We start from the raw sequence: 60948 nt of genomic DNA on the forward strand, positions 1-60948 counted from the left end.
TGGAACAAAGCAGTTCCAAGAGTCAACCACATTGCTGTGGGTCTGGAATCACATGTAGGCCAGATCAGGTAAAGATAGCTATTTTCCTTAAAAAACAATGAAACAGATGGATTTATGTAACAATCATTGTTGTCACCATTATTGCAGCCACAATGAATGTGAAAATTATGCTGGTCATACACATTACTAGCCAAGTAGCATTACCACTATGTTACCATCTCCCAGAATGTGCTGTTCTTCAATTAAGACATTAACTGCCTCCTTTCTGCCCCTCCCATGAAGAGGCAGCTTCTATTGGTTCTATTCCAAGAGCAGTTTCCTGGCCAATACTCATCCCACAAAACATCCCAGAAACAGATACTGATCATAATATGTTAGAGAGAACTTACTGTACAGATTAGCTACATTCCCCACATTACAGCAGTGACTAAACTATTTAAGTGTAATGTATTGCAATATTCCAAGAATACAAAAAGGCAAAGACTGCACATCCAGATCAAGTTCTTAACAAGTGCACAGTAACATTAATATAGCTGAAACTATCTTCACTAGACCGAGTCATGCATTCAAATAAGTTGGTTAATGTGTTTTTAAAAATCAGCTGGCTCAGACAAATTACAACACCTATGGGTAAGGTGGAATTTCACTCAGAACCTTCTGGCCCAACAGCAGACACTAACACTGCATCAGGTAATCCAAGCTGGTATGCAATCAGAGTACCAAACAGGCCTGATTTTATTTAGGAGAAATGAGGGGACTGCAGATACTGGTGATCGGAGTCAAAAAAAAGTGTGTGGCACTGGAAAAGCACAGCAGGTCAGGCAGCATCTGAGGAGCTAGAGAATTGGCATTTTTTTAAAATGTAGCTTCTAAGATCAGACTATTTCCAGATTTGTATGACTGTAATACACCCCAAAAGTTGATTTAAACAAAAATAGTTATAAAAAAATTACACATCACAGAAAATAGAGAGTTAAAAGATCACTTCTAGGGAATGAACCTTTTCTTTAGAAGAAAAGTTATGAACCAAACAGCTGAGGTAAATGCATTTAAAAAAAAGTGTGACAATACAGCTGAAAGTAGTTTGTTGTAAAAACAAAAGTCACAAATCTGAGGATGGGAATCTGCTGGGTTAAGAATAACTAGTCCTTGGAAAATAAAACTGCAATACATTTGCACAGCCTTCAGGATTAAGTTACTGTTACTCAACCTGTTACTGAACAGTTCTAGAGCAGGTTGGACTTCATCCCAGGTCCCTAGGCATGGATACTACCACTACAGAACAAGAGTCCCCTTGGGGTAACTGAACTCCAGGGTCATTAAATTACAAGATTTAAACTGGTATGCAAGAAGAAAGTACACCAGGATTCAGCATCCCAGAGATTAAGGAACTGTTTACCAGCTATAGATCCTCAATCCAGGGATGGGGGGAGGGGTGGGATTGAGAAAGAGAAGTGGACAGACAACAACATTTTAACCACAACCTTGAAACCTGAACTGCAGTTAGTTATACAATGCAGCTCACATCATTACAGATACATTCAGAATGTGAATGGATAGGAACCTCTTTCCTAAGATTCTTGATCACTCTCACCACACAATGGCTCACAACAGGTGTAAAGATTGGCAAAAGGAAGAGAGAGAGAGAGAGAAAAAAGGGGTGCTTGACAGTGAAGGAGTGGGGTAGACAAAGATAGGGAAAAGTGATGCCTAATGAAGGGCTTTTGCCCAAAACGTCAATTCTCCTGCTCTTGGGATGCTGCCTGACCCGCTGTGCTTGTCTAGCACCACATTCTGGACGCCGATCTCCAGCATCTACATCCTCACTTTCGCCCAATAGGGGAAGAAAAAAAAAGAGGGCAGGAGGGGGAAAGAATTGAACCAGGCAATAGGTAAAGAGGGTGGGAGGCTGAGTCTGGTAATAGGTAGCAAGGATTGATAGGAGAGGGGAAGCGAGTCTGGCAGTAAGAGGCGGGGTGGGGAAAAAAAAAGGTAAATGGGCAGAATCCCGTTTTTAAATCAGACAAGTGTATCGCTAAACAAGATGAATCGCTGCTCCAGCCCCGCGGAAGAAAAATGTATCAAAATGGAATGTATCGAGCCGCCGCCTGATGCAACAATGTAACCATTTGGGATTGTTGCTAGTTTCCCAGCTGTTGGCAGCGCAGCTGGCGATGCTGTCAAACCCCAGAGCAGGCAGCACTCCCAATCCCAATCCCAATCCCAATCCCAATCCCACCTCTTTACCTTGGTCTTCACCTGGCTCACGTCCCACTTGGGCCGCAGCTTCCCGACCAGCGCCAAAGCGCCCGGGATCACGTCGTTCTCATCCACGTAAATGGCGAACTTAAGCACAGCCGGCGCCCCGACCGGAACATGCACCTCGGTCTCCATGGCCCGGCTCCTGTACCCAGGCAGGGCTCTGCCCGGGTTATATGTGCACCGAGGGACGGCCCGGGGCTCCGCCTCCGATTGGAAAGGGGCAGAAGTCGGCTTGGAGCTCGGGCACCGGGAGCAGGAGGAGCCGCCACCGCCGCCGGCTGATTCGCCATCCTCTGGGCTGTGCGACTGCTGCCCCCTATCAGCCGGAGGTCGGAACATCGGAGCAAAGAGTGCTGTCTAAACCTTTAAACTCTGCTGCCTGCAACCAGCATCTTCCCAGTCTCTCGCCAAACATTGCAGTGGTCGCCAAAGATGAGCTGGTGAGCCCCTTTTGATGCATAAGTATAGATTTGGGCATCTGAAGCCGCTCATGGATCATAAGTGATTTTTAAAAATGTATTCCTTTCAAAGAAAATACATAATTTTGGGGGAGGGGGTGAAAACTCACTTACCCCCGTATGTTTCATAAGCACACACATGAACTAATACTGTGCCTCAGAGTCATTGTGATGTATGTGTTACTGATCCAAAAATACCTCATAATGTCACAGCTTGAGGATGTCCTGCCTGTTTGCTGTATTATTCTTCTCATGATGGAGTGAGTTCAATGCTGTACAGATTGTCACTCACTGTTGAAGTGCATCAGCCATGGAAAGGTTTGGCTGAGGAATGAGTTTTGAACCATTTCGTGGAATGACAGGACAGCTCCTGAGATCAGAGGATGCTTCATCCAATGGGTGTAGCTCCATACAAGCTTCTCAGTATTCCTACTTCATCTAACCTGATCTGCAAAGCCCATTACCTCCCAAACCTGTGAATGTGGGGCTTGTTAGAGAAGGAGCACAGTTTGTGTAACTTGGCTGGACATCTATTACTGCCTCAGAGTTCATGAACCCCCTTGCTGCCATGCACCTCAGACAGATGTAAGAGAATACTGAAATGGGAAGGAGTGAGGCCATTGAAGAATTTGAAAACAAAGATAAAAACTTCAAATTTAAGGCATTGGATGACTGAGGGTAAAGAACAAGATTTCAGTCTTTCTCGATAGTTATCACTTCTTGGTTCTTGTATTATTCTTGTGAATCTTTCTTTCTTCAGCTGGAGTGTCATTGGCAAGAATCTGCCGATAGCCTTGAATGACTCTGAAGTGAGTGAATTTTCAGCCAGTCCTAGAGAAGGGTTATACATGAAACATTGGCTTCACCTCCTGATGCTGCCTGGTTTGTTGTGTTTTTCCAACCTCCTGTTTGTCCCCCAGTCCTGAGGAAGGGTTACACATGAAACGTTGACTTCACCTCCTGATGCTGCCTGGCTTGTTGCATTCTTCCAGCCCCCTGCTTGTCTACCTTGGGTTCCAGCATCACACAGTTTTTTTTTGTCTCCAGCCATTTGAGAAAGCAGTTAAGAGCTAACTACTTTGCTGTGGCTCTGGAGTGAGAACAGGTCAGGTAAAGATTTTGTTTCCTAAGGGGCATTATGAACCTATTGAGTTTTTATAACAATCCATGTTAGCTTCACAGTCACCATCGCAGAGACTTCCAATACCAGATTTATTAATTGAATTCATATTCCACCAGATGGCATGGTGAAATGAACCCATGTCACAAGAGCATCTGTGTCCATGACTATTACACAACTGTTTCCCTATCAGCTTTATGAACATGTTGCAGTGTCCTTATGCCCGTTTTTGGCAACATGGTGACAAGCACATACCTAGAGTTCCAAGTGTGGTTTAATCAAGGTTAAATACAATTTTAAAATAACTTCCCTTCTTATCAATTTTAAGCCTCAAAAATGAATGCTAGTAATTTGTCTGAAATTTTCTTATAGCATTGCTGCATTTATTGATTTGTAAAAGTGTACTCCATCTCTGTGCTGCCCCATTTATGCCCTTATTTTCTCAGCAGTATCTGGTCTTTTCATCTCCTACCAAAATGGATCACACTTATCACTAATGTGCTAATTCATGTCCATTCTACTTGTCTTCGTTCCACCTGATGAAGGAGCGTCGCTCCGAAAGCTAGTGTGCTTCCAATTAAACCTGTTGGACTATAACCTGGTGTTGTGTGATTTTTAACTCTGTCTTCATTCATGACTCGTATTTTATCAACGTTTTCCTCAATATTAGCAATACCCTTCAGTCGAGTGTCCACCTATGAACTGATGTTTTCAATTCCTTTGTACTTGATTTATTTTAGTGGGGAACATGGCCATCAGAGTATCAATGACTGTAGAACATCACTTCTCATCTTCCATCAATCTGAGCACTATTTTCGACCCTACTGTTTTGGTGGCAGCTAGTCACCCAAACTGCTGTTTAGCCTATGATTCAATATATTTTGACTTTAGTTTTGAGTTAACCATATGCGATGCCTTACGGAAGATCTCTTAAAATTTGGAGCATTTTATATTGTCAGCTTTATCCTTGCTTATGCTTCCAGTTACATTTTCTAAACTGGGGCTTCCCTCAATTTTTTTTCACGCTTGCCCCATTTTGAGGCTTTAAAGTTGCCTCAACAACTTAGTTTCAACCGGGAGACTGGCAACATCTTAAGAGCAGAGTACTGCTGTTCTGACTCAGTCAGAGCTCAGCAGGGGTCATTACTGACTCCTGATGACTAGGGAGAACACAACTAGGCGTCACAGTTTAAGGATACAGGTTTGAACATTTAGGACTAAGATGAGGATAAATCTCTTCACCCTGAGACGGGGTGAGTGTGTGGAATTTTCTGCCACAGAAAGCAGTTTAGGCCAAAACATTGAATGTTTACAAAAAGGAATTGGATATAACAGCTGACACACATGCTTGCGGCACTGGAGTCAGAACAGCCAGGGTAAGGACAGCAAATATCCCATGCTCTGAGCTTTGTTCAAAGTGATACCTTCTTTTGGCTCTGCTGCCATGTTATCCACCCATTTACTTATCATGACATTGTGCTGTGTCTCTATTTCAGAAGGTGCTATCTGGTGCGTTAGCAATTGTAGCAATTTCTCAGGGCAAGTTTTTAGTCTCACTTTGACATGCTTGTGCCTGTTGCTTTCTTGGTTATAGAATGTCACAGTGGGTCCATTGTCCCTGTTCCAACTGTTTGAAGAATAATCTAATTAGTCTCACTCGTATGCATTTTTGATGTTATTGGCACTTCTCTATTTGATATCTACAACAATAATGCTTCAGCAAGTTTGACCTGTTTTGTAAAATAGGAGCTAGGGTCACAAAGGTCGTAATTGGTTGGGCCTGAATTTCTCAGTCAATAATGTATCTGTTATTGGTATTTTACTTTGTTGATACAGATCTGATGAAAGGCTTCCTTGCGTTGGTCATGAAATGGAATGTTTTTAACCTTGACCTTTCATTTTAATGAAATGGAATGTTTAATATCAAAAATGAATGGAATATGTTTGAACATTTTTCCAAATCTTCCACCGACATTATAGAAAAGTTGTAGAACCTACTGTCTTCTTTGATGGTCATCAAATTAATGCATTTCCTGATATTGATGCTCGGAATAAAATGACAGGCACCAAATAGTCAAAAGATGACATAGGTGCAATTGGCAAATTCAGAACAGAATTGGTTAGGGAGCTGATGTAGCTAAAGAATTTCCCAATGAGTCTTGGCAACATGGGGATGCTTATTAAAGATAATAAGGGGTGGCACGGTGCCTCACAGCGCCAGGGCCTCAGGTTTGATTCCAGCCTCGGGTGACTGTGTGGAATTTGCACATTCTCCCCGTGTCTGCGTGGGTTTCCTTCGGGTGCTCCGGTTTCCTCTCACAGTCCAAAAATGTGCAGATTAAGGGGATTGGCCATGATAAGTTGTCCATAGTGTCCAGTGATGTGCAGGCTATGGAAAATACCGGGAAAGGGGGGTGTGTTTGTGTGTGATGTTCTTTGGAGGGTCACTGTGGACTTGATGGGCTGAACGGCCTGCTTCCACACTGTAGGGATTCTATGACAATTGCACTTATAGCATGAGCCCTCTCTCACCCCCTTCATTTAACTCTAACAGTGTAGACTTCAATTCCTTTTTCCTAGCTGTGCTTATCTAACTTCCTCTTTAACAACAAAACCAACAACCATTTGAAAATAATTTCTGTTAGATTTCATTAATCAAATCCTAATCAGTTATTGTGCCACACATCCCTCCTTCTCTCTTAAAGAAGACGAATTATTTTTGATAAGAAACACTAGGTTTTATTACTTAACACCAGTTCTTCTATAATGTGATGGTTGCATTCTTGTGCAACCATGTGTTATAGAAACATTGTGCTTTAGGAACAATGCTTAAAGTGTTGGCGATGTAATTGTGTTACAGCCAACACATGTTTTAAAAGTTCGCACTGTCGAAACAACACCCCCAATTCATCAATCATGTTACAGTGAATTCACATTGACGAAACGTGTGTTATAGCAGTATGACCTGTATTTAGGTTTTGAATGTCAGTAGTTTTAAAGAGGGGCAAGGGAGACAGATTAGTCACCTTGGAATGCTTGGAGGCAGTAGGTAGTCTTCATTAGGTGGCTGCCTTTTTCATAAGGAGGAAGGAAATGTCATAAGAGCTGTCTGACATTTTGTCTAGAGAGCAGAAGGCTGCCACCAGAAGCTACAACAATCAATACACATTCTGCCATCTGTAAGTTTCAAACAGTGTGGTGCTGGTAAAGCACAGCCAGTCAGGCAGCATCCGAGGAGCAGGAGCTGATGAGGAGCTTATGCTCGAAACATCGACTCTCCTGCTCCTCGGATGCTGCCTGACCAACTGTGTTTTTCTAGCACCACACTTTTTAACCCTGATCTCCAGCATCTGCAGTCCTCACTTTCTCCTCCTCCAACTGTAGGTTTGTTTGTTTGAATAATCTGTGGCTTTCAAACCTTAAAACTTACTCACACCTATTAAGTTAATCCGTGGTCCCACAAAATGGGTGAATCTCAGTTAAACATTACTTATCAATATGACCCCAATCTCAAAATACAAAATTGCAATCTTAATCTTTTCTCCTTACACATTTATTGCAATATCTTTAAGCAGGTTCATCCCTCACTGGCCTGACTAACAATACAAGATTTCTTCAGAGTTTTGTTCAGATTTAAAACAACACAGGTAGTAGCTTCTTGCCAGATAGCAAGTCTGATCCTGAACTCAAATGGGAGGGTGGTACCACTCTCCTGCCAATATGCAGAGGAAACACCTGGCAAAGATATGGGTCACACCTAGTATGTCAGGTCATAGACAATTTCCCAAGGCTTCACCTCAATGGCTGCACTGGTGTCACATCAGTCTATCCCACGAGACAAATCACAGGGCAGGGATCGGTCAGGGACAGGTCAGGAGAAGGCCAGAGGCAGGATCGCTCTTTGCCTGGAGTTCCCAATCTCTGTCATGGATAGTGACCCCAGCATGGTGACTCAAACAAATCAGTAGTGGCCAATAGGTCAAGAGAAAAATAATTGAACCAGAGCCCCCACAGAAGTCAGGTATTTCCTTGACAAAATTCCGAAGATCAATGCAGACCTAACCACCCATCCCTTACTCCTGAGATAGGAAAGGTCTGTGGAATGGTGGGTAACATCATATAAAGAGGGCCCAAGAAAACTTCCTGGCTTTCAGCTAAGGATAGTGATGATCAAAGCTTCCAGCTACCTGCATGACTGGTGGGCATCAATATAGGGCCTTGAGAGTAAGACCTTGGCACTGATACTATTAACGTGGCCAGGGTCAGCATTGGAGTGCACTATCAGCCATCGTTCTGGCTCAGCTGCTGGCACCACAGCCTGGGGAGATTTCAGCTTTGCCCTTGTCACAAAGCAAGTCCTTTTTTTTCTAAAAGCTGCTCCTTGGCTCAAGGTTATTCTGCCCTTGACTCTTTGTCAGCAGGGTAATAAACTGACCCGGGCTCCGATCAGACTGGTTTGGTAAAGAGATGAAAAGGATTTTGAGAGGCCTTTTGTTTATATGTAAACAGATGAGACTTCAGGCCAAAGTTGTCATGCTTTAGAAGTGATCTGTATAAAGAAAGGGGAATGGACAGCTCTCTAGCTGAGCAGTTTATTCCAGTCCAGAACTGTTTGGGAGTTCAACAGTGAGCTTGGTGGAAACAAACTCACTGTCTTTCTGCCCTTCTAAACCTCAACCTGTAAGCATGTGTTCCATTTATGCTGGGTTTGAAAGGGAGTTTGCTTATTGGGACTGTCGTGTATATTCGGAACAGCATAATTAAGTTTAGTTTGGATAGACTGAGTTCTGTAGAGTTCATTCTGTTCTTTGTGTTTCATTGTGTAATTTTGTGAATACTTTTTTTTGCCTGTTTTAAACTTGGCAGTCAACCTTGCTAACTTAATCCAGGTAATTTTCACTGTACACTTAACGAAACAATTCACAAAGTTATGGTCTGGGTTGCCTGCTTAAGAATGTTTTGAGTGATCTGGCCGAGTCCATAACACCCTGCACTTTCTTGATCATTGGGTTACAATAGAATGAATGGAGGCCACAAAATTGACAGCGATGTCTTTGTTTATTCCTGGCTCATCGCTACTTCCAATTTTCTCAGCTGTCAAAACATGTTCATTTATTGGAGCCTGGGAATGAAACTGTAGGCATAAAGGCTATGGGCCAAGTGGGAAAACAGAATTAGAATAGTTATGGGGTTGTTTTTGATTGACTTAGTATTGATCGACTGAAAGGCCTTTTTGTGTGCAGTAGATCTCTATGTCACTGTCATCGTAGAATCATAGAATCCCTACTGTGTAGAAGCAGGCTGTTTGGGCTGGAGCACCTCATCCAGACTCGTCCCCCTATCTTATCCCCTTGGCCCTTCATTACCCATGGCTAATCCACCCTGACTTGCACATCTTTGGACTGTGGGAGGAAACCGGAGCACCCGGAGGAAACCCACGCAGACATGGGGAGACTGTGCAAATTCACACAATCAGCTGAAGCTTGGTTCGAATCTGGATTTCTGGCATGGTGAGGCAGTGGTGCTAACAACTGAGCCCCCTGCTGCCCCAACTCTTTTACAAAATTGTGCTGTGGCCCTCACTAAAGTTCAGCTTGATCAGAATACAATCTCAAACTCTTCTGACCAACATTGCATTCTTAGGATACTGCAGTGCTATTGCAACTAGCCCCAGTTAGCGCAAATAGAAGTGAAGGGGCAGGTAAGTGTTAAGAAAACCTGCAGGCTGTGGAAGGGCTTGGATAGGCTAGGAGAGTGGGCAAAGAAGGGGCAAATGGAATAAAATGTGGGAAAGTGTGAGCACTTTGGTAGGAAGAATAGAGGTATAGACTATTTTTTAAATGGGGAAATGCTTTGGAATTCTGAAGTGCAAAGGGACTTGGGAGTGCTAGTTCAGGATTCTCTCTCAGGTTCGCGTGCAGTTGGCAGGTAGGAAGGCAAATGCAATTTTAGCATTCATTTGGAGAGGACTAGGATACAAGAACAGAGATATATTGCTGAGGCTGTGCAGTGCTCTGGTCAGACCGCATTTGGAATATAGTGAGCAGTTTTGAGCCCCATATCTAAGGAAAGATGTTCTGGTCTTGGAGGGAGTCTGGAGGAGCTTTATGAGAATTATTCCAGGGCTGAAGGGCTTGTCATATGAGGAGTGGTTGAGGACTCTGGATCTATACTTGATGGAGTTTAAAACAATGAGGGGTATCTGATTGAAACTTATAAAATGCTGAGAGGCCTGGATAAGTTGAGTGTGGAGAAGGTGTTTCCACGAATAGGAGAGACTAGGACCTGAGGGCGCAGTCTTAGAGTGAAAGGATGACTCTTTAGAACTGAGATGAGGAGGAATTTCTTCATTGCCATGGTAGGCTGTAGAATCATTGAGTACATTTTGTACAGATACAGATATGTTCCTCATTAGCAAAAGGATCAAGGGTTATGGTGAGAAGGCAGGAGAATGGGGTTGAGAAACATATCAGCCATAGTTGAATGGTGGAAGAGACTTGATGGGCCGAATGGCCTAATTTTTCTCCTAAATGGAGTCATGGAGATGTACGGCACGGAAACAGGCCTACAGTCCAACTCGTCCATGTTGACCAGATATCCTAATCTAATTTAGTCCTATTTTCCAGCACTTGGCCCCTATCCCTCTAAACCCTCCTATTCATATATCCATTCAGATGCCTTTTAAATGTTGTAATTGTACCAGCCTCCAGCACTTCCTCTGGCAGCTCATTCCATATGGTCTTATGTTTCACGCTTGCCTTCAAGAAATCCTGTTTCTCAATTTCACTCCTTCCTCTGGAGGTGGGGGTGTCTCAGCAGGAAGAGGGCACCACTGACAGAATGGGACTCCCTCAGGGCCACATTAATGTGCCGACCTAGAGTGTGTGCTCAACTTTATGGAAAAAGACTTCAAGCCCCCACACTTTTTACCCCTGAGCAGAATTAGCACACCATAGAGGCAGGACATAAAACCCAGGCAAACTGATTATTGAAAAAAGGCTGCAGTTATCTTAATAAGACATTACTCTCTATGAAGCTGGTTGCTATCTCAGTATCTAGAGCAACAAACGTGATGAAGCTCAGCATTGTTACCTGTCAAACACTGGAGCCCCCAGTATTGTTTCAAAAAAGGTAAAGTTGCCGCAGAGTTTGAGAGAGAGAGAGACAGACAGACAACTGATCGTGGTTTAACCTGAAGGTCACTACACCTCAGGTAAGGAGAGAGGTTGAAAAGGAGAGTCCTTCATGGTTTGAGAATTGAACTCATGTTGTTGGTGTCACCCTGCATTGCAAATAACCCATCCAAGGTAACAAACCTTTTGTCAGTACTGTGTGCAGAGATTCACTGTCAGTCACAATTGGGAGTTACATCCTACCCAGTTGTTAGATAGCTGCTTACAGTTGTATTCCTCACCATGATAGAACATCAGCATTTAGAAGAGGTTCCTGATGGTAAAATAATTGTTACAGGCAAGAATTTAGATTTTGAAATATTTACAAATCAAATAAAACAATCAGTTTTGTGTATGTGAGAGGACATATACATATGAGGTGGGGGGGGGGGGGAATGGGAGAAAAGGCTCTAAGTATATTCAAAAAGCAGTCTCATAAGGGTACTCATCAGCGAACAGCTGATTTTCACTTCCTTTCCATGTTTTGGAATTCCTAGCAATACATGTCTTTAGAGTTTTTGTCTTGCTTGCAGTTTGAAAAGTTTGAAGTGTGTCTAATTGTCCTCATCCTGAATTAAATCCTGAAATTATCTATCTTCCTCATACAAGAGCTCGTAAGAACTCATTGGACAAAATACCGACAGCCGAAGTGAGAATTGAAACACATAGGAAGACCACACCAGAAGTTCTCAAATGAAGATGTGACCCAGTGTCCGGCTAGCAACATACTGGCTGAACCCATGACCACTGCTTTGGGACTGCAACTATCCAACGCTCCACTAACACTGTACACCAGACACCTTGGATAGAACTGAGAGAATGTAGGCTGTGATCACTGGGGACTAAGAAGCTTAGTAAACAGGAGGTCATAGTAACTGAGCACCTCTGCAGTTCAACTTGTTTTCACTATTCTTTCCCAGCGCGAGTGTAACTGGTATGACCAGCATTTATTCTGTATTCTTTAGTTGTCCTTGAACAGAGTGGGTCTCAGATAGGATTGTGGTCTGGAGTCATTCCTAGGCCACACAAGATATAAATGACAGGTTTTCTTTCCTAAAGTTATGGGGTGGCAAGAGAAGAGGAGCAGAGGAGAGTAAGGGGAGCAGGGTGGAGGGTGCGGGGGTGGGGGGGGCGCAGAAGGGGTGGACAAAAGGGAAGGAGGGGGAGGAAAAGAAAGGAGAAGAAGGGAGAAGAGAGGGGGCAGAAGGAGGGAAAAACGGTTGAGAGGGGGAGGAGAGGGGTGAAAAAAGAGGGAGGAGGGGGAGGTGGAGCACAGTGGGGAGGAGGGGCAGGAAAGGGGGGAGGAGGGGGGGGCGAGGGAAGAGGAGGACAAGGGGAAGGAGGGAGATCAGGGAGAGGGAAGAGGAGCTAGTTATTATTCCATACCACAATCCTGCCCTCTGAGAATTGCAAAGCAAGCCACTCAAGGACAACTAAAGAATGTATAACAAATACCGATCATACCAGCAACACCCACCCTGTCGAAGAATAAAGAAAACAAGTTGAACCACAAAGGTGCTAATCACTGTGACCTCCTGCTTACTAAGGTTCTTAGTCCCCAGTGATCACAGTCTACACCGTCTCAGTTCTGCCTAGTGTACAGCGTCTCTGGAATATTAGGAGTGAACCTCAATGAACCAAATGAGCTTTTACAACAATCAACAATCGTTCATGGTCACAATTACTGAGGCTAACTTTCAATTCCATGTTTCCTTTTGATTAATTAATTCCATCAGCTCCCATGGTGAAATTAGAGTCAAGGATCCAAGAGCATTAGCTAAGGCCCCAGAATTGTTAGTCGAGCAACATTACCACCATGTCACCACTTCCCCACCCAAATAACAGTCTGTTCCTTCCATTCAAGGCAAAGAGCATCTGTATGTATGGGTGCTGTCAGTCACCACATTATCATAGCATAGTTTTAGAGAATGAACACAATGGCACAGACCAACTCTACACATGGAGATGAAATAACCAACTTTAGTGTCTGATCCATTGAGTTTGAGTTTGTTCAATGAATGCTAGCATCCCACTCGTAGACTTCATAAAGAATTTGCTGGGAATTTTTGGGATGACTGGTGTTTGGAGTGGAATTGCAGGTGGACCAGCAAAGACTTTGATCATTTTGTTTGAAGTGAATTGGGCAGAACGACTCCCTGGATTTGGTGATGCGATGCCTGACTTGTCAAATGGTGTGCTGACATTGGTGACTGGAATCGTGGAACCATAGAAATGTATGGTATAGAGCAAGGCCATTCAACCCCTCATACTTATGCTCACCTTTTGAAAGAGATATGATGCATTGACACATGTATGCCTTTGTTTTGACATTACCCTGGAAGTTCCTTCAAATATTGCCCACTCTCTTTATGGAGTCAGATTCAAGCCCATTGTCCCAGATCTCGACAACTCTTTGAATGAACACAATTTTCCTCTTTTCCCCTTTGAATATTTTACCCAAGAAATTTGAATATTCAACCTCTACTTACATTCATCAAAGGGAATTTTTTTTTCTTTACTTCCTCTAATGATCATTTTGAAGGTTTTTATTAGGTTGTCTCTGTCTGTTCTGCGGATAAAAGATCCTAACTTTTAAAAACCTCTTCTCCTAATTGAAGTCTCTCATCCCTGTTAGCATCTTATTAAACCTCCTTTTTCTAATTCCTTCAGGGACTGTGTTGTTATTCATTGTCCATCTTTTTATTGCTCATCTCTAATTGCCCTTAAGAAGGTGATGGTGAGCTACCTTCTTGAACCATTACAATCCAGGAGGTGTTTAGTGGCACTCACAGTGTTCTTCTGGAGGGAGTTCCAGGATTTTGAACCACTGATCTCTATCTCCTTAAATGTGTTCACATTTTCCTGGTTTCCACATTTATTCACAATACATCAACTGAGGTGTATCCAGAGATTAATAATAAATTCCAGCACAATCTCTTTGCTTCTATACTGTATTCCTCTATTTATAAACACAAGCAACCCTATTTTAACCACCTTAAATGCACATCTTCCCACTTTTAAGAATTTATGTTATAGACACCAATACCTCTTTCTCATCTGCACTTTTGATTAACCCATGCTTTCCCAATTGGAAAATTTACTTTGTCCCTGGTAATGGATTCCAATGAACTCCCCACCACTAATGTGAACCTGACAGGCCTGTTGTACACTATGTAATATTAGCAATCCCACTATATAATATTAGCAATCCTCCAGTGCTAATCTACCATCCAATCAAGACTGATAGCCTATGAACATCTCTGTTATTTATTCTTTTTGGCATTCTATAATGTATTCTATCTGCTGGTAACTTTCAGAAATGATAACCTTTTTTTAAATATGTTTTCTCCATCTAGTGCTATTCTGTTCATATACATCCTCTCCTCTTTCAATGCAATCCCATAACAGTCCCTTCCTTTGTGAAGACAGAAATGGAAAATGTTCTGCCTCACCTAAAATATGCACAAAGAGAATGAATCTTGTTTTATTCAAGTTAGACCATTTGTTAATTTAATAAAAGGAGAAATTCTTGCATTATTGATATTTCATGTTTGGCATCAATAGCCAGCCAATTTAGCAACTTCTATATCAGATTATATCAAGGCTACCAAGGAGAGATCTCGATAACATGTACAATATTACTCTCCCTTGAATTTGTTGAAACTATGGTTTGAATACAAGTTTGAATGGATGCTTTGCTTAGCAAAAGCAGTTGAGGTAAACATGATTCATGCATCGGGAAAGGAGCTTGGTACATGTTTAATTGAGATTGAGACAACAACTAAAAGAACATAATTAATCAAGGACTCCATGTGGAGACTGGTTTAATGAACCAGGTTTCTTTTACTTGTTCACAGGATGAGGGCATTTACCAAGTTAAGAATTGACTACATTGATGCAGGTCTGGAGCCACATGTAGGCCAGATCATGTGGGGATGGCAGATTTCCTTCCGTTAGTGCACCAGGTGGGTTTTTACTACAATTGACAGTAGTGACATGTGTATCATTAAGCCATCTCTTCATTCCAGATTTTTATTGGAAATAATTTCCACCAAAATTCCATAATGGGATTCAAACCCATATCACGAGGGGCATTGGCCTAGAGTTCTGTATTATGAGTCATGTGACATTACCACTGTATCACTGCCTCCCCTTGAGGGACACTTTCTGCTCCGTCCATTTTGTACATACTTAAAATCAACTTGTTCCGATACATCATGACATATGTCCGGGGCAGGTGTAACTGGAATCAGGATCTTCTGTACCAGAAAGTAGGGACATTACTCACTGTGTCACAAGAACACTCCCATGTCAATGTTGTATGTTTGGATGACTTTTTACACACTGAAGTAATGGGATGCAATATTTTTTGTGTTGGAGGGAGGCAAAAGTAATGTCCGGGGGGGGGGGGGGGGGGAGGGGGGAGCAATAGCGCATCCACTTTGAAAGGGTTGTGTGAGGGGAGTTGGTTGAATATTTGATGACTTTGCTTCTTTGTAGAACTTTCCCGTTGTAGATATTACGTATTTCGAAAAGAATCTAGAGAACAGAGAGAAACCTTTTTTTCCCCCCATTGTTGAGGGAAACTAAGAAAATGGGTCTTAACTGTAAAAGCCAGAATAAAGCCATTCAGGTGAGAAGTCAGGAAGGACATATCTCCACAGAAAAGGTGCTGAAGGTGTAGAGTTTTGCAAGCTATAGGTATTGAAGAATATAGAGCCAAAGCTTGTGTAAAGATGTAGTGAAAGGGGAAGAATGATAACATAGACTGTGCTCGCCTGTGGAAGGAGCAGATTGGCTTTTCCTTTATCCCATTCGTGCTCCAGGTGTTCTAATTTGACAATTCTAGACAACACCAGTGCCAATATCAGTGACAATAAGATTCCTGATATAAAAGCCGCTACTCTGGTCAGATGGAGCCCAAGTCAAAAGGAAACCATTGTGATGGAAAGGGTTGCCATAACGGTGGAGTGATCCATGTTCTTCAAAGCTTAACTCAAGCAGCCTGGCACATGTCTGGTTCAGATCGCAGTGGCGAAACCTATCCTGTTGTTCTTGTAATCAAATTCAGTGTAATATCGACCAATAAAGTTGGCACCCAGGATCCAGACAGGGCCAGCAGGCGGGGGGATATCAAGTCCAGAAAAAGTAACTGTGCAGACGTCTTCCCCAAACTGGGATTCCTGTAAACATCAAAGGACATAGATCAGTCCTTGTGTCTCTTTGATCCAACTAAAAGGCTCAAACAGATGGGCTTTTTTCTTTCCTTTCATTCTTCTTAATTACAGCAGAAAATATGTACAAAATGTGTAGTAACTTCCCGCTAGTCCACCAATCCCCCCATCACAAACAACAGCATGGCACATGACATTCCCATGTTTAGCAAAACTGCTAAAGTTAACTGACTTTAAACATGTACAAAAGCATTACAATCTCAATGCCAGGAATTTGCCCAAGGCTTCCATCTATGCTAATAATTCAGTTTTCTGAATAGAAGCATGGATTTATGATTTCATTAAAGGCTCTAAGGTACATCAAAGCAAATTTGAGGTTGTATAATCAGATCTATGCTCAATGTCAGCTTGTGCTTCTTTCTGTAGGGATGGTACAGGCTACCATTATATAAATAAGGTGGCTAGTCAGAGGCTTTTTCCCAGGGTGGAAAGGTCAATGACAAGAGGGTGATGTGTTTCTGATTGGCGAGAAACATCATCTCTTCCACAAGGTCACAGCCCTTCACAATTAAGGGCCAGAGTCAACTCCTGGATCAGATGTTTGGGAGAGGTATCCCCTGCATCTTTTATCTGTAACATTGACCTTGGATTTTAATCAGATTTTTCACCTCTCTGAGTAGATATCCTGTTTATGTGCAGGATATCAGAATTGCGTGGGAAGGTTGGATTAACCAAGGGGTCTTGTCCCATTTCTCATTGTTTGCATAAGGACAATAGAACTTCCTTGGAATTACCTGCTTATATACATGGGACTCAGCTCACCCTAACTGATCAGGAGTCCCAACATCAGTAAAATGGTCAGAGCATAAATGCAAGCACACACACAAGCACGTTGATAAAGAGCAAAGAACAATCTAGCAGAGGAACAGGCCCTTCAGACCACCCCTGCATCAATTCTGATCCTTATTTAGACTTGCTACTTCTTGCCTATATACGGTTTCTATCCCTCTGTTCGTCTCCCATTCAAGACACACCCTAAGCTTTGCTAACGTTACCTGCTTCCACCGCCTCCACTGGCTGTATATTCCAGGCACTCACCACCCTCTGTGTGAACAATTTTCCCCACACTTCTGCCCTAAATTTTCCCGCTCTCACCTTGAACCTGTGCCCTCTTGTAGTTGATCTTTCCACCCTAGGAAAATGCCTCTGACTATCCAGCCTATCTATGTTTCTCATAATTTTGTAGAGCTCTATCAGGTCGCCCCTCAGCCTTTACCTTTTCAGTGAAAACAATCTCACCTCTCCTCATAACTAAACCCCTCCAGACCAGGCAACATCCTGGTAAACCTTCTCTGTACCCTCTCCAAAGCATCCGTGTCCTCCTGGTAGTGTGACAGCCAAACCTGCACACAATATTTTGGAATGTTAACTAAAGCTTTGTACGGCTGTAACATAATTTGCAACTTTTGTATTCAATGCCCCACCTGATAAAGATAATTGTGCTGCATGCTTTCTTGATTACCTTATCCACCTGTGTTGCCACATTCAGGGATCAGTGGTCCTGTAGACCCAGATCCCTATGTATATCAGTGCTCTTAAGGGTTCTGCTATTTATTGTATAATTTGCACCTGACTTTGATCTTCCAAAATGCATCACCTTACATTTGTCAGCATTAAACTCCATCTGCCATTTCTCTGGCCAAATCTACAATCCATCTATATCCCACTGCATTTTTTGCCAATCTTTTTCACTATCTGCAACTCCAACGATTTTGGTGTCACTCTGCAAACTTACTGATCAGGCTGTCTTATCCCTTATACTTCTTGCATTGAAGTAAATACAGTACAAGCCTTAAGTTGCACTGAGCTCAGCAACCTCTCGCTGACTGCTGTTCCTCACACACAAATATATGCTCATATACAAACGTGCACATGTACAAATGCATACGTATACAGAAAAACTCGAAGAGGTTCACATGGACACACAAGACACACGTGCACCTGCATACACGTGAACACGCACACCCTCATACACACACAAACATACATTTATACACCCAGAGATACACATACCCCTCACAGATATAAACATACGCACATTGAGACATATACATACACATATGTGAATCTACAGAGAGATTTACATATCCAGATGTATATACTCAGACATAGATATACTCACACACTGAAATATTCATGTAAGATATAATTAAAACTCACCTTCATAATGTAGTCTTCACCCTTTAATAAATAGGTCCTCCCTCCCATGTTGAAAGAAATGTGAGGCAATAGATGGATTTTGTCACAGTTCACGATGTACTACATGTGAGGTGAAAAAGGCAGTGACCAGAACAATAAGATTAAGCCAATCATGATATCAAAAATTGGTGACTCTTTTTAAAAGTCTGTTATTTGCATCCTAGTTCTGATGAGAGCAAGACAAAAATCTTACACTTCCAGTCTCCCTTTAGCAAAATTTAATACCCAATTCTCCAAATAATTTCAATCACGACATACTTAGATTTCCATCCTGCTTTTAGATTGATCTCAACCTTCTCCATTAATTAAGAAATCAGCACATCACCAATTAAATGCAGCAACAGTGGGTGAAAATCTATTGTACAAGTTATCATACTCTCTGAAAATGAGGAGTATTCTTGTGATGACAATCTACATGTAGATCTTTTAAATTCGGGAGGTTTGGTTCTGCTAACCAACAAGCTCCTCTACTTCTATAATAATACAAATAAAAGAAAGAACGACCAATGCTGAAGACTTGAAACAAAATCAGAAATTATTGGAGAAACTCTGCAGGTCTGGTAGTAACTGTGCAGTGTTGTGGCCCAGTGGTTATCACTGCTGCCTCACGGTATCCAGGGACCCAGGTACGATTCCAGTCTCGGGCAACTGTCTGTGGGGAGTTTGCAAGTTCTTCCCGTGCCTGCTTGGGTTTCCTCCGGGTGCTCTGGTTTCCTCCCTCAATCCAAAAAGGTGCAGGTTGGGTGGATTGGTCACGCTAAATTGTCCACAATGTTCAGAAGTATGTAGGTTAGGTGCATTAGTTAAGGGAATGGGTTACTCTTTGGAGGGGTTCTATGGACTTGTTGGGCCAAATGGCCTGTGTCCACACAGCAGGGATTCGAAGATGAAAATAGAGTTGATGTTCTGAGTCTGCTCAGTAGACATAAAATGGTAACTCTAATTCCCTCTTCACAGACACTGCCCAAGTTGCCTCCAACAATTTCTGCTCTCCATTCTGAGAATTGATATTCCCACTTTCTTAGTGAGTTTTGAGAAGATTTGTAGCTCAGGTTGAGGTTCTGGATGTAGGTTTGCTTGCTGAGCTGGAAGGTTCATTTCCAGAAATTTTGTCACCATAACTAGGTAACATCTTCAATGAGCCTCCAGGTGAAGCACTGCTGGTGATTCCTGCTTTTTATTTATATGTTTGGGTTTCTTTGGGTTGGTGATGTCATTTCCTGTGGTGATGACATTTCCTGTTCTTTTCTCAGGGGGTGGTAGATGGGGTCTAACTCGATGTGGATGTTGATAGAGTTCCGGTTGAGTTAATCTACCAGTCCATCTACCACCCCCTGAGAAAAAGAACAGGAAATGAAATCACCACAGGAAATGACATCACCAACCCAAAGAAACTCAAACATATAAATAGAAAGCAGGAACCATCAATAGTGCTTCACCCAGAGGCCCACTGAAGATGTTACCTAGTAGGGTGATGAAACATCTGGAAATGAACCTTCCAACTCAGTGAGCAAACCTACACCCATTTCCACTTTCTGTTGTCATCAAGTCCAGGAATGGTACTTGAAGCCAGAACATCTGGCTCAGATGTAGAAATGACAGACAGTGTGCCATAAGATTGCCTCATCTGCAAGCTAATAATGGTTGAACCTTAAATACTCATTACTCAAGTTGTTCTAATGTCCTTAGTTTTTGATTAAGATCCTCTAATTTTTCACAGTTTCAATACAGAGACAGTTTTATAAATTCTCTCCTATCAATTCTCTTCTCACATTAGCAGATTCCCTGTCTTTGTAAATTGAAGACATAACAGCCACCTAGGTTTGTCTAATGCATCATTTCAGTTGTATGACACTATAATCTTTTACTATAAATTCTGTGCCCTATGATCTTGTCCTGCTAGCTACCTGATGAAGGAGCACTGCTCTGGAAGCTAGTGCTTCCAAATAAATTTGTTGGACTATAACCTGGTGTTGTATGATTCTTAACTTTGTCCACCGCAGTCCAACACTGGCACCTCCACAACATCACTTATTGCTGTAAGACCCACTGCTCTCAAGCTGCTTCTGTTTGGATGAGAGGCCAAGAGAGGCTTGAAATCACATGCCCTGCAGAGTCAGCAGTTAGTCAGAGTTAACGTGTAGACTTGACTTGGGCTGGCCACCACAATGCCACAAGCCGCATGAAAACTGCTGACACTGCAGCTAGGGATCTGATGCCTGTGGTCTGAACATCCTGCGCTTTGTGGGAAATCCTAGGTGGCACTGGTGGCTTGGAGCAGGAGTTGCCTGTGGCCTGTGCAGTTTGAGCTCCAGGTTTTGGGGGTGGAGGAGGAGCTGGGGGCTGCTATGGTGCGGCCACAAGGCTGAGGCAGTCGTAGATAGTTTATTTCAGGGTGTGGTGTCAACGCACATCTTAATTAGGTGCAGGCACCTGGAGGTGGGTTATTGCATGAGAGAGGGAGGGCTCCAGGCAGCTAGTGAGGGAACCTCCTGTTGCAAAACATTTCTTGACTTTGGAAAATGGCAAGAATATTGGTTCCTGGGTGGAGACCAGCTAGAGCCAAGACTGTGGCACTACAGATGGCCCAGCTACTGAGACTGGTAGGAAGAACTATGAAAGGGCAATAATGACAAGGAGTTCATTAATGAGGGGAGTAGCCAGCTGAGTCTGTGCCTGTAGATGTTACACCAAGATAGCATATTGCCCCCTGGGTGCCATTGAGGGAAACAAGGGAGGAATATCATGGGCCCTGGTAGTAATTTACAAATCCTGTCTGGTGCTACAAAAAGAGATAAGGGGAGCGGGAAATTGAGAAACAAATTTGTAAGAAGATCTCAGTTATCTGTAAGAATAATAGGGTGAGAGGAGAAAGATATAAAAGAGACCTAAGGGGCAACTTCTTCATGCAGAGGGTGGTGCAATTGCAACCTTTAAAAGGCATCTGAATGGGTATATGAATAGGAAGGGTTTGGAGAGATATGGGCGAAGTGCTGGCAGGTGCAACTAGATTGGGTTGGGATATCTGGTCGGCATGGACGGATTGGACCGAATGGTCTGTTTCTATGCTGTACATCTCCATGGCTCTATGATTCTGTGATAAGCGACAATGAAAACCATGAGGTTCTAGGGGTCAAGTGAAAAGGCAAAACTTGGTAAATTAAGTAATGTAGGTAAGTGTGAGGTCATGCACTTTTGTTGGAAGAATCAAAGGGCATTCTATTATTTAAATGGAGAGAGACTCCAAATAAAGTGTAGCTCAGAGGGATCTAGTTCTTGTGCATCAACCGTGAAGTTAGCAGGCAAATGCAGTTAGTAGTTAAGAATCAAAATTGAATTTTGCTCTTTACTGCCAGGAGGTTGGAATTTAAAAATAGAGAAGTCTTCTTACAATTGTAAAGGGTGTGGCTGAGGCCACATGTGGAGTACTATGTACAGTTTTGGTCCCAGTATTTGAGAAAGATTGTATTGACATTGGAGTCAGTTCAAAAGAGATTCGTTAGGCTGATTCTTGTGATGAGGGGGTTGGCTTATCAAGAACAGTTAAACAGATTAAACATTTATTCATTAGACTTTAGGAGAATGAGAGGTGATCTTATTGAAATACATATGGTTCTGAGGGGGTTTGACAGGGCAGTTGCTGGTTGGAGAATTTAGAACTGGGAGCACAGTTATAGAATAGGGGGACACTCATTTAAATCTGACCGTCATATTTACATATTAAGATTAATATATCCTCCCAATCTTTGACTTTAATCAATGCATTATTTGTGCTAGCCTACAGTCATGATCTCACCGTTCCCTTTTCATCTAGACTTATTAGCATACCTCTTATTCCTTCTACATACCTACAGTTCCCTAAACATCATCGCTATTCACCTCAACCATTCCTTATGAGAATGCTGAGCAGTGGGTTCTCAGAGAAGCACTGACTCTCGACCTTTGTTTTTGGGTCAGTGATTGACTGAACCACCGGGGAATGTACCCATTGGTTCTTGATAAGCTGTACAATAATAAATTGTGTGGTATCACAAACCAAAAGGACAAAAAGTTCAAAGGTAACATTCTGTTCTTTAAACTGCTTAAGGCCCAATAAATGTGTCTGTGCCCTGGGAAATAAACGCACGACATCATATATTATTTAAGTAGACGATTCAATTACAGCTCAGTAAAATAGACTCTCCACTTGCAACTACTTTGACTAAACAACAGTAACGATGGTGATGGGTTTTATATGACCATGAGGTGTGGGAAGTGTATAGCTTCTCTCGGGAAATTTTAAAAAATCAATAGATGTCTTAAATGAAGGCCACTTCGAAGATCAGTCTTACGTAGGTTACAGAGAACATAGGTCATAAAAACAGGCCATTTAGCCCAAGTGGTTCATGCTGGTATTTATGCTCTACACAAGCCTCCTCCCATCTCTGCCTGTTGTTTTGAAAGGTCTCTCATTTATACATAGTCAGAAGTCATACTACACCAGGTTATAGTCCAACAGGTTTATTTTAAATCTCAAGCTTTAAGAGCCCCTGGTTGTGAGACTTCTGACTTTGTCAATCCCAGTCCAACACTGGCACCTTCACGTCATGGCTACCATTTATACATAATTTTGGAGTTTGGATTTCAAAATAAAGGCAGCTAGGTGCTGGTCTCTACAGTGAAGGGTTTCATTTTGCTGACTTAGAAAGAACTCACCAAACAGTCTGTGGCAAAGTAAATTATAAAGAGACAGTTAAGTAAAAACTTAAAGAGTTGAGATAGGATATCGTTTCTCTGGACTCAAGTCTACATGACAGATAGATTCCCTACAGTATGGAAACAAGCCCTTTAGCCCAGCAAATCCACACTGGCTCTCCGAAGAGTAACCCACCCAGACCTGTTCCCTTATTACTCTACATTTACCCCTGTCTAATGCACCGAACCTACACCTTCCTGAACACTATGGGTAATTTAGCATGGCCGATTCACCTAACCTGTACATTTTGGATTCTGGGAGGAAACCCACAGACATAGGGAGAACGTACAAACTCCAAGCAGACAGACACCTGAGGCAGGAATCAAACCCAGGTCCCTGGTGCTGTGAGGTAGCAGTGCTAACCACTGAGCCACCATGCCACCCCAATCAGTTGAATTTTTGTTCAGCAATGCATTTTAAGATCATTGTAACTTTTTTTTTAAGGAGCTTGTGTTTTCTATTTTTCTTTTATAAAATAAACTTCTGGTGTATTGCTGAAGAAAATCTACAGTTTTGGAAACCATCACATTAACTAATTAAACAAGAATAAACATAATCTATCAAGCCATGTTTCACTCTGAGATCTGCCTTGGCCAGTAAAACCATCAACTGGGATTCTAACACTTCCAACATATCCATCTATTCTTTCTCAGCTCAGGTATTTATCAAGTTAATGCACCTACATATCATAGAATCCCTACACTGTGGAAGCAGACATTTAGCTTATATTAACCCTCCAAAGACCATCCCATCCACACTCCTATCCTATCCTGTATTACCCATGGCTAACCCATCCAGACTGCAAATCCCTGGACACTATGGGCAATTTAGCGTGGCCAATCCACCTAACCTGCACATCTTTGGACTGTGGGAGGAAACCCACAGTCACCCAAGGGTAGAATCAAACCAGGGTTCCCAATGCTGCAAGGCAAGTAGTGCTAACCATTCAGCCACCATACATCCCTTAGGTTCAAGTCATTAATAAAAGGAAGTGAAAAAGCTCACACTGTGGTACTTCAAATGTTTGCCTAGTCTCTTGCTGCCTCACGATCCCAAATTCAATTGCCAACTTGGCCAATTGCAACATGACATTTTTAGCAAGAAGAACAGTGAGAATTAATGAAACTCTTCCCAGTTAGACTCTTAGGATCAGAAATAGGTTTGTTTGAACCTTAAGATTGTGTCTTCTAATGATTTTAAAATGTGTCTTCTACACCTGCCCAACTTATTCAGTTATCTGCAATAGTCAGAAACTGAGGAGCCAATTCTGATTGGGCTGATTCCTGAAGGTTTTTTTTTCACCAAAGCCCCCCTCACTGCAACCAACCCATCACCACAGTCCCAACTCACTGTCACACAGGTTCATCAGCAAGGGTAACCTTGTAACAGTCAGATGGCCATTATTTTATCATTCCCAACATCCTTGAATTGGCACATTGAGATAAATAAATAAATCAAAGACCCACAAATGCTAGAAATTTGAGAAAAAGAACAGAAATTGCTGCAGAGACTCAGCAGGTCTGGCAGCATCTGTGGAGAGAAAATAGGGTTAATGCTTTGAGGCCGCTGACCCTCCTGCGGAGCTAAGAATTTCAATTCAGTTCCACCAACAACCTTTGGAGTGAGGTGGACACCACAGGGAGCTGGAGTGCATTGTCTCCCTCTCCAAGTCCATTTCAGATTAGTGCCCCTCCTTTCTGCCTATCCTTCCTTTATTGCACTTCCCCAGCTGGCAATGCCTATAGACGCAATGGCTCAGTGGTATTATCAGTAGACTATTGATCCTGAGACCACAGTGATGATCTGGGTACCTGGGTTTACAATCCAAACATGGTGAAATTTGGATTCAACTAAAAGTCTGGAATTCAGGGTCTAACGATGACCACGAATCCATTGCCGATTGACAGAAAGACACATCTGGTTCACTAATGCCCTTGAGGAAACTGCCATCCTTACCTGGTCTGCCTACATCTGACTCCAGACCTAGAGCAAAGTGGCCGACTCTTAACTGCCAGTTAGGGATGGGGAATAAATTCTGGCCTAACCAGTGATGCCCACATCCTGTGACTGAATAAAAAAACATTTTTTAAGTGGTCAGATTGTCAAGGGGAGGGGTGAAATAGTTGTCAGAAAGGTGTTGACATAGTGGTATTATCAGTGGGCTGTTAATCCAGAGACCCAGGTAATGTTCTGGGGACCTGGGTTTGAATCCCACCACGGCAGGTGGTGGAATTTGAATTCAATAAAAATCTGGAATTAAGACTCTGTTGATGACTATGAATCATTGTCAATTGCCAGGAAAAGCACATCTGGTTCACTAATGTCCTTTAGGGAAGGAAACTGCTGCCCTTACCTGTACTGGCCTACATGTAACTCCAGACTCACAGCAATGTGGTTGACTCCTAACTGCCTCTGGGATGGACAATAAACGCTGACCAATCCCTCATCCCATGAATGAATAAAAAAAGGGGGAATAAATTAGTGCATCTTTCAAAACAAAAAGAGCAGCCAAAGCATTGCTGAATAGGTTGACTGATGTTAAGTTTATGCTGCGTTGCACTGCATACTTCAATGCTGAATGCTATTTGGGTCTAAAAATTCAAAGTTTCAAGCATGTTAGTTTTTCATCGACCTCAGTTCATGGATTATGTTGTAATAAAACATTGAGCTATTGGTCTCTCACTTAGTAACAAAACTGTGACACTCCACAGGGGTTAAATTTGAAGAAAGCACTCCAATATTGTGGAGGCACAGGCATTGCCCCACCTAGTGGTGAGGTTTGACACAAACACTGCCTTAATAAAAACAAATAAATGGTGATTTCATTTTCACTGAGGGTGAGGTCAGGGCCCAGTGATGTGTTCATTTATTAACAATGGTATAATTCTGTTGATTACTCACTCAACACAATGACTCATTGCTGGATTATCTCTGCACTGGCAATGACCATACCAGCCTGGAATCCATGTTATCCCTGCCACGTGAATTGTTATTGTCTTAGTAATCGGTTGATCTGGAAGCAATAGTTTATTTCCTTACAACAGACTATTCCCTAGCAAATCTGTTCCTTAGAGACGCCTTCATTGCTTATTGGTAATTCTAATCATACAATCATCCAGCACAGGAGGAGGCCATTCAGTCTATTGTATGTGTGCCAGCTCTTTGTCAGAAGTATTTTCTCGTGAAAAGCCCTGTTTTTCCGTCACCCCCCTGCAACTTTGGACAGTGCTTTCCTGATCTCAGCAACATTCTCTGCTAGAGTCAAAACCACTTTAGGTCCCTTCTATTTATTCATCCACTGGATGTGGTCATCACAGACAAAGCCAGCATTCACTGACCATGTCCTAACGCCCCCCAAAGTAATGTGGAAGCAAAGAACAGGTTTCTGTATAAATGGTCGAGCTTTGGTCTTCCATGGATACTGGGTCCTGTCTCTCAAAGATAGCACCATTCGCTTCAGCTTAACCAGTATGCTCTAGAGTAGGAGGGAGGAGATGGGTGGAAGGGTGTGGGTAAAGCCAGAGTGCCTGGCTTTTGTAGAGAGGAGAGACATGTACACAGCGAGGTATCTGGATGAGGACTTCACTGATGGCTGGATGTTATGGAGGAAGGGCGACTGGATGAGATCATACTCTCCACAGCCACACACAGCTTAAAATAATTCTGATCACTCAGCAATCCAATGCAGATTGATCAATTTATTTATGGTCTCAATCAGACATGGAATTTCATCTCACGTCTTTGACAGTCTCAGGATGTTCCAAGCCGCTTCACTGCTGCGACTGAATGCATGTGAAGTGTAATCGTTGCTGTAATGTAGGAGGTGTAGTTTGTGCACAGCAAGCCCCCACAAACAGCAAGAGTGTTTTCCTTTATTCATTTGTGCTGAGTTGCACTGTCCAGCCCAACATTTATTGCCCATCCCTAATTGACTTTATGAAGGTGATGGTGAACTGCCTTCACCTACTGCTGTGGTCCTAATTAATCCACACTGAATTAGAATCCCTACAGTGTGAAAACAGGCCCATTTGCCTAACAAGTCCACACCGACCCTCTGAAGAGTATCCCACCCAGATCCATTCCCCTACATTTACCCCTAACTCATGCACCTCACCTACACATCCCTGAGCACTATGGGAAACCCACACAGACACGGGCAGCATGTACAAACTCCACACAGACAGTGACTCGAGGCTGGAATAGAACCCAGGTTCCTGTTGCTACGAGGCAGCAGTGCTAACTACTGAGCCACTGTGCCATCACTAACTCTTAGGAAGGGAATTCTTGGGTTTTGAGTCAGTGAAGGAACAATACACAATTCCCATTCAGGATGTTGGATGATTTGGAGGAGAGTTTGCAACTGGGATGGTGTTCCAGTGAATTTGTTGCCCTCATCCTGGGTGACAGTGGTCAAAGGTTTGGAAGGTGCTTTTAATGGAGCCTTGGTGAATTTCTGTAGTCCATCTTGTAGGTGTTGGGTGGTGGAGGTGGTGAATACTTGTGGATGCGGTGCACATTAAGTGGACTGCTTTGTCCTGGATGGGAGCCATGATGTGGAGGAGCTGGTGTTGGACCGGAGTGGACAAAGTGAAAACTCACACAACACCAGCTTATAGTCCAATAGGAAGCGCTCTGAGAGCTAGTGCTTCCAAATAAACCTGTTGGACAATAATCTGGTGTTGTGAGATTTTTAACTTTGTCCTGGATGGTGTTGAGCTTCTTGAGTATTGTTGGAGCTGCACCCGCCCAGGTCAATGGAGAATATTTCATCACCCTCCTGTGTGGTGGGCAGGCTCAGGGAAGTGAAGAGATCTGTTACATGCCTCAACATTCCTCGCTTCTAATCTGCCTTTGTAGCTATATGATTTCTGTGGCTGCTCCAGTTCTGTTTCTGGTTAATGGAATGTTGTTGATGGTCAGAAATTCTGTGATAGCAATGCCATCGAATTTAAAGGGGCAATGGTTGGACAATCTCTTGTTGGAGATGCACATTGCACTTCTGTGGCATGAGTATCACTTACCACTTATCAACCGTGTCATCTAGGCCTCACTGCAAATGATCTAATGAACTGGTTCAGTGTCTGAGGAGTTGTGAATAGTGCTGAGCACTGAGCATGACAAACAGTTTCACTTTGGAGGGAGGGAAGGTCATTATGAAGCAACTGAAGATTCAATTGCTTCACCGAGGACATTACTCTGAAGAACTCGTGCAGTGCTGCCTTGTGACCAAGTTGTTTGACCTGCAACAACCATAGCCATCTTCTTTCATAATTGATAAGACTTTAACCTGGAGATAGCTTTTCTCCCTGGTTCAACCTCAACTTTGTTAGGACTCTTGATGGCTAACTAACGGCTAGCCTGATTCTCAATGGGTCTGGTTTAGAGTGGTGCTGGAAAAGCACAGCAGGTCAGGCAGCATCCGAGGACCAGGAAAATCAATGTTTCGGGCAAATGCCCTTCATCAGGAATTCCTGATGAAGGGCTTTTGCCCAAACGTCGATTTTCCCGCTCCTCGGATGCTGCCTGACCTGCTGTGCTTTTCCAGCACCACTCTAATCTAGGCTCCGATCTCCTCACTTCTGCCTGCCTGATTCTCAATGGAGTTTATTGAGGGATAAATAATATCCAGGACACTGGGGAGGACTTGCCTGCTCTTCTTCCCCATAGGACCATGGGACCTTTGGAACCCAATTGATCAGACAGACAGGCAAAGCACAGGTTTCATGTTTCAGCCAAAGGCAGCAGTTTCTAATGGTACAGCTCTCTCTCTGTCCTTTGGGGAGCAATAATCCTTTCATATTAAGTCTATGGAATGGGTTCTTCAACTCAGAAAATCTTCAACCTCAGAGGCAAGGAAGCTACCAGCTGAAATAAACAGAAAATGCTGGAGAAGCTCAGCAGATCTGGCAGCATCTGTGGAGACAGAAACAGAGTTATGTTGTTGAGTCTGGAAAGACTTTTTTTCAGAACTGTAGCAGAACTACCAACTGCGCCAGAGGTGACCAAATAATGACTCCTCTCCTCACCTCTCCCTCTTCTAGGACCGTGGCTCCGATAGCATTCACTAGAGAGGAAACTGCTGCGGCTGGTCCAGTGATGTAGGAGGATCCAGTATCGACAATGGCTGCACAGCCTTTACGACAGAACAACATCTCTCCACCGACCGAAATCCTAAGACAGGAGAATAGAACAAGAATTTGTGAAAGGAAGCGCTTCCTGCCTTCAAAAGTGATGAGAGTTCTGCAAACAATTTCTATTATCTGCTGGGGATTGCAAGCTGCAAGTCAGGAGAAAAAACTCATAGAGTGAGAGATGCCTGCAGCACAGTAGAAGGCCCACCGGCCCATTGCACCTGAGCCTATCAAAACCAACTAACTCACTATCCTAATCCCATTTTTTGGCACTTGACCCGTAGCCTTGTTTGCCTTGGCATTGTAAGTAGGCAAAAGTGAGGACTGCAGATGCTGAAGATCAGAGGCTAGCTTAGAGTGGTGCTGGAAAAACACAACAGGTCAGGCAGCATCCGAGGAGCAAAAAAATCGATGTTTCAGGCAAATGCCCTTCATCAGGAATCAGGGCTTTTGCCCGAAACATTGATTTTCCTGTTCCTCGGATGCTGCCTGACCTGCTGTGTTTTTCCAGCTCCACTCTAATCTTAGCATTGCAAGGGTACATCGAAATACTTCTTAAATATTATGACAATTTTTATCTCATCACCTTTACAGGTAGTGCCCTTCAGATTCTCATCATCCTTGAGGTGAAAGCAATTTTCCTCCAATCTTCTCTAAACTTGCTGCCCCTTACCTTAAATTTATTCTTCCCGGTCAATGATTTCTCCACCAACAGGGAAAGTCTCTTCCTGTCTTCCCTATCTGTGCCTCTCATAATTTTATATCCCTCAATCACATTCCATCTCAATCTCCTCTGCTCTAATGAAAATAACCGCCGTTGGCCCAATCTCTCTTCATCTTCTGAAACTCTCCAGACCAGGCAACATCCTGGTAAATCTCCTTCACACCCTCTCCAGTGCTATCACATCCTTCCTATAATGTGAATTCCAGGACCACAAACACATCTCTCGCTGTAATCTAACCAACATTTTATACATTCTGAGCATAACCTCTCTACTCTTAAACTCTGTGCCTCAGCTAATAAAGGCAAGTATATCATATGCCTTCTTAATCACTTTATCTTTCTGTCCTGATATTTTAAGGGCAGTGGACATGCACATCAAGGTGTCTCTGACCCTCTGTACTTCCTAGGGTCCAACTGTTCATCATGTATGCAATTGCCTTGTTTATCCTGCCCAAATGCATCACCTCACATTTATCCAGATTTAATTTAACTTGCCACTGATCAGCTCATCTGATCAGCCCATCTATGTTCTCTTGTAGTCTTAGGCAATCTTTCTCACTATTACCACCCTATTAATTTTTGTAATGTCTGAAAACCTTACTGATCAACTCTTGTACATTTAAGTCTAAATCATTTCTATAAACCACATACAGCAAGGGCCCCAAAACTGACCCCTATGGGACCCCACTGAACTCAGACTTCCAGCCAGAAAAATATCCCCCAACCACCACCCTCTGCTTCCCTCACCTCAGCCAATTGTGGATCCAATGTGCCAAATTTCCTCAGATTGCACGGATTTTTACCTTTGCTGTCAGTCTCCCATTTGAGACTTTATGCTGACTCTGACAATTAGGAATGGGAGTTGCAAGGATAGCCACTATATGTCTATACAGAGAAGGCAGTTCTCAGCTGGTAGATTCACAGCTCTGAGTTTGAAGGCTGGGGACTCAGGTTTAATAAAAACCTTGGTTGATAGTCCCAAGGCAGAGGACTTTCTTACAATATCCTTCATGATTACCCAACACTGCAGTTGATCAAATATCTTTGAAGTATTGTCCCATGCTGTAAAGTAGGAAGCACACCAATTCGTACATATAAAGAGTTTTACGTTATTTATTGAGGAATAAACATTGACCAGGATGACATCTTCTTTGGACTAGGGCCATGGAATCTTTTGTAACTATGTGATAGGGCAGACAGGGAGTAGGATCAATGTCACAAAAACAAAATTCTGCATCTCTAACAGTACACACACCACTGAAATGTCAATTTGGATATCTACAACTAAGTACATTGGATGAGACTTTGACCCACAGCCATCCATCTGGGAAGCAAGATTGCTTTCAATTGGTCCACAACTGGCACATACAACCATCATAATCAGTTCGATGTTGAACTGCAAGGTTAAATCAAACATTCATAATCATGTAGCAGAAACTGCAGTATACTGTAATTGTCATAGATAAACTCGTCACTAAGTAAACACACATAGTCATAAATGTCTCCCTGTTCTTCTAACTATGGACAACATTACATTTGTTGTCGTATTAGATCAAGCTGTCATTCTGGACTAAGTGAGAACAGTCATTAGTGAATAGGGGGTGATCATTTATGGAAAAGTCACTATATATTATTGTGATTATATATAAAAAATACATTTATAAATTTAAAACCAAATCAATAATTTTTTGAACCATTTATCCCCCTTCGTTTTGTTCTAGCACTCCAATGTTTGGCTTTAACTCGCTACCCATGTTCTTTCTTTCTCTAAAACAAAATGCCATAGAATCACACCGTCCATCCTGATTAAGTTACACAAGTGAAAGATTGTTATAAAAGGCAGAACTGTCAAATATTAACAGTGCTCCCTTTGTGCATGCTAATCTTTAAGCATTTTAGCACATGCCACACTTGGAATCAGTGCCTATGCTGAGTGAAACTGTGTACAAGGAATCACTCTGGGAGCTTGCTGTAATGACGCTTACCCTTTCAGTTCGATTTGCCAGTAACCTTTCTTGATCAGGTTCAGATAGTGGAACTCACCACTGTAGTAGGAAGGATCAGTGCCCCCCAGTATCATCTCTCCACCTGGAGTCCCTCTGGACTCTCTGTGTAAATCAAAAACACACAGTTAAAAATAAATCAGAGTAGGAGAAGGGGGAGACAGCTGGGAGAGAGTGAAGCTAAGCCAAAAGTTATCCCCTTTGACTGCTGCGTGAATAATCTCAGTCTTTGGAATGCGGTCCCCCCACAGTGTTGGCATAAAATTTCTTATAGAGTGGCCACACAATACTCTAAGGATTGCCAGCTTTGGATATAAAGCTGAAGCAGGTCAGAAAGCTGCAAATTCTTTCTCAAGTAACATCTCAGAAAGGCTGTCTACAAGGCACAGACCAGGAGTGTGGTCCATTTGCCTGGATGGGTGCAGCTGCAATGATACTCTCAAGAAGCTCAAAACCATCCAGAAAAGAAACAGCCTGCTTGATTGGCAGCTCAGCCACTACTTCCATCATTGACTCGCTCCCTCAGTGGTATGCAGGAGCAGCATTGTGTACTATTTACTTGGCACACTGCAGCAACTCACCAAAGATCCTTCAACAGCACCTACCAAACACACAACCTCTAGCCATTAGAAGGACAGGGGCAGCAGATATTTGGGAATGCAATCACCTGTAAGTCCCCCCCCCAGGTCACACTGCATCCTGACTTTGAAATATATCTGGATTAGTGGTGCTGGAAGAGCACAGCAGTTCAGGCAGCATCCAACGAGCAGCGAAATCGACGTTTCGGGCAAAAGCCCTTCATCAGGAATAAAGGCAGTGAGCCTGAAGCGTGGAGAGATAAGCTAGAGGAGGGTGGGGGTGGGGAGAAAGTAGCATAGAGTACAATGGGTGAGTGGGGGAGGGGATGAAGGTGATAGGTAAGAGCTTCAGAGCAGAGGAAATGACCTGGGAGTTGTAGTGGGAGAGGGACTCCCTGAGATTCTTGTAGAGAGAGGAGGAAAACTTCTTCAAGGCTGGCATCCTTGCAAGAGGATTCGCAGTCGAGGTAAAAACAATGACTGCAGATGCTGGAAAGCAAATCTGCAGTCTTTGAAATATATCGCTGTGTCTTCACAGTCAAGGGGTTAAAATCCTCGAACTCCCTTCCTCACAATATCGTAGTCTTACCCCACATGGACTGCAGCAGTTCAAGTAGGTGTGTCATCACTACCTGCTCCAGAGTAATTAAGGATGGGTGGTAAAGGTTGGCATTACCTAGTGACATTCACGTTCCTTGAACAAATAACATCAGAGCAAGATTCCTGCTTCTAACTGCCTGGACTACTTACAACTTCTGCCGATAGCCCAACAACTCTCATTTCACATTGTAGCACTGCCCATCATCAACTAAAATGGGAGCAAACCCATCATTTGCTGCTTGAATGATCCTTGACTGTGAAACAGCGTTGACCCAATTTCCAACATTTCAATAATCAACTAACAAAATGATTCAACATGAGTAAAATTGCTGTAAATACTGTATATTTTGTAATGTGAATGGAGGAAGAAAGTGGAAGTTTAGATACTGCTGTGTTGTAGAGAATGAAACAAGTGTGTTTTATTTTCCAGAATAAGTGAAAATGTATATTGTTCAATACTTGTTATAGAGTCATAGAGTTATACAGCACGGAAACAGACCCTTTGGTCCAACTCATCCTCACAGACCAGCTATCCTTAATTAATCTAGTCCCATTTGCTAGCACTTGGCCCATATGCTTCTAAACCTTTCCTATTCATATTCCCATTCAGATGCCTTTTAAATGTTCTAATTTTACCAGATTCCACCACTTCCTTAGTCCATACACACACCATCCTCTGCCAGAAAAAGTTGCCTCTTAGGTCCCTTTTAAATCTTTCCCCTCTCACCTTAAACCTATGCCCTCTAGCTTTGGACTCCCCTACGCCAGGGAAAAAGACCTTAGCTAGATAAGGTTAGATAACTTTTGAAGAAGTTGTATTTGATACATTTATAAGACAAGCTAGCACCATGTGCCTTTGTGTGGTAAAGCTGCCTAGCAACAGCCTGTGGATTTTTAAGTTGCAGTTTGTCAGCGACCTGGATGGTGTTAGGCTTCTTGAGATTTGTTGGAGATGCACACATCCAGGTAAGCGGGAAGTATTCCATTACACTTCTGACGTGACGGTGGGCAAGACAGGGGAGGCAGGAGATGAGTTACTTACAGTCATAGAAATTGCTTTACTCCAACTCGTCCACCAGGTATTCTAAATTAACCTAGTCCCATTTGCCAGTAATTGTACCAGTCTGCATTACTTCCTCAGGCAGTTCATTCCATACAGACATCATGCTCTGTGTGAAAAAGTTGCCTCTTAGGTGCCTTTTAAATCTTTCCCCTCTCACTACTTGCTGCAGAATTCTAGCCTCTGACCTGGTCTTGTAGCTCTTGTATTTATAAGGCTTATCCAGATCTTAGAAACCCTACAGTGTGGAAACAGGCCATTAGGCCAAACAGGTCCACACCGACACTCCGAAAAGTATCCCACCCAGACCCATTTCCCCACCCTATATTTACCCCTGACTGATGCACCTAGCCCACACATCCCTGAACACTATGGGCAATTTAGCATGGCCAATTCACCTGACCTGCACATATTTTGGATTGTGGGGGGAAACTGGAGCACCCGGAGGAAAGCCGCACAGACACGGGGACAATGTGCAAACTCCACACAGTCGCCCAAGGCTGGAATCGAACCAGAGTCCCTGGTGCTGTGAGGCAGCAGTGCTAGCCACTGAGCCATGATGCCACCCACCATGTCTGATGAATGGTAACCCCCAGAATGTTGGTAGTGGGGGATTCATTGATGGTAGTTCCATTGAATGGCAAGGACTGACGGTTAGATTCTCTCTTGTTGGAGATGGTTATTGACTGGCACTTGTGGGGCATGAATACTACTTGTCGCTTGTCTGCCCAAACCTGGATATTGATGTTACAAGTTAAAATGATGGAAGGACACTTGCTCTGTCACCTCAAAATTGTCTCCATCACTTAGCACCCTCTCTCCCTGCCTGCGGATTATGTATTATTCACACCCACCTGTTATAATAAACAGAAAAGACTTCTTCATTGAGAACATGTTGATCCAAGATTCGCTCGAACACCGGCTTTATGTTGTCAATAGCAATAGTCCGGAACCCCATGCCCAGGATCCCATCAAACTTGGCAAAGATAAAAGGATAAGCTGGCAAGGCAGTAGCTTCAGCAAACACTTGGATAACTGGGATATTGGCCACCTACCGGAACAAAGATCATGTTTCAGAAATCACAGGATATTGTCAGCCATGTTTCACACTGAGGTCCAGTAATGGGGAACCAGAGACAGTACAGAGAACACAGAATGGAGGAACAGGACAAGGGGAAGCTGGCAGAGGTTAGCGAGTTAACTACTGTGCATGAAATTATTCAGATCATCCGATTCTCTGAAATGTACGTAACATGTAAGATTTTATGAGGGCTTGACAGGTTAAATACTGGGAAGGTATTTCATCTCATGGGGGCCTCTATAACTGGGGGATAGACTTTCTGAATAGAGAACTTTGCCTTTAAGACAGTGAGAATTTTTTCTATTAGAGAATTTAGAATTCCCTAGCTTGAGTGAGCACTGGTCATTGAATATATTCAAGGCAGAGGTAGACAAATTTTGGATTGACAAGGGACTTGAGGGATATGGAGACAGAACGGGAAGTGTTAAGGCCACAATCAGGTCAGCCATGATTGAACTAAATGATACAACAGGCATGAATGGCCTACTGCTTGTTCAATTTCTTATTTATTAAAGAAACAGTCCATCTCAAAGGGACAGACTGCTGCTAATTTATTCCAGGAGTGCCACAGGGAGAATAACATAAATGGCTGAGTGAACAGGATCCTTAAACGATGCACGACAAAAAATGTTAACGTTGATACATGAACAGGATTTCATCATCTATTTCTCACCATTACAATATCTTGACTGAGGAATCCCTTCACATTGCCAGATCCATATTGAATAGCAAACCCTTGTCCATTGGCCTCATATGTCCTTGAGGTGGAGGAGTCATATCTGTTGTGGGAAACTTCAAAAAGCCAAAATAAGTCACAGACAATTTAATTTTAGGCAATTTCACTACTTTCCTCTTGTCATTGTTTTTGAGGTTCTGGTACACCTCATTCTAAACCTGGTCTATAGCACCATCCAGTGGCAAATCAAATTCTGTGTTAAATTGAAATGATGTATTTTTTAAAAATTCTGTTCAGTTCTATTCCTTGCCATATTTTTAACTTTTCATCCTCTTTCGTCTTCTACTTTGTTTTTCACTGTTGTATATTTTTCTCTTTCTTTTGTCTTAAAAATGCCTTTGTTAACTGAATCTTTAACTTGTTCCTTATTTACTCAATGATACATTTTATTTCCCTGAGAGCCTCACTTCTGCCCAGCCTTTGACTGAATGTGCAGCAACTTCCAGTTTTATTGATTTTTGCAAGGTTCTTGTGGGAGGTGATTGGTGGTTGGGTCAATTTTACAGTCTCCTCAGGGGTTTAGCTCAACAGGGTATGATAGGTTTACATCAACTAGGCGAGGACTGTAGCTGCTGGAGATCAGAGCCAAGATTAGAGTGGTGCTGGAAAAGCACAGCAGGGAAGACAGCATCCGAGGAGCAGGAAAATCGACGTTTCTGGCAGGAGCCCTTCATCAGGAGAATTCCTGATGAAGGGCTCCTGCTCGAAATGTCGATTTTCTTGCTCCTTGGATGCTGCCTGACCTGCTGTGCTTTTCCAGCACCACTCTAATCTTGACTATGATAGGTTTACATCAGTCTGATTGGATGTAAACACAGGAACAGGAGTAGGCTATTTATCCGTCCAGCTTGTTCCATCATTCAATTAAATCATAACTGGTCCGTGGTCTAGCTCTGTATAACTTCCTTTGCGCTATATCCCCTAATACCTTTGCTTAACAAAATTCTTTCTATCTAGATTTGAAATTAATAACTGATCCTACATTCACCGCCATTGGTCAAAGAGAGTTCCAAACATCTGCGATGCTTTGATGTGCTTCCTAACATCTTACCTGAACATTCTAGCCCTAATTCTCATACCATGTCCTCTAGTTAAAAATGATACTTCATTAGATAGAAATCCCACTCGTGAGGGAATTCTCACTGGAGTGCAATGATGAGTCTATCTGCAGGTTACCTTACATTCATCCAGGGGACACTTACAACAAGCTGTGTAAATGGGCGAACAGTTGGTCGATGGTATCCAGAGGTTGGCAGAGCCAGTGTCGAAAATGACTTTGAAGTTCTGTGGCGGGGTCCCGATGCTGATCTCCCCAAAGTATTGGGTCTGAAAAGGACAGCGCAACAATAGCAAAGACCCAGCAACAATTCAAAGTGCTTCATAGCCAAATGAAATGACACTTCACCTGATGAAGTGCTCTGAAAGCTTGTGTTTCCAAATAAACCTGTTGGACTATAACTTGGTGTCATGTGACCTCTGATTTTGTCCACCTCAGTCCAACACCGACACCTCCACATCATACTTTTGAGATGGTAACACTGCAGGAAAAGTGGTAGCCAGTTTACTCTGAGTAAGGCTCCACAAACAGCAATATGTTAATTGAGCAGTTAATGTGTTTTTCAGGATGTAAGTTAAGGAAAATGTATCGACCTAAGATGCATAACATGTATAATAGTGCTGCAACTTCCTTCAATGTCCACCTGAGGGAGCAGATGGAAGCATGGTTGAATGTTTGAGCTACAAAAGGGAATCTCCAGCAGAGCTTAGTGTGTGGAAATGAAATATGTGCTCAAATCTCTAGAGTGGGATTTGAACATACCACATTCTGCTTAATAGGGACAGAATTACAGAGGGAATGCTGGCACGGCACTGACTGTGTAACCCTAGGTTAATCAGCTGGAACACAAAACATGAGCTCAAATTCTACCCTGGGAAATCTAAATTCAGTTAATAAATAAATATCAGAAGGTAGCATCAACAATGGTGTCCATAGAAACATCAACCTGCAGTGAACATTTAATTCGTTCATCGATGTTCTTTTAAAAGGAAATCTGCCAAGCTTACCCCAACAAGCCTACACATTTTTTTTGTTATTTGTTTTATTATTGTCATGTGTACCTATGTACAGTAAAAAGTTTTGTTTTACGTGCAGTACAGGCAAATTATACCATACAAAGCACATTGGGGTAATGGAATAGAGCAAGGAATACAGTGTTACAGCTGCAGAGAAGGTGCACAAACAGTGACATTAACATTTAAAATTTGACAGGACCATTCAGATTCAAAAGTGTGGCTCTGGAAAAGCACAGCAGGTCAGGCAGCATCTGAGGAGCAGGAGATTCAACTCCTCAGGCATAAACCCTTCATCAGGAATGAGGCTTGTGGAACAGAGGGCCTGAGAGATAATGGGTGGGGGGGGGGGGGGGGGGGAGGGTGGCGGGGGCTGGGGGAAAGGTAGCTGAGAATGTAATAAGTAGATAAAGGTGGGTGAAGGTGATAGGTTGGAGGGGACAGTAGGGCGGATAGGTGGAAAGGAAGATGGACAGGTCAAGAGGGCAGTGCCAAGTTGGATGGTTGGGACTGGGATAAGGTTTGGGGAGGGGAAATGCTGAAACTGGTGAAATCCACATTAATCCCTGTGGTTGGAGGGTCCCAAAGTGGAAGATGAGACATTCCTCCTCCAGGCATTGGATGATTAGCGTTTGGCAATGGAGAAGGCCCAGGACCTGCATGTCCTTGGTGTAGTGGGAGGGGGAGTTGAAGTGTTCAGCCATGGGGCATTGGGGTTGGTTGGTGCGGGTGTCCCAGAGATGTTCTCTGAAACGTTCTGCAAGTTGGCAATCTGTCTCCCCGATGTAGAGGTCTGACAAGGGAGTCATGGAGAGACATTCAGAAGTCTGATAACAGCAGGGAAGAAGTTGTTCTTGAATCTATTAGTACATGTGTTCAAGCTTATCCACAGTAACGTGATTGACACAAATTCTTTATTCTTTGACGGGATGTGGGTACCAGTGACAAAGTCAGTATTTTTGTTTCGTTCATTCACAGGAAGTGGGCAATTTATTGCCCAACTCTAATTGCCCAGAGAGCAACCACCTTGCTGTGGGTATAGAGTCACATGTAAACAAGACTGGGTAAGGATGGCAGAATGTTTTATTCAGTCATAAAATTAAAAAACACACAACACAGGTTATAGTCCAACAGGTTTATTTGGAAGCACAAGCTTTCAGAGCGCCTCTCCTTCATCAGACCCTGCAAAAACTTCCAAATAAACTTGTTGGACGATAAACTGGTATTGTGTGATTTTTAAATTTTGTCCGCCCCAGTCCAACACCAGCACCTCCAAATCATTATTCAGTCATGGCACCACTAGCTGGACCAACATTTATTCCCCATCTTAAATGCCCAGAGGGCAGGTAGGAGTCAAACACATTTTGGAGTCACATTCAGACAAGACCAGGTAAGGATGGCAGTTTCCGAAAGGACATTAATAAACCAAATGGGTTCCTCTATTCCTAGCGTTGACTTCTGCTTTCAGAAGTTGCTGCTACATACAGGCCTTGGAGATCCAAGCAGAAGGATTCCACAGTTTGAGTTTCCTCAAAGGCAGGGCATTCCTCCTCATCTCTGTCTTAAATGGGTGACCCCCCTTACTTTATTTTCATTAGAGAGAAAGAAAGATGACTGATGGGGACTTTAACCTTCGGGTCACCAAGTTTCAGACAGGAGGCAGGACTCTTGTGGCTACCTAAGCCAAACCAGGAATTAAGCCATCATTGTTCGTGTCACTCTGCATAACAAGCCAGTTGTAAAATCATCAGGGCTAATTGCACCCTTCCCCCCAGGAATGTCTGTGTAAACATGAGAAACAGGACAATGAAACATTATGGATTCCTTGTTTCAGCTTAAAAGTCTGTTCCCAGTTAGTTTTAAATTTTAATTCAAATCATAAGTAAGTAATGGGGAGAGAACAAAGTTAACCTTTTGAGTCCGGTGACCTTTCATCAGAACCCAGTCACAGACTTGAAACCTGAACTCTGTTTTCTCTCCACAGATGCTGTCAGAACTACCGAGTTTCTCCAGCAATTTTTGTTTTTGGTTCTTATCTCCAGCATTCAAAAGTAGGTCATTTTACTTCCATCGCAATTAATTATTGTCTACAGACTAACAGTGAGAGAGAATGGATCTGGTTGAATGAGGTCAAAGGCTGTATATGAGCCACAGGTTAAAGAACATCACCCCCTCCATTATTCCCTTCTCCCCCCATTTCTTCGGAATGAAGCTCAAGAAGGTGGATGGCACACTTACATCCAGGTAGTTGGTAAGGATGGTCGGGGCTGTTCCATTATTCGGCTTCATTAGAAAGTCCCAATTAACCTCAGGAGAGACGTCCGACACTTTCAATCCAAGTTGCCGCAGAGATTGGCGGATGGATGGCATTTTACGGAGAGGGATCCTTTGGAGACAGGAATGGTTTGAAATGAGTGTGAGGCAATAAGTGAAACCTTACTAGGTGAGCAAGAATAGGTCATTCAGCCATCTGTTGCAGTGTTTCGACGGAACAATTACAATCCATTTCATTTTCTTCGAATCATACAAAGGTCTTAGGGGACCTGCCTGGTTAGATGTGGAGATGTTGTTTCCCATTGTGGGAGAGCCAAGGACCAGTGGGAATAATCTCAGAGTAAAGGATTGGTCATTGAAGAAAGAGATGAGGATGGCACAGTGACTCAGTAGTTGGCACTGCTGCCTCATAGCACCAGGGAACCAGGTTTGATTCCAGCCTCAGGCTGTGTGGAGTTTGTACATTCTCCCCATGTCTGCGTGGGTTTCCTCTGGGTGCTCTGGTTTCCTCCCACAATCCAAACATGTGCAGGTTAGGTGAATTGATTATGCTAAATTGCCCATAGTATTCAGGGGTGTGTAGGTTACGTGCATTAGTCAGAGGAAATGTAGAATAGTAGGGGAATGGTCTGGGTGGGTTACTCTTTGGAGGGTCATTGTGGACTTATTGGACCAAATGGCCTGTTTTCACACTATGAGGAGGATTCTATGAGGAGGAATTTCTTCTCTCAGAGAGTTGTGAATCTGAAATTCCATACTGCAAAGGGCTGTCGAAGTTGGTTGTTGAGTATACGCAAGGCTGAGAGAGAGTTTTAATCATTAAGGGAAGCAAGGGTTATGAGGAAAGGCTGGAAAGTGGAGCTGAAGATTATCAGATCACATGATCTTAACCATAATCCCATTGAATAGGGGAACAGGCTTGATTGGCTGAATAACTTACTCTGCTCCTAAATTTTATGGTTTTGTGGATAAGGAATTGCACTCAAGGTCACCTATACTCTCTTTGAATGTCAAAATAGGTTTAAGAAACCTGTTCCTAGGGAGAAGACAGACTGGTTTCCCATACCTTTTGGTTCTACCATGACCACTAACTGCCGAAGAATCAGAAGAGTGCATAATAACTGCACAAATGTATAGGATCTGTAGAGTGCATATATAACTGCACAAATGTATAGGATCAGGAGAGTGTGTAAAAATTCTGCACAAATATATAGGATCAGGAGAGTGTGTATATTATTGCACACATAAATAGGATCAGAAGAAAGTGTATATTACTGCACAAATATATAGGATCAGAATACTGCATGTACAACCATACAAATATATAGGATCAGGAGAGAGTGTATATAACCACACAAATATATAGGATGAGGAGAGTGCATATATAACTGCATAAATGCATATGATAAGGAGAGTGCATATATAACCGCACAAATACATATGATCAGGAGAGTACATATATAACCACACAAGAGCAACTTGCATTGATTCACCATCTTTCATAACATCAGATCATCCTCAAGTGCTTTCACGCTGAAGAAGGGCATTTAAAAGATTAGCACTGGCCGTAATGCAGCAAATACTGCAGCCAATCTCACTAAACTTCCCCAAACTGCAATGGGATAATGACAAGATAATGGGAGCTGAGAGGTTAATATTAGACAAGGCAACTCCCTTGATCTTTGAGATTGTCATGGAATCATCGACACCTAACAGAGACAAAAAGGTTGACATCACTTCCAAAAGGTGCAGTACGTGTTCTGTACTGCACTGGAGTGTTTGCTTTCAAGCTTCTGGGGTCCGGCTTGAACCCACAATCTTTTGAGAGAGGGGACAATGCTTGCAATAAATCACTGCCAAAAACAGCACTGACAGCACCCTTTAAATGCATTCATAATCTCGTCTTCCAACCAAATCCCTTGCTTAACTGTTCCCATATCTTACCATCCACTCCTCCGCCTTCTTCCACTGCTAGAACACCTCAAGATTTAATTGAAGTGTCACAATGGCAGGTGGTTGCAGGTATTCTGGACCCAAATACTTTGAGACAGAGGATCTCTCTTATTTTGAGCTGGTGACCATCTCACTGAACCTGAAACAGCTGCAGGATCTAGCAAAGCTCTTTGTGTCCGATCACAATGGTGACTCCTGGGCTTAAAGAAATACTTTCTCACTGAGCTCGAGCACTAGCCTCCCTCAAACATTCAAGTGGATAGCACATTCACTCAGGCTACTTGACCCCACCATGACCTCAGGTTGGCAGGGAACCACCACAATCCTAAAATTAAACGACTGTTTAAACGGGAGCACTGACGGATTTATTCATTTGCAATAAATCCTGCCGTACAGACTCACCATTGTAACAATGATGTAGACAGACTTTATTTTTAAAATGGACAGGTCATTCCAATTTCTGTCACATCCTCCTGTATTCCCTGAGGGCTCACAGTGTTGATGAGCAGACATTTCATATGACCCAGCATTGCCCAAAAAGGACGGCCTTGATCCTCGCCAATGTTTCCAGCTCTGCTCAGTAGTTAGTTTCCGATTCCATCCCCCATTCACGATACCCAGCCAAACACCATTCCGTGACGTGGAGCTGTGCCATCCTCACCAGATTTGAGCTTTTAATCCATCACCAAGACCAGCAATGTCCATCTCTTGCCCTGCCTCATCTCTAGTTGCTACTGAAAACTTAAGGCACATCATCATTATGTCCAAGCTCAAGCTGTCCTCACTTTACCTTCCACAGTCTCTGACACATCCTTGGCTAGACAAAGTCCCACACCAACAACTCTGATCCTCTGCTGGCTCTAGGTGGGACGTATTCCTAAACGTTTCATTGCCTGACCTGCCCTGCAAGTATATTTTAAAAATAAATGGCAAGTCTTCAATAAACCACTGTCCACCATAAGGGAGAGGTACTAATGTAAGAGGAATGTCACCAGACAGCAAATTGGGCAAGAGTCGAAGCGTGTGGTGCTGGAGAAGCACAGCTGGTCAAGCAGCATCCAAGGAGGAGGAGAATCAACATTTTGAGCATAAGCCCTTCATCGGGGATGAGGCTTGAGAGATAAATGGGGGAGTGGGACTGGGGGAAGGCAGCTGGCAATGCAATAGGTAGATGAAGGTAGGGGTGAAGGTGATAGGTCAGGGAGGAGGGTAGACGGGATAGGTGGGAAGGAAGATGGAAAGGTAGGACCATTCAAGAGGGTGGTGCTGAGTTGGAGGGTTGGATCTGGGTAAGATGGGAGATGGGGAAATGAGGAAACTGGTGAAATCCACATTGATCATGTGTGGTTGGATGGTCTCAAGGTGGCAGATGAGGTATTCTTCCTTCAGGTGTCAGGTGGTTAGGGTGTGGTGGTGGAGGAGGCCCAGGACTTGCATATCCTGGGTGGGGTGGGAGGAGAACTTAAAGTGTTCAGCAGTGGGGTTGTTTAGTGCATGTGTCCCAGAGATGTTCTCTGAAACATTCTGCAAATTGGAGTCCTGTCTCCCCAATGTAGAGGACACCACATCGGGAGCAATGGGCACTGTAGATGACATGTGTGGAAGTACAGGTAAATCTCTGTTGGCTGCAGAAGGATCCTTTATGGTCTTGGATAGAGGTAAGGGGGGAGGTGTAGGCACAGGTTTTGCACTTCTTGTTTTGGAAGGGGTCGGAGCTGGGAGTGGAGGGTGGGTCAGTAGGGTGGGGGCGTGAACCTAACAAGGGAGTCGTGGGGTAATGGTCTCTCTGGAATGCACATAGGGTTGCCTTTCCTCCAGACCAAAGGGGTAGCCATGGGCACTGCATGGGCCACAGCTATGCCTGCCTCTTTTCTCAGGCATGTGGAACAGTCTATCTTCCGCAGTTACACTGGCACCATTCCCCACCTTTTCCTCGCTACATCAATGACTGTATCGGTGCCACCTCATGCTCCCATGAGGAGATTAAATAGTTTATCAACATCACGAACATCTTCCACCCTGACCTCAAGTTCACCTGGACCATCTCGGACATTTCACTCCCCTTCCTGGACCTCTCCATCTCCATCTCCTGCAATCAACTCAGCACAATCATCTATTTCAAACCCATCAACTCCCACAGATACCTGGAATACACCTCCTCCCACCCCCACACCTGTAAAAATGGGATCCCTTACTCCCAATTCCTCTGACTCCGCCATATCTGCTCCCAGAGGACCAATTCCACCATAGAACATCCAAGATGGCCTTCTTCTTCAAAGACCACAATGTCCCCGCCCCCTACATGGTCAATGATACCCTCCAGCGCATCTCCTCCACTTCCCCCACCTCTGCCCTAGAACCCTACCCTTCCCAACACAACAAGGACAGAACGTCCCGGTCCTCACCTTCCACCCTACCAACGTCCAGATACAACGCATCATCCTCCGCCATTTCCGCCAATTACAAACAGACACCGCAACCAGGGAAATATATCTGCATTCCAGAGAGATCATTCCCTCTGCGACTCCTTTGTTAGGTCCACACCCCCTGCCAACAATCTTTCCCTCCCAGCACCATCCCCAACCATTGCAGGAAGAGCAAAATCTGCACTCATACCTCCCCCCCCTCACCTCTGTCCAAAGCCCTAAAGGATCCTTCCACATCTATCCACATCTGAGATTCACCTGTACTTCCACACACGTCATCTACTGTATTCATTGCTCTCAATGTGGTCTCCTCTACACTGGGGAGTCAGGACAACAATGTGTGGAACATTTCAGAAAATATCTCTGGGACACCCACACTAAACAACCCCACCAGCCCGTGCCGAACACTTCAACACCCCCTCCCACTCCACCAAGGACATGAAGGTGCTGGGCCTCCTCCACTGCCAAGCCCTAACCACCTGACGCCTGGAGGAAGAATGCCTCATCTTCCACCTTGGATCGCTTCAACTACATGGGATCAATGTGGATTTCACCAGTTTCCTCATTTTCCCCTCCCCCTACCTTGTCCCAGATCCAACCTCCCAACTCAGCACTACCCTCTTGACCTGTCCTACCTGTCCACCTTTCTTCCCACCTATACACTCTATCCTCCTTTCCGACCTATCACCTTCCCCCCCAACCACCCCCCCCCCCCCCCCCCAAAGCCCAAGCCCCTCCCATTTATCTCTCAGCCCCTTTCGGGTGCACTACCCCACCCTCCATTCCTGATGAAGGGCTTATGCTTAAAACGCCGACTTTCCTGCTCCTCGGATGCTGCCTGACTGGCTGTGCTTTCCCAGCACCGCACTCTTCGGCACTGACTCTCCAGCATCTGCAGTCCCCGTCCCCACTTTCTTGAGTAAATTGGGCAAACCCATGCTAATCATCCAGGGACATGGGTTCAGATCCCATCATGGTAAATAGTGAAAGTCAAATGCAACAAAACTCTAGCATTAGAAACCCATCCAGCTCACTAATATCCTAAAGGAAATCTGCTGTTCTTATTTGCTCTGGCTACATGTGACTCCAGACCCATTCTTAACCATCCTCTGAGAAATTAGGGATTGGCAGGAAATGTTGGCCTCACCAGCAATACGCACACCCTCTGTTTGAACAAAAAATGGTTCATCAGTGTGGCTGGAACACTTGATTAAGTAAGAGATGAGATTCCCTAAAATGTGGAAATAGTCCGCACCAACCCTCTGAAGAGTTACCCACCCAGACCCATTTCACTCTGACTAACGTACCTAACAGTATGGGCAATTTGGCACAGCCAATTCACCTGACCTGCACACCTTTTGACTGTGGGAGGAAATCAGAGCAAACCCACGCAGACACGGGGAGAATATGCAAACTCCACACGGACAGTCACCTGAGGCTGGAATTCAAACTGGGACCGTGAGGCAGCAGCGCTAACCACTTAGCCACCGTGCCACCCCAATTTAGCTCTTTTAGCAACAGTCTCAATCTTAACCAAGCATGTACTGGATTCCTTTTCAGCCAGCAGTGCCAACATCCCATGACCAAGTTACAAATAACTATTTCTGATGCCTCAGTCTCCTGAGTTTTCATTCACGAGTAAAGTAGGGGAATCCTGGAATGCTGTTCACCCTACACTGGCTCACCATTTCCTAGTGGCAAGAGTTTGATTTCTTTCATTCCTGTATAGATCCCTTGGTTGCTGTAGACACCTATATCTCTTCCAATTCTACATTCAGGCCTGCATTTCCACTCTATGTCTGCTCCCTCTGTTCCCACTTCGACATGAGGTCTTAAGAGATAGGAATGAAAGTAGCCCAATCAGGCCCTCATCCCAGCTCTGGCTTTCAATCATTTCGTTGATTGGCTTAGAAGCATGGCTTAGAAAGGGTGGACGTTGGGAAATTGTTTCAGTTAAAGCGGGGATACTAGGACCCATAGGCACAGCCTTAGAATTAGAGGAGGTCAATTTAGAACAGAAATGAGGAGACATTTCTTCAGCCCGAGAGTGGTGTGCCTATGGAATTCATTGCAACGGAGTGCAGTGGAGACTCAGACATTAAATGTCTTCAAGGCAGAGATTGATAAATTCTTCATCTTGCAAGGAATTAACGGCTACAGGGTGAGTGCGGGTAAGTGGCGTTGAAATGCCCATCAGCCATGATTGAATGTCGGATTGGATTCGATGGACCAAATGGCCTTACTTCCACTCCTATTTCTTATGGTTTTATGGTCTTATGGTTGTACATCTGATTGTGGACTCAACTCCACTTTCTGTTCCCCATAACTCTTGGACTCCCTCTTTGATCAAAAATCTGTTTAGTTCGCCCCTGAATACATTCAATGATTCAGCTTCCAATGGTCAAAGAGAATTTCTAACACTAATGACATTTCACTCCTTTGCTTTTATCCATAGTTCCAGACCCTTTAGCCATTTCTCCCTCACCCTCGGCAATTTGCAATCTAAATTCCTCTTGTTCTTCCAGACGCCCTCCTGGAGATACTCTGGGATGTTTTACCATGAGAGTAGAGATTAAGTGGATTAAGCTTACATTTTCTAGAAGTTGGAAAATTGAAAGCAAATGCCATTGAATCACGTAAAACCTTCATGGGGACTGGCAGGATAGTGCCGGGAATAGATCTCCTCAGATTGGGAAATACTCAACTAGGTGTCACAGTCTCTGAATAAGGGATTTGTAGGACCATAGACATGACAGCAGGAGAAGGCTATTCGGCCCATGGAGTCTGCTCCCCCATTGAATGAGATCATGGCTGATCTGATCATTCTTAATTCATCGTTCCTGCCTTTTCCCCACATCCCTTGAATCTCTTACTTATTAAAATTCTGTCTATCTTAGCCTCCCTTATACTCAATGAGCCAGCCATGACAACCCTCTTCATCAGCTTGACTCCCCTCTGAAAGAAGAAATTCCTCTTCATCTCTGTCCTAATTGGGCCCCCAAGCCTGAGATGAGCACACGTTTCTTCACTTGAAGGGTTGTCGTCTTTGGAATTCTCCATCCCAGAGATGCTCAGAGAGTCAGAAAGCACAGAAACAGACCCTTCGGTCCAACCAGTCCAGGGTGAACATAATCCCAAACCAGACTAGTCCCACCTGTCTACTCCTGGCCCATATCCCTCCAAACCTTTCCTATTCATGTACTTAGCCAAATGTTGTAATTGGGACCACATCCACCACTTCCTCAAGAAGTTCATTCCACATGCAAACCACCATCTAGGTAAAAAAATTGTCCCTCGAGTCTTTTTTAAATCTCTCTACTCTCACCCTAAAAATGTGCCTGCTAAGTTTTAACTGTGCTCAAGATATAGATTTTTAGGTTCTAATGGATTTAAGGAATATAGAGATAGCATGGGAAGATGGAAGTAGAAGAGCCATGATTTCTTGATTGATGGGACTGGGTTGAAGGGCTGGATGGCAACTTCAGTTCCTATTTCTATGAAAGTTGAAAGAAAGTACTATTCAGCACTTTTCACAACTTCAGGTGGTTTACAGTCACTGATGTATTGACGGTAATTATCATTGGAATGGTAAAACTGCTGCTGTACTGTATCCACCAGGGATTACCATGGTCCCAAGATGGTAGGCAGAGTACCATTGCAGGTACAGGTGGATGGGGCATCAGGGAGTTGAAGCCAGTGGCAGAAGATGGTTCTCAGTGGAGCACCTTCTTCCTGATGCCAGATGTGACAACTTGTGCCTTTAGGAGAGACCTACATAGAGTGTTATAAAGATTCAGCACAGCCTCTCTTATTTTTGTCATCAATGGGTGGTAATTCTGTATTCTCCCAGCATGCGATTCATGTCCGGGGCAGTTGAGCAGGCAGAAAGATTTTGGACAATGACGTTTTGGCCAATATCCTAAATAGATCCTTGGAGAGAAGGACCTTCCTGCCCTTCCATTGACTGGGCACATCATGCCCACTGAAGGTCTTCATCTCACAACCACTGGTTCTCACCCAGCAGTGGGGGGAGGTTTGCCATATTGAATGTATAAATCGGTGGTGTGAACATGTTGGGAATATACAAATCAGTGTATGAACATATTGTGAAAGCACAAATCAGTATGTGAACATGTTGGGAAGGTGCAAATCAGTGAGTGAACTTATTGGGAAGGTGTAAATCAGTGAGTGAACATATTGGGAAGGTACAAATCAGTGTGTGAACATATTGGGAAGGTACAAATCAGTGTGTGAACATATTGTGAAAGTGCAAATCACTGTGTGAACATGTCAACTTTACCAAGCAATGTACAAGTAGTAGTATTAGCATCAGTTACACAGGTCAAATACAACAGGCAGAGATGAAATTTTTAAATGTTATTTCAATATTTCTTGATTTGGTGAGGGCTCTTGTGGTGCAATGGTAGTGTCCCTACCTCTGAACCAGAAGGTTTATGTCAGACCTGCTCCAGAGGTGTGTCAGAACACATCTGAGCACTTTATTTATAAAAACAAATCTATCTCTTCAGTTGGCAGGATTGAATATTTATGCAAAGTTAATTGCATTAATACAAAGACCAATTTAAATGCAAATATACACTGGCTGTTAATGAACATCCAGGGGTTACATTTTTGATTCCATGGTGCAGATGATATTAGTATAGAAAGCAATTTAAATGCTAATACACTTTGGTAGTTAATGATCATCCAGGGATTAAAGGGTCCTGAATAATTGATGGGTTAGCCCTCAAAAGGTGTGAGCAGACTGATTATTAATATCATTTAAAAAGAGATTCTGACTACATAATCATACTGCACAAAGGAGGCCAGTTGGCCGTCTCCTTCCTGTGCTAGCTCTTTAACAGAATGTCTAGTTAGTCTCACCATGTTTCTCTGTTATAGAATTAGTTCTTTTTTTTGGTATGAAGGCCCTTTTGTTGATTTTGCTTTTGTTTGAAAAACACTCCCTGACTCAGGGATTCCAGGGTCAGCAGTTTTTATGCTTCTTCAGCAAACGTGGCTGAAATGAAAGCAAAATACTGTCTGTAGTGGAAACCTGACTTTAAAAAAACAGAGAGTATAGGAAATATTCAGCAGGTCTAAGCTTTGGTGAAAGAGGTAGACTTTTGGAGCATCTCGAAGGAGGAGAGAGAGAGGCAGAGGGAATTCCAAAGCTTAGGACCTAAACAATCAGAAGCAAAGCTGTGGTCTAATAATGCTCTTGTGTAGTGTTCTTGGGCATTTTGTTAAGTTAAACACGTTGTGTAGATTCATGCCACATGTTTGCCAGGTAGTGATCAGCATCAATAAGTTACAAACTAATCATCACTCCTTGGCATTACCATCACTGAATTCCCCTACTATCAACATCCTGGACATTACCATTGACCAGAACCTGAACTGGACTCACCACGTACATACAGTGACTACAAGTGCAGATCAGAGGTCAGGAATACTGCAGCGAGTAACTCACCTCCTGCCTCCATCTACAAGGCAAAAATCAGGAGTGTGTTGGACTACTCCCCACTTGCCTGGATGAGTGCAACTCCAACAACATTAAAGACGCTTGACACCATCCAGGGCATAGCAGCCTGCTTGAGTGGCATAACATCCACAAACATTCATTCACTCCATCACTGATGCTCAGTAGCAGCACTGTGTACCATCTACAAGATACAGTGCAGGAATTCACCAAATATCCTGAGACTGTACCTTCCAAACCCATGACCACTTCTGTCTAGAAGGACAAGGGCAGCAGATATGTAGAACACCATCACCTCCCCTCCAAGCCATTCACGATCCTGACTTGGAAATATATTCTGACTTGGACAATTCCTTCACTGTCGTTGAATCAAAATCCTGAAATTCCCTCACTAGCAGCTTTGTGGGTCTACCCACAGCAGATGGACAACTAGGGATGGGCAATAAATGCTGCCCCAGCCAACAACATCCATGTCCCAGGAGTGAATAAAATATGTTGCTGATGATAACTTCCTCCATAGTTTCCTTCGTTACTAATTAGAATATGACAAAGTATGCTTATGGTCACTTCACTTGCATCCCTCCATTGTCGATTATCAAATCATTTCCTTCTTTACAACTGTCCTACTGGGTTTTTCCTGCCTGACATTACCACATTTGTGAACAGCAACCATCAAATTCTCTATGCTAGGAATTAACATAGTCTGGAGAGAGTTTTTGTCTGAACAAATGGCTGAAGGAACACATCAGCAGCAAATTAATATGCAGAAGGAAATATAGTTAAACAACAAACTTTAACGAAAAGAAGCATTCTATTGACTAAACTATACAATGTTTACGAAACACAGTCTTTCAACAAATCTTGGTCTGGAGGGACAGCAGAATTTCATTTAACTGCAATCAGAGAATGTATTCAAAGTCAATTAATCATTTTGAGCCTCAGCATCAGACGCATTAATTAAGGCTGCTGTAACATAATGGTTACACTGGGGTTGTGCACTTATACAGTCCAAGTTGCCATGCCAATGGGCTTTCTTACATCTACATTGTGGCCTGGAGCTATGGACAGTGGTGATAGAGGAGCAATTCCAAATTTCTTTCTATTGCAGGGCTGAACAGAGAGTCATAGAGTCATAGAAATATAGACGCTTACAGCACAGAAAAAACTGCTTTGGCCAATTGAGTCTGTGACAGTCAAAAACAACCACTTACCTATTCCAAACCCATTTTCCAGCACTTGGCCCATGGCCTTGTATGCCTTGGCATCACAAGTGCACTTCAAAATATTTAAGTGTTGTGAAGGTTTCTGCTTCAACCATCCTTACAGGCAGTGAGTTCCAGATTCCCACCACCCTCTGAGTGAAAATGTTTTTCCTCACATCTCCTTTAAACCTTCTGCCCCATACCTTAAATCTGTGTCTCCTGGTCATTGATCCCTCCATCAATGGGATCTTCCTGTCTATCCTAGCTCTGCCCTCATAATTTTCTATGTCTCACTCATGTCCGATCTCCTCTGCACCATGGAAAACAATCCCAGTCTATCCAATCTTCTTCAGAACTGAAACTCTTCAATCCAGGTAATGTCCTCTGGTGAATCACCTCTGTACCCTCTCCAGTACTATCCTATCCCTCTGGATTCCAGAACTGCATAAAACATTCATGTTGGTGTGACCTAACCAGCATTTAATATAATCATAGCATAGCCTCCCTGCTCTTAAACTTTATGCCTTCATAAAGGCAATTATACCACATGCTTTCTTTACTGCTTTATCCACCTGTCCTGATAGCTTAAGGGTTCATTGAACATGTACACCAAGGTCCCTCTGACCCTCAGTGCTTCCCAGGATCCTATTGTTCATCATGTATTCACTTGCCTTATTTGTCCTGCCCAAGTACATCACCGCACATTTATCTGGATTGAATTCCATTTATCACTGATCACTCCATCTGAACAACTGTACCCTTCTGTAACGTAAGACTATCCTCACTATTTACCACCCTGCAACTTTTTGAAACATCTGCCAATTTACTGATCCACCCTCCTATATTCAGGTCTAAATCATTAATATAAACCACAAACAGCAAGGGCCTCAACACTGACCTCTGTGGAACACTACAGGATTCAGACCTTCAACCGGAATAACTCCCTCAACCATCACCCTCTGCTTCCTGCCACTCATTTAATTGTGGACCCAATTTGCCAAACTTCATTGGATCCCATGGACTCTGGTCTTAGGGTTCCCATAAGGTGGAATCTCTCCCAGTCTGACTACCTGCCATTGATGTGTGCTGGACACTCAGTCTGTCTGAGATAGGTCAACCTTCTTCAGCTGGGATCAAGTCCTGGAGTGGGACCCAAACCTGGAGCTTCAGGTTCAGAGGCAGGGACGATACTCACTCTGTCACAGGGCCTCTGTGTGATTCCGCTATGTCCCTAGTAATACCAAATAGACACTAGTTTACTTCCAACCACTCTAGCTGAGGAGGTTAAATTAAGTTAGTAAACAAAATCTTGAATAAAAAGTTAGTATTGGCAATAGTGGACATTAAACTCGTGGATTTTCAAACAAAAACCATTTGATTCATTCTTGCCTTTTAGTGAAGCAATTCTGCCAGCTCTACCTAGCATGACCTGCATGTGACTCCAGACGCGCAGAATTCATGTGCTTGATTCATAGTCACCCTCTGAATTGGCTGAACACACTGTTTAATTGTGTACAATAAGGTAGTTTGCCAACACCTTACCAAGTTATTAAAGGTGGGATATGAATGCTGGCCTTACCAGTGACAAATACATCCAATGAATGAATAGAAAAGGTAAGTAACAATAAATTGATTTGTACTCAAGTGATAAAGATATACTCTGCTGGATATAAGTTTGCTTGCTGAGTTGGAAGGTTCGTTTTTAAATGTTTCGTCATCATACCAGACAACATCATCAGTAAGCCTTCAGTGAAGTGCTGGTGTTATGTCCCACTTTCTATTTCTATGTTTAAGTTTCCTTGGATGTCATTTCCTGTATTGGCGATACCATTTCCTGTTCTTTTTCTCAGGGGGTGGTAGATGGGGTCTAACTTAATGTGTTTGTTGATAGAGTTCCGGTTGGAATGCCATGCTTCTAGGAATTCTTGTGCGCATCTCTGTTTGGCTTGTCCTAGGATGGATGTGTTGTCCAGTCCAAGTGGTGTCCTTCTGCATTTGTATGTAAGGATACTGGTGATAGGGGATACTGAGGGCTCTCGAGATTATATGTTTGAACCTTACTGAGTCATCTCAATCACTTCTCAATTATCCTGTCTCAATTGTTTCTATTAACTAAACAGCACACACCCTTCTCAAAGACTATCGCAGCTTGGTACAGGTTTACAAATTGGTGTTCACAAGACCATCAGGCTCCATTATGGATTGAATAGCTACCATGGTCAGCTTTGGATCATTGGCAGCTGTCTTCCACTCACTCGTATTCCGAGTCTCACTTCGTTGTTGAACACATGGCTCAGAAGGAGCACAGCACTACTGAGTGCATGAGATGTTCACCTGCTCGCTCAGGTGGGTGTGAAAGATCCTGTTGTAAGGGGAGTTATCATTGGTGCACGGGACAATAGTTAGCCCTTAATCAGCAACACAAGCAGAAACCAATTATCTGGTCATTTACCTTCTTGCTGCTTGTGGGATCTTTATGCACTCAGATTTAGTGCTGTACTCCCTACATTACAACTGTGACATAGCAGTTCATATGCCCTTTATCCTCTATAATATGCTGTAGGATGTTATGTGATTGGGAAAGGTGTAGCGTAACTGCAAAGTCTGGTCTGTTGCAGAGAAAAGCACGTTCTCTTTCAGCCACCTTGTGGGAGCATGCTTGAGGAGCCGAATAGTCTATTCTTGTCCAATTAGGCAGCACGATGGCTCAGTGGTTAGCACTGCTGCCTCACAGCTCCAGGGACCTGGGTTCAATTCCACCCTCAGGTGACTGTCTGTGTGGAGTTTGCACATTCTCCCTGTGTCTGCGTGGGTTTCCTCCGGGTGCTCCGGTTTCCTCCCACAGTCCAAAGATGTGCAGGCCAGGTGAATTGGCCATGCTAAATTGGCCCCTTCTGCCCAGGGACGTGCAGGTTAAGTGGATTAGCCATGGAAAATGCAAGGTTACAGGGATAGGGTGGGGTGAGTGCATCTAGATGGGAAGCTCTTCGAAAGCTCTTGGTGGGCTGAATGGTCTGCTTCTACACTGTGTGGATTCAATTATATTTGTTGCGATGTTCTTTCCTTAGAAGGTTTAGACAGAGCGACCCTGGGAACATGACAACACCAACAGATGAGGGTGTCTCCATCATAGAGAGAGGTTTGGGAGAAAGTGAGGACTGCAGATGCTGGAGAGTCAGAGTCGAAAAGTGTGGAGCTGGAAAAGCACAGCCGCTCAGGCAGTATCCGAGGAGTAGGACAGCTCTTCTTCAGGAATGTGGGGGAGGCCCTAGAGAGCTGAGAGATAAATGGGAGGGGGCGGGGCTGGAGGGAAGGTAGCTTGGAAGGCGATAGGTAGATGATGGTGATAGGTCAGAATGGAGGGTGGAGCAGATAGGTGGGAAGGAAGATAGACAGGTAGGAACATTCAAGAGGGGAGTGCGAAGTTGGAGGGTTGGATCTGGGATAAGGCTGGGGGAGGGGAGATGAGGAAATATAGAGGGTTTATATTGAAGTTGTCAATGGTAACAGAGGACAAACAGCTTGGCTTTCTGTCGAGTTTCCTTCTGGTAAAAGCTTTCTCCATTATGTCATCAGGGAAATATGAATCAAGTGATAGGGTCAATAGCATCGTCAGCCAGATGGTAAAATTAACTATTAGACAAGAACTAAAACAGGACTTGTAGATCCCTGTGTTTATACAACAATGTTCTGAAAATAGCCAACAACAGGGAAAGCTTCTCCAAACTCTCCCACGCACCCAAGCCAGCCGGTGAGTAGGTGCTGGAGAAATGCCCGTGTTTCTGGCTGGGAAGGGGGAACGTAGGAGGGGGAGAGTTTCTGATGGAGATTTGCAAACAGGACCATTAACACAATTACTGAGGCAATGATACTTACACAAGTATTTTCAAATTCATTCACCACTAAAGACCAGTTCCAAACATTAAACTCAATGCACTCATACTGACCACGCTGCTTCAAGACTTGAACTCCAGTCTAAAGCTGAATTGGTTGGGGGCACAATTTGACCTTAATTCCCGCAGGCTAATTCGGACTCCTGCTGCTTAATAGATGCACAGCTCATAATGTCTGTGCAGTTCAACAGCATCAGGTTCAAACATGATACCCTCCCCTGACCAAAGAGTTAGCTTTCACTTACTCAAGAACAACCTTTTGGTAAAAAGCATTCTTCATTAAAAGAAAACTTTGATGAAGAACGAAGGTTTCTCCAAATGTAATCCCTTCAACTCTGTTTCAAAAAACGTACAGCAAAACCATATCCTGGGAAATGACTATAGATTAAAAAAGAGTCATAGAGTCATACAGCACGGAAACAAACCCTTCGGTCCAACCAGTCCATGCCGAATATAATCCCAAACTAAACAAGTCCCACCTGCCTCCTCCTGGCCCATTTCCCCCAAACCTTTTCCATTCATGTTCTTATCCAAATGTCTTTTAAATGTTGTAATTGTCTCCACATCCACCACTTCCTCCGGAAGTTCAATTCACACGTAAACCACTCTCTGTGTAAAAAAATTGCCCTTCATGTAATTTTTAAATCTCTCCCCAATCACCTTAAAAATCTGCCCCCGAGTCTTGAAATATTCTTGCCTCGGGAAAAACCAACTACTACTAACTCTGTTTATACTTCTCATTATTTTATAAACTTCTATCATTGCCTCTCAACCTCCTACGCTCCAGTGAAAGAAGCCTCAGCCTACCCAGCCTTTCTTGAGAATTCAAACCTTTCAAACCTGGCAACATCCTGGTAAATCTCTTCAAAACCTTTTCCAGCTTAATAATATCCTTCCGAAAACAGGACGACCAGAACTTGACACAGCATTTAATAGGTTCAGAGACTGGAATGAGTATTATCTGATTAACAAGTTCATGACTCAATGGCATAGTGATGACACATGAAAGGTAGACATGAAGGTTCAGTGTTGAGGTATGGGCAGTGCACCTGGCGCTGTGCCCCAGCACAGTAATTGTCTTCTTTTGAGGATTAAACTGGTTCAGAAACTTGGGGGAGAGGGAATGATTCTATAGGAAGTAACTAGCATCAGCCACACTTGCCTCACTTTGAGATATCCTGGCCCATCTTTTTAAGTTTCCAGTTTGAACATCTTAGCTTTCTTTTAGATAGTCTAGTGACAACATAAAGCTTATGCGAAGTGAGTTTTTTCAAAATATGCTATTGAAAAGTTATGGCCATTATTTACCTGGGATGTAGTGTTTCAGTTGCCAAGGGAGACTAGACAGGTGGAGAGTGTTTTCTTCAGAGTGGGGGAAGGTGGGGGTGGGGTTGTTGTTGGTGTGTACAAAATGATGAGGGATACAGACAGGGTCGATAGGAAGGAGCTTTTTCCTGTAGTTGGTCAGGGGGGAAGGGAGGGAGGGTAGTCAATAACTAGGGGATGCTGTTTTAAAGTAATCGTCTGAAAGTTTAGAGGGGATTTAAGGAAGAATATGTTTATGTAGAGGCTGATGGGTATTTGGAAATCACTGCTTGAAAGTATCATAGACTGCAAGAACTACTATGACATTTAAGAACTACAGAGGAACCTTAATTATCCAAATTTCAGATTATCCGAAGAAGATCTCAAGGTCCTGGTAGAAATATTACATCAAAGACGTGTTTCACCACTGTTCGGGTCTTTTGTTTACAATGATTAAAAAGGAACTTGGCTTACTGAAATGTTGCTGAGAACAGTCCTGAACATCGATGGGAGCCCAGGCACCAACTCCAAATGACTGACCGCCCACCCTCTCTCTCTCTCTCTCCCCACACTTTCCCTGGAGTTCTACAAAGCAGTGTACCCTGAACTCCCCATCCTCAGATAATCTCTCCAACATTGTCCTGTACAGGGCAGAGGTGGAACATGTCAAAATGTTTCAGTAAAATGTTGTGTGTGTGGCTGTGTGTGTGTATGTGTGGTGCTGTGTGTGTGCGTGTGCGTGTGTGTTTGTGTGGGGCTCTGTGTGTGTATGTGTGGGGCTGTGTGTGTGTGCGTGTGTGTATGTGTGGGGCTCTATGTGTGTGGCTGTGTGTGTATGTATGTGTGGGACTGTGTGTGTGTATGTGTGTGCATGTGTATGTATGTGTGTGTGTATGTGTGGGGCTGTGTGTGTGTGTGTATGTGTGGGCTGTGTTGTGTGTGCGTATGTGTGGGGCTGTGTGTGTGTGTGTGTGTGTGTGCATGTGTGTATGTATGTGTGTGTGTATGTGTGGGGCTGTGTGTGTGTGTGTGTGTGTGTATGTGTGGGCTGTGTTGTGTGTGCGTATGTGTGGGGCTGTGTGTGTGTGTGTGTGTGTGTGTGTGTGTGTGTGTGCACGGACAGTAGGTGTAGATGAATGGGGCCTCATGGGGGTGGGGTGGATGTGGGCAGGGACGGACAGGGTTTGAGGGTCGGATGGAGGGGTGGGGTGGATGGTATTGGGGGCAGACAGGGGGCAGGACAGACAGGGTTTGGGGTGAGGCTGGATGGGAGCGGGGACGGACGGGGCACTCAGGCGGGGGCCCGCGCACAGTTGCTGCTGCCTTGTCTCCTGAACGGGGAGCAGCCTTAGCCAGTGCTCACTGTGTCAGTCCCATTGAACTGATTGGGGTGGGGAGAGGCTTCAGCAATGCTGCAGGTCTCTAACGCACAAGTGTGTGTCTACTCAGAAACAAACCCTGAGACAGAGAGAGGAACAATGCAGGCAGAGAGAGGAAAAAGTAAACTTCAGAAAACTCCGAGCCCAAAAGGAGAGGCATTGAATCAATTAATTGAATAATCAATTATCTGAACAAAATAGTGCCCGCTCATCTCATTTGGATAATCGTGGTTCCTCCGTGTTTAGAAAAACTCTTGAAATGCTACAACATACAAGGCTGCAGGCCGAGTGCTGGGAAATGGGATGAGACTAGATGGGAGCTTGATGACCAATATAGGCCAAAGGGCTGTCAAATTTTAAGTGTATAAGGGTATTTATTCTCTGTACCCCTCTCTGATATCCTTTCATTCTCTATTGATGTGGTCATTCTCCATTTAGCTTTCAGTCAAGGTTCTGTCACAAAATAGCACTGATCATCCCCTTATTTCTCTTTTGTAACATCCCATACAACCTCCCCTGTTACGTGTTTAATCATAGACCCACCAAACACCAATTCCACACCAGTGTTTCTCTCTACCAGACGGCTGGTCTAATCTTAGACTCGTGCTCACTCAACATAGCCTACACATCCTTCCTTGTGCTTGCAATTATTGATTTGACCCATTCACTGGGAACACAGATGGAGTATGAAAATTTGCATTAATGAGATTTCCTGAACTCTGCTCCTGCACCGAGATTCAAAATACACTAGGGAGTAGATGTAAGGATTATATTGTGCAAGGATTATACTAGCAGCAAAAGAAAAATTGTGTGGTTTTGATTTCCCACGCTAACCTTTACTTACTGAATTCTGAGGAAATTCACAAATGTTATGGGCAATGGAGATTCTTGTATCACATGGACCAGCCTTCCCAGCACCAACAATAAAATAGTGCCGAATGTCAGCTTCACCTCAATTAATCCTCAGCATGGCCATTAAAATAAAATAAATTTGACAAATCATTGGCAGAATTTGTAATCACGTGGAAGTTTTTAATAACATTTTTAAAGATTTTAATAAATCATCCATAAAACAGTGACAGTGTTAAAGAGCTACAATAATGGCATCAGCAATCAATTTAAATTTGTGTTTATTATTTGTTCAGCTGGCTGATTTTTACTGCTGAAAACAGTGAGTTAAAATTCCCATTAATAAGGATACAGCAAAATTTCTTACCTTTTTAAAGCACCCGCTAAGGCACAGAGACTCCAAAGAACCAACAGCCACTTCATACTGGTGCTCAAAGCTTCAGTCTTCCTGCTTCGCTGACTTGCCAATCTTACAACTGGGTAAAGTTTCTATCTCTTGCGAGTTTTATAGTCAGTTGGCATCGCCTACAGCTTCACCATCCACCTTCTCATTGGCTAATGCTCATCTCCTCTGCCTACTGCTCTGCCCTTGTCAAACTGTTTGGACATGAGAGAATGGAATTAAACTCTATGTACACAGTAACCCGACTCGCTTAGTTTGTGGAGATTTTATTCCAAAATACTGCACAGGGATTCCGTGGGAGACCATTGTGAAAGGAAAAATCCAGGCAGAGTGGTCACGTTGATTCAATTTGCTTTCAACCCTTCTGGAGGCTGAGAGTTATCCAAATCTGTCCTTGTTCACCCCATCAAAAGCCCTCAATACTTTAAAATCTAGCCACTCCACAACATGGGTGTTGATAGAATTGGTTGAAGATATTGCAGATTTTCTCACTGATCTCTTTCAAAGCTCACTGGAATCAAATAACACATCAATAAATTGTAAAGAATTAATGCCGTAAGGCATTCTTCCCAAAGAAAGGATCTTCGATTTAATATTATGAACGTTATGTCTTTCTGAGGAAAGTGATTGAGACATCAGTGGGACTTAGCATAATAATTCATAGAAAAGATAGGGTCAGGTTAGATTGTGGCATCTATCATTTAGGGAAACCATCTTCTTTATTTTCATGACCTTTTTGTCTGGTTATGCACTTATGCAGCATCTGGGGATATTTGTCTACATTAACAGCATTAAATGAAAGCTTTGTGGTGTTTGTGGGTCTGGTGAGACAGCCAATATCTTCAGAAAAAGCTATTTGACATCATTCTAAGTAATAGGATGGCTCAGAAAGCTTGAGCTCATGGGGTAACTGGTAAAGTCAGGTCTGCAATAATGAGGCCTCCCTCATATCTCCACTCAGCTATTCTTACCACTCTCCAGGGTTCCATCATCGATCCTTCATAATAGCCCAAATGAAATACTGTGGGGTTATATGTCCACATCTCCGAGAGTTTCGGTTTAAGATAATTTTGTAAAGGAGAAGGAACATCAAGAACTGTCTTCAGGCTGAGTCTTCTTTCTACCTATGTTTATTTACTGTTAATACTAAATACTACTATACACGGTAATTTGAGATATATCAGCCTCTAAATGCACTGTTATATCATTAAAAGACTTTAATCCAAATTCTATCTCTTCCATTTTCTATTGACCTAACTAATTCCATCCACTCTGTGCTATTTAAGCTCAATGAACAGCAGCTCTGAGACATCATCACAAGGGTGCTCCAGGTTCCTAAAGCCTTTACACCACACTGGCAGTGTTAAGATAAACACCTGCTTGCCAGAAAATTGTGCCAAGTCTCCCAGAAATAATCAATGTGAGGTTCCCCCCATTTATTTAGCCAGTGGATGGATTCCCTGCTGTGAAACTTAAAAACTGAAGAAGTGGAAACCAGGATTTTGGTTTCCACATCAGCTGAGGGGAATCATAGGAGTGTTTGATGACCTTTTCCTGCACTTTGTGTTATTAGGTGATTATAACTTTGCTTCAAAGTGATACATCCCCCCACCATTGAA

The 60948-nt window shown here is 43.3% G+C and overlaps 2 protein-coding genes across 3 annotated transcripts in view; both read right to left on the minus strand.

The window, feature by feature from the left end:
* Window positions 1-2543, minus strand: part of LOC140467445 (ethanolamine kinase 1-like) — a 50780-nt gene extending 48237 nt beyond the window's left edge. Inside the window, exon 1 of the mRNA XM_072563806.1 lies at window positions 2248-2543. Within this exon, the coding sequence (XP_072419907.1) occupies window positions 2248-2394 (147 nt within the window). The 5' untranslated portion in view covers window positions 2395-2543. The remainder of the gene's footprint in view (window positions 1-2247) is intronic.
* A 12003-nt stretch (window positions 2544-14546) lies between these two features.
* Window positions 14547-59369, minus strand: ren (renin). Of its 2 annotated transcripts, none has more exons than XM_072563177.1 (9): window positions 59294-59369; window positions 40402-40549; window positions 37296-37419; window positions 36031-36149; window positions 35131-35327; window positions 32021-32143; window positions 29207-29351; window positions 18407-18505; window positions 14547-16195 (listed from the first exon to the last, which is right to left on the minus strand). In XM_072563177.1, exons 1-9 carry the CDS (start codon window positions 59347-59349, stop codon window positions 16034-16036), a joined length of 1173 nt encoding a protein of 390 aa, XP_072419278.1. In that variant the 5' UTR covers window positions 59350-59369; the 3' UTR covers window positions 14547-16033. The 2 variants fall into 2 exon arrangements, with proteins under 2 accessions (XP_072419278.1, XP_072419279.1); XM_072563178.1 differs by lacking the exon at window positions 59294-59369 and adding an exon at window positions 42382-42439.
* Between the last annotated feature and the right edge of the window lie 1579 nt (window positions 59370-60948).

Source organism: Chiloscyllium punctatum, chromosome 45, assembly GCF_047496795.1.
Source record: "Chiloscyllium punctatum isolate Juve2018m chromosome 45, sChiPun1.3, whole genome shotgun sequence".
Classification (NCBI taxonomy): Eukaryota; Metazoa; Chordata; class Chondrichthyes; order Orectolobiformes; family Hemiscylliidae; genus Chiloscyllium; species Chiloscyllium punctatum.

What these genes read in the sequence shown, in the direction of transcription:
- ren (XM_072563177.1), bottom strand. Translation starts at nt 59,349, where the DNA reads ATGAAGTGGCTGTTGGTTCTTTGGAGTCTCTGTGCCTTAGCGGGTGCT. An exon ending in TCCTTACCAACTACCTGGAT is followed by an intron (nt 37,420 to 40,401) that starts GTAAGTGTGCCA and finishes TGTCCTTTTCAG; the next exon opens with ACCCAATACTTTGGGGAGAT. An exon ending in TCAGTCAAGATATTGTAATG is followed by an intron (nt 35,328 to 36,030) that starts GTGAGAAATAGA and finishes TTGTTCCGGTAG; the next exon opens with GTGGCCAATATCCCAGTTAT.